Source organism: Notothenia rossii (assembly GCF_949606895.1).
Source record: "Notothenia rossii genome assembly, chromosome: 1".
Classification (NCBI taxonomy): domain Eukaryota; kingdom Metazoa; phylum Chordata; class Actinopteri; order Perciformes; family Nototheniidae; genus Notothenia; species Notothenia rossii.
In genome coordinates, this window is record NC_136912.1 from 83,654,082 (window position 1) to 83,725,405 (window position 71,324).

Here is a 71,324-nt window from a genome sequence, read left to right on the forward strand (position 1 = left end):
CAGGGTTCGTATGGGTGCTTGAAATCCTTGAAAATGCTTGAAATTTGACGTGGTGTTTTCAAGGTTGGGAAAGTGCTTGAATTTTGGGAATGGTGCTTGAAATTGAGATAAAGTGCTTGAAAATGTAAATGCTTTACTTTTACAATAAATTGCTGTCTGACTGAATAGTTCGCTTTTTAGATTAAAAGAACAAAATTGCTTCGCTTCTACATAAAACAGCTACGATGCGGCCTTCCCGCGCTATGAGCGTGACCTGCAAGCGTTTTAGTTACGTGTGACCTGGGCATTCTGATGAGAGTGATAGATGACAGTGTGCCAGGAGGTTGCAGTTTCAACGAGCGTTGGCTATCAGAAGACAAATACAAGCCATGGCTAAGACGAGGGTCAAGCCCACGAGTAGCCTCCTGCAAAGTTTGCAAAAATAACGATGCGAGAGTCTGCACTGAGGAGCCACATGAAAGGTACGCCGCAGTAGAGCATTTTAGATTAGGCTAACGTTGCATGTTACGTTTGTTTAAGCTAACGTTAGCAAGCTGAATAGCGAGTTCGATGATGAGGGATAATAATAATTGCATGGGACAATCATTTCAGAGGAGCGTACCTATGTTAATATGTGCGTTACAGTCGCCATCCTGTGGTGTTCAGAGGATGAAGCACTCACGGCATTTCGTGTTATAGCCACGAAATATAATCTATTGATTTGACACAGAGCGATTTTGAAAGCAATGTATTTCTACTGGTAGTATGTTTCGTGCCTAAACTTCTACTGGTAGTATGTCTCGTGCCTAAACCAAATGTGACTTGCTCTATCGAAATCAGTCACATTGACCCGAAGACACATTTTCGTTTGTATTACTGGTCTGAGGGAAGCTCGCGAGTGTGTTTGTGTATATTTGCGTTTGTGTACCGGGGAAACACTTACAAGAAACACCGGCTGGTGTTATGCTTGCTGTGATGTTACATTAGTCTGTTCTCTGCTTGTAATTGTGCCGTTACAAGCTTCAAAGTTGTATTTATCATCTGAATTTGCCGAAACAAGTTTAATATTCTGAAAGCCAATACTTTGTTTATTTGAAAACAGATGAAAACAAACTGTCTTTTATATAAAATTGAAGTATTATACAAGCAAAACTACATTTTGCTTTAATCCCATGTAATTGTAGAATGAACACAGTCTTCCTTTGAAGATGTATAAGTCAGGTGTCTTGAGTAGTTAAAATTACCTACAAATCATTGTACAAATTTGTAAATATTATTTTCCACTCGTTACCATGTGAGTCTTTTTATGCAGCTCTGCTTCATTTTGTGGCTACAATTCAGGCTAATATACTACCAGAGGTGGAATAAGTACTCAGATTCGTACTTGAGTAGTAGAAGTACACTCAGATCTTGCACTTGAGTAAAAGTAGAAGTACTCAGATCTTGTACTTAGTAAAAGTAGAAGTACCAGAGTGTAGGAATACTCTGTTACAGTAAAAGTCCTGCATTCAAAATGTTCCTCAAGTAAAAGTACAAAAAGTATTCTCATCGAAATATAGTGAAAGTAGCGACAGTAAAAGTATTCGTTGTGCAGATTGGTCCATTTCAGAATAATATATATGATATGTTTTATAATGATTGATCATGAAAGTGTTCTCAAAGCTGGTAAAGGTGCAGCTTAGTTTGAATGACTTTGTATACTGCAGGGTAGCTTGTGAATTTACTCCAGGTGGAACTAAAGTCTGATTTAACACTTGATTAGATTTCACTTAATTAATCCAGATCTGTAAAGTAACTAAAGGTATTAAATACATGTAGTGGAGTAAAAGTACACCATGTACCTCTGACTTATGTTTACTGCCAACCTAAAAGTACCTCAAAAATAGTAATCAATAATGTATTAAAAAGTTATTTGGCTGATTGTTTTACATTGGCTCAGCCAGGTTATATGGGATGCCCAGTCTACAGTACGTACAGATGGGTCACTCATTTTGAAATATTAAACTTTGTTTTGTTTTCTTTAATTTTCCATCCTCGTGTAGAAGGCTATCACGAAACACACATTTGGTTGTTTATAGCATAAAGAACATCTGATTCAATGTGAGGTAGGGAAATAATCATTTGAGCATGTGTATATAAATATGTAATTTACAACAGCTGTAAGATGCTTGAAAAGCTGGAAAATGCACCTTGAAAATGCTTGAAAAGTGCTTGAATTTGGAAAAGGTGTAAGAACACTGTATATCTCAGTCTTTTCTGTTTTTTCTTTGATTGCATAGACCCATCTACCCCCCACTGCATTTTTGCCCTCTGGCAGTGTGGTCAATGTGAATGTGTCATTTTCCTACAAGAATTCATTTCCTCCTGCATAGCATCAGTCCAGAGTTTCAACTCTGCTGAATTAATGGCCTCTTGAAAGGTGTTTGGTACATTACACATTACTCTGTAGCAGTACTCAATATTTACATACTTCTGGTCGTCACACTTTACATTCTTAGTCCTCTGAATACTGAGGTCTCTTCCTTTCTCTTTGGGGATAGCTTCTATTTTGACCTTCTGCTCCCTTTCCTGTCTGAGTGTTTGTCATCTGTCTCAGTTCGAGCCTCCTGTGTCTCTTTTGGACACAAGTCAGTCCCCTGGGTTTCTGGCTTGGTGGATACAAACCTTTTCTCATAAAAATCGTCATCACTTGCCTCAAAATCAGTCTGTGTATGTCGCTCGACTACACTTTTTGTGACAAGCTTCACTTGCCTGTGTTTTCGAACACTACCTGTGTCTGGGTTGTAGACTAGGTATGCTGGGCTGTTTTTATCATACCCTACAAAAATACCCTTCTCACACCTCGAGTCTAACTTTTTCTTTTCCTGCTTGTATGCATAGCATACAGATCCAAATACATTCATTTTCGAAAGGTTAGGCTTACGTCCTGTCAGCATATAATAAGGCGTCTGTCCTACATGTCTGTTGTAACATCTTTTACGTATTACAGCTGCAGTCATGACGGCCTAAGTCCATAGCTTCTTTGGTAAATTGCTCTCAAGAAGCATGCATCTTGCCATTTCAAAAAGTGTTCTCCAGTTTCTCTCAGCTGTCCCATTTTGATGGGGTGAGTAAGGTGCTGAAGTTTCATGTCGTATTGCATGTTGTATCAATCAATCAATCAATGTTTATTTATATAGCCCAATATCACAAATGTTACATTTGTCTCAGTGGACTTCACAGTTTGTACAGAATATCAGTATGACAATACGACACCCTCTGTCCTTAGACCCTCACATCGTACAAGGAAAAACTTCCAGAGAAAACCCCACAGTTTAAAGGGAAAAATGGGAGAAACCTCAGGGAGAGCAACAGAGGAGGGATCCCTCTCCCAGGACGGACAGACGTGCAATAGATGCCGTGTGTAAATTGAAAAGATAATACATTTGCAACATAGGTAGTCCAAATGTTTGGAAATGCATGTGTGTATAATAGGAAGATGAATCCACGAGGATATCCATCCAGGACTTATTATCCAGGACCACAGCCACGACTCAAGATCCAGGGCTCGCGATCCAGGACACAGGACCGCAGGATCATCCATGACTCCGGAACCCGGCGTATATAGACACCAAAAAGAAATAAATTTGGGGAAGCTGGATTAATCGGAACATGAGAGTACACAGGTATAGACAGAGAGAAGGAAGAAGTAAGATGTCCCCCGACAAACTAAGCCTATATCAGCAAAACTAGGGGCTGAATCTAATCAGCCCTAACTATAAGCTTTATCAAAAAGGAAGGTCTTAAGCGCACTCTTAAAAATGGATAGGGTGTCTGCCGTCCGAACACAAACTGGAAGCTGATTCCACAAAAGTGGAGCTTGATAAGAAAAGGCTCTGGCTCCCATTGTACTTTTAGAGACTCTAGGAACAACCAACAACCCTGCATTCTTGGAACGCAATAACCCTAGTCGGACAATAGGGTATAATGAGTTCTTTAAGGTAAGATGGCGCCTGCCAATTAAGGGCTTTGTAGGCGAGAAGAAGAATTTAAAATTCTATCCTGTGTTCTATAGGGAGCCAGTGTAAGGCAGCCAGAACAGGAGTAATGTGGTCCCTTTTCCTAACTCTGGTTAGTACACGAGCTGCAGCATTTTGAATCAGCTGAAGCGACTTGACTGACTTCTTGGTACACCCTGATAATAAGGAGTTACAATAATCCAGCCTTGAAGTAACAAATGCATGGACTAGTTTCTCTGCATCGTTTTGAGGCAAGATATGCCTGATTTTTGCAATGTTACGTAGATGGAAGTAGGCGGTCCTTGAAATTGATTTTATGTGGGTGTTAAAGGATAAATCCTGATCAAATATAACACCAAGATTCCTTACAGTCTCACTGGAGGCCAAATTAATGCCGTCCATAGTTAATATATCTTTAGATAATTTGTTTCGTAGATTCTTCGGGCCAAGTACAATAACTTCAGTTTTGGTCGTGTTTAACATCAAAAAATGTAAGGTCATCCACGTTTTTAAGTACTTGAGGCAGTCTTGAATTTTATTTAGATGATTAATTTCATCAGGCTTGATTGATAAATATAGTTGAGTATCATCCGCATAACAATGAAAGTTTACAGAATGATTCCTTATAATATTGCCTAACGGAAGCATATATAGGGTGAACAAAATAGGTCCAAGCACTGAGCCCTGTGGCACTCCATGGCTAACTTTGGTTTGCATGGAAGATTCATCGTTGACACGTACAAACTGAGAGCGTTCAGATAGATAGGACCTAAACCAGCCTAAAGCAGTTCCCTGTATGCCAACTAAGTGCTCTAGTCTTTGCAATAGGATATCATGGTCGATAGTATCAAATGCAGCACTAAGAAGCGATTGAAAGTTTGTCCTGGTGAATTCTGTACCGTTATCAGACCTTATACATTTGATTTTACCGTAAGGTGCAACATCAGCAATGAATTTCTCTGTGGCTTTGAAAGTATCACTTTTAGGAAATACACCAGTGGCGGCCGGCCCATAGGCGCACATTAAAAAAACAAATATATATATTTAAAAAATATATTTTTTATTTTTATTTTTAATAAACAAGGTAAATATTATATAATTGGTATCAGTAAAATGTATAATCTACAATAAAATCTCGTTTAAAATTGTGTTACGATGTCTAGAATTACTGATAAGTCACATGTGTCCTGCCTGGCCTTGCCCGTGTATCATTACCCTCTCTCGTCTGGGCGCTATGCAAAGCACCCAGACGAGAGTGCAGCAGAAGCCAACTGTTTGTTTGGACTCGTATCCAAGGAGACAAAACAGGAAGCTGTCATACACTCTGGAAGCTATCATAAGCAGCTAATATGAAAACTCTGTTTTTGACATAAAAATGGAATTATGGATTATCTATAATGTTTTCAAAGTGACAGACACATTGGATTAACCTATGTATTAACCTTCAGCCGCGTTTTTCTCATTTTTGATCAGAATAACAGCAAAAGGTGAGCATATCTCCGTGTTTTGCTACCTAAAAAAGTTGTGTGATGTCTGTATTTGCTTCCCCTGTCGCGAGTTCTGATCGCTCAGTGATGATACTTGTTAGATAAGATTGTTTGTGCATATCCGATAAGTATATCGATTGATTTATACCAAGAGTGCGTTAGCATTTTTCGCTCAGGGCCCATTTAGACACTTCTTGTGAGACTTATGTTTTGTTTCGGTAAACATGGTTCATATCATCAGTTAGTTGAGTTTCTTCCCGTTAAATGAGTAGGACACATGAATAATTTATTACATTTTAAGAAGCCCTGCAGTTTCGTGAGAAAAGAAACGGGGGAGAAAAGCCCCTTAACAGGTTAAATGGGAATTCAATCATTTTAAGTAATTTTGAGTGTTCCCAAAGCCCCGGTGTTCTGCAGTTTGTGTGGGCCTACTGTACTGTTGCACAGTTTATACTGTAGAAACTATGTCCAGGACAAGGTGTTTGGAAGTTTTGGAAGATTCATAGCTAACCACACTGAAGATTATGGAGGTATTGATCAGTCTTCTCATATTGTTAAGCCTCAATTTGTCATTTCCCCCCCCCACAGCACTCAATCAATCAATCGATCAATCAATCAATGTTTATTTATATAGCCCAATATCACAAATGTTACATTTGTCTCAGTGGACTTCACAGTTTGTACAGAATATCAGTATGACAATACGACACCCTCTGTCCTTAGACCCTCACATCGTACAAGGAAAAACTTCCAGAGAAAACCCAAAGTTTAAAGGGAAAAATGGGAGAAACCTCAGGGAGAGCAACAGAGGAGGGATCCCTCTCCCAGGACGGACAGACGTGCAATAGATGCCGTGTGTAAATTGAAAAGATAATACATTTGCAACATAGGTAGTCCAAATGTTTGGAAATGCATGTGTGTATAATAGGAACATGAATCCATGAGGATATCCATCCAGGACTTATGATCCAGGACCGCAGCCACGACTCAAGATCCAGGACTCGCGATCCATGACACAGGACCGCAGGATCATCCATGACTCCGGTTCCCGGCGTATATAGACACCAAAAAGAAAGAAATTTGGGGAAGCTGGGTTAATCGGAACATGAGAGTACACAGGTATAGACAGAGAGAAGGAAGAAGTAAGATGTCCCCCGACAAACTAAGCCTATATCAGCAAAACTAGGGGCTGAATCTAATCAGCCCTAACTATAAGCTTTATCAAAAAGGAAGGTCTTAAGCGCACTCTTAAAAACGGATAGGGTGTCTGCCACCCGAACACAAACTGGAAGCTGATTCCACAAAAGTGGAGCTTGATAAGAAAAGGCACTCCAGAACCTAATTGTATCACTGGACTTTTAAGGTATATCTGATATGAACTAATTATGAACACATGACAATAATGTCACATTCTGTTAATCTGCCAAAGAAGGGAATGTTACTTGCTCACTTGAATGTGTGTAGCTTGAGGAATAAGGTGCATGAACTCTGCCATTTGGTAGAATCAAATAATATACACATACTGGCTATCTCAGAATCACACCTGGACTCATCTGTTGATGATTCAGAGGTTGCAATGCATGGTTACAATCTGTTCAGAAAGGATAGAGATAAGAATGGTGGCGGAGTTTTGATCTATGTACAAAAATAATATTCCAGCTAAAGTACGATACGACCTAATGAAAAATGAAATAGAAGCTTTATGGTTACAAGTACAATTGCCAAATTTAAAACTCATTAATTGGATGCTGTTATAGGCCACCGAGTGCCAATAGGCTACATGCACTAGGGTCTGAGACGTACTTCCGCCTTAGCCGTAATACGGCTCGGCTGCTTCCGGTTTGCTTCCGGTCTGCGTAGCTAAGATCGTCCACAAATGTTTTACTGTTTACATCTATGGTTTAAATATGAGTCGACGGAAGATTTTCAAAACGGAACATTTGCAAAGACAAGTAAAGAACTACTCCGAGCACTGCTGTGTCCCACTTTGTACGGCGTCAGCTAAATTCAACGGCGTCCTAAGTTTCCATGGCTTTCCGACCGAACTCGTGCTGCGAAGACAGTTAAAATACGACGCGATAACTTTACAATCTCCTCTCACTCCAAAGTCTGCAGTCGTCACTTCGCTACGGATCAACTAATAGAGCCAAAAACTCTTGATGGCCGTAGGAGGCTTGTGAAAGGTGCTGTACCAACTCTGTTTGAGTGGAATCACTTTACTGCTCAAATACCGCGGGCTAGTGTTTGGGAGAGAAGGGAGCGGCCCACTGAACCAGTCTCTCGGGAGGAGCAGGAAGAGCACATCGATGTCCGTGACCATGATTACTGCTCAACCCCTGAAGCAGCTTCACTGGACATGTCCTCTCAAGCTACAGAAGACAACTCCAAAACAGTGGAGGATCTGCAGAAACAACTGCAGGAGTTAAGAGTCCAGCGAGAGTTTGGCTTACAGCGGTTTGCTGGCTCCGACGACAACATCCGATTCTATACCAGGTAATGTTTTGGCTAAATTCTATCAAAGTTTTTGAGATGGGTTAGCTTATAAAGAATGCTGTTTACCTGCCGTTTGACCGCTGACTATATGCATGCAGTGTTGGAATAAGTAGGCAACTTAACTGAAGTATAAGTACAAATACTATGGTTTGAAAATACTCCTGAACTGAACATGTAGAATCATAAATCATGTGTTTTCATATATAAAAAGTAACTAGAAACTATGAAGGTTAACTAAATGTGGTGGAGTAAAACATACGAATACTAACAACATACTGATAATACTTTACTACAAGTGGAAATCTTCAAAACCTTACCAAAGTAAAAGTACATGTCAATATCCACTGCCTTTCCCCCAGTTGCACACTTAAGAATGAAGAGTAAAAGTAGTCATTCTGTGTAAAATGTTCCCTGTATGTTTTAGATTATTATTACTGCTGCTTTAATGTAGTTGTTACATTTTACTGCTGTAGATTACTATACATGCACCAAGTGCCTTCTTAATCAGTCTATTTGAATTGTAATGTATTATAGCAAACTAGAGGAAAGGATTAGCCCATGTGTTACAGTTAACATGACTGTATTTGCTGTGTCAATTAATGACTGACATGTGTCTTTTGTGTACAGATTCCCGAGCTATAACCACTTGATGGCCTTCTGGTTTTTGATTGAGCCTTCCATTTATAAAATGGTTCGTGTTACAAGAGCGATATCAGCTGCCAAGAGGAATGAAGAAGTGGTTACACACGCACGTCCATCAACGGTAGGCTACGTTTCTTTTAACACACAATCTAAACACAAACTGAAGGGAAAATGTTTCTCCGACATTTCATTGCTTTCGTGTAGGCTAAAAGGCTATACTCAATATAAATATATATATATATATATATATATATATATACTCAATATGTACTCAATCCTTTTTGAATACATCAGAGAACTAAGACAACTTAATGTTTTTCCCATGGTGTGCTACACTCATGACATTAATATAGTACCTTTTTTTGTTTTTATCTTCCAGAGACAGCTGCTTCAGCCAATTGACGAGTTCTTCCTTTTTCTCTGCTTCCTGTCGGTGGGTTTGAAAGAGAGGGACCTTGCAAACCGCTTCAACGTACACCAGTCCACTGTGAGCCGCATCATTGCAACATGGACAAGTTTTCTTACAACTTTATTGGGGTCACAGTGCATCTGGCTTACACCTGCAGAAGTTCAAGCCCACCTCCCAGAGGCATTCAAAGATTTCCCAGATTTCTCTGTATGGTGGTTCTGTCAGCGACAAGGAGATTTGCAAACAGTCTGGAATAGCTGCGTTGTTGACTGAAAACATGGCCGTGATGGTAGATAAGGGCTTCCTGATCAGCGATTGCTGCAAATGCCAGGTGTACTGCCCACCTTTTCTGTCAAAGCAGAAGCAAATGCCAGCCTATCAGGTAACGGAGACACAGGCCATTGCCAGACTGAGGGTTTATGTGGAGCGTGTCATTAGGAGGATAAAAGAGAACAAACTTTTTGATGGTGTCATCCTCCTGTCCCATGCCTACAACATCAACCAACTGTTTGCAGTAGCATGTATGCTGTCGAACTATCAGAACAAAGCACTGGTCAAGACATGGGTGAAATAAGACAAGATGATGACACGTGTGCAGGTAGCTGTGATTAAGCTGGGTGAGCACACCGTAATCCCGTGTTGCCTGACACACGCTAGTGTTTTGTTTGAATAAATAGCAAATTACAATGCGTTGATGATTTCTTACAAATGCAATGATTTACTATTCATTACAAAAAAATCACTTCACTTTATTGTCTTTTTAAATACAATTGTATATTTATTTACATATATGAAATGTGACAAACAATATATATCAAAACAAAATATTGAAATCACATTTTGTTGTCATTCAGAACACATGATTGAGGGATTGCCTCCTAAAAACAATGACGGCTGAGCCAGGGTCTAGCAGCTAACTGCTTACAGAGTTAACAATGGCTACAGTGCCCACTAATTTTTTAATGACAGGTACTTCGGCATGTATGTGTAAAAAAAAAAAAAAGTCTACTTTTTCTCTGATTGCTCTTTGCACTTCTGGATCTGTGTATATTCTTTGCACAAGGTAGTCCTCCTGTGCCCACACTAAAAAGTCACACGACTGCATCCCAGATACAAGAAGTTGACCCTGATCTTGCCAGTAATAGGCATGGCTTTTCTTGAGCTTAGGGGAGCCACATTCCATCTTCACATACAGTTGCAAGAAAAAGTACGTGAACCCTTTGGAATTACCTGGATTTCTGCATAAGTTGGTCATAAAATGTGTTCTGATCTGCACATTTGAAGTTTGCAAAAGAGCACCTGGAAATATTCTGTGGACAGATGAAACCAAAGTTGAGTTGTTTGGAAGGAACACACAACGCTATGTGTGGGGAAAAAAAGGCACAGCACACCAACATCAAAACCTCATCCCAACTGTGAAGTATGGTGGAGGGAGCATCATGGTTTGGGGCTGCTTTGCTGCCTCAGGGCCTGGACAGATTGCCATCATCAACGGAAAACTGAATCCTCAAGTTTATCAAGACATTTTGCTGGAGAACTTAAGGCCATCTGTCCACCAATTGAAGCTCAACAGAAGATGAGTGATGCAACAGGACAACGACCCAAAGCACAGAAGTAAATCAACAACAGAGTGGCTTCAACAGAAGAAAATAGGCCTTCTGGAGTGGCCCAGTCAGAGTCCTGACCTCAACCCAATTGAGATGCTGTGGCATGACCTCAAGAGAGCGATTCACACCAGACATCCCAAGAACATTGCTGAACTGAAACAGTTTTGTAAAGAGGAATGGTCCAAAATTCCTCCTGACCGTTGTGCAGGTCTGATATGCAACTATAGGAAACGTTTGGTTGAGGTTATTGCTGCCAAAGGAGGGTCAACCAGTTATTCAATCCAAGGGTTCACCCTGCACTGTGAATGTTTACATGGTGTGTTCAATAAAAACATAAAAACATATAATTGTTTGTGTGGTTTTAGCTTAAGCAGACTGTGTTTGTCTATTGTTGTGACTTAGATGAAGATCAGAACACATTTTATGACCAATTTATGCAGAAATCCAGGTAGTTCCAAAGGGTTCACATACTTTTTCTTGCAACTGTATTTGCAGTCGACATAATTTGGGACATTGGGACATTTGAATTCAACAAGGCCAAATTGGGGATATTCTGTTGGGTCAAAAACAACTCCATCAGGGGAGGCACCAAGCCAGGGCGTAGAGGGGTGAATGACAAGGCCACAAGGGGAGTAGTTCACGTTTGCCAGTCTACTGTATTCAGCTGCAACTGTGGGCTCCATGTCTGCACCTCTCCTAATTTCTGCAGTCTGCCTTGTACCTTTGAGTATTCGCTCTGCAAGAGAGTTAGCAGAGCTCTCACCTCTGACGTGACAAATCTCTCTAAACCTAGAGGCAGTAACCCTGGGTTTGCGGAGCAGATGCCACTCTGAGCTAGACCTTTGCTCACGGGTAGCCTCCTCAATTTTGTGAGACATTTCCAAATCAACAGATAAGCTGTTCATATGTAGTTGCTCCTCTTCTGAGCACACCAGCAGTAAATCACATGGCAAGATCGCATACCCCTCTATGGGCAAGTGGGGTGTTGGTGGTGTCTCAGTGTGAAGTGTGGTGTACCGAGACGTCAAAGCAGGCATCTGATAGGACAGAACACTGCCCTCCTGCACCATCCCGAAGGCACTTTCCACAAGGGGCTTGTCAGGTCTCATGTTCATTGTGGTGACAAGCGTCTGTCTTCAATGCTGAATGCTGAGTATGCCTCCGTAACTCTGAACAGGCAGGGATCTGGTAATGGCCCCACCATGCCTCTGTAGAATCCACTCCTACAAAGAATGGCAAAGACAATATAGCACATTAATGTGACAAAAAAGGTTAGGAATACAGCACCAGAATTATGAATTTTAAAAACACAGGAAACACAATTTTCCAGCTAAAATTACCTTACTCCAGTCTGCACCATCCTATTTGGTACAGGCTTGGTGAAGACCATGGAGTTGATGGGCCCTGGCTTCACACCCTTAAGGAAAACACAATTACTGTTCGTTGAGTCACTTTAAAACAAAAACTCTGTGAAAGATTACAAGTATTTGAACCTCATTGAAATTACCATGCACAGGTGGCACAACTGGCATGTTCAGTTCAGTGTAGTGTGCTGTTTGGAACAGCAATGCTACTGTGTGATTGCACGAAACAGTTCCTGCAACACAGGAGCACTGGTTGTGCGTGAGCACCACTGGTGATGAATCACGAAGCGTTATCTAAAAAAGAGAGAAGAAATACTAGTGATTAGTAACCTCACTTGTGGTAAATGAGCCAGGAGGTTATTATGAGTAGAATTATTGGTTATTTTTACTGACCCATTATCCTAGAAGAAGCATGTATTCCTGAATGCTTAGTGTTACCCTCTTACCCTACAATACCACAATGAACTTTCTTTGGAAACTAAGATGCCTTGAAAATTGTATTAAAGCAGTTTTGACTATATATTTGAACCCTCAAACTTACACATCCATAATCAATGTAATAATATCTGACCAATCAGCTGGGATAAAGCAGGGAGAAGTAGGACACTGTTGAGATTCCCTTAAGGTAAACTAATGTTTAACTGAACTGAAACTCAATAAACAGGGAGGAAGACAGTGTCAATGCTGCCTGCCTACACTCAAACTGTGTGCTGTCTCGCTCTTCCTCATTGACCTGTAGCTAGTGCTGCGTACCGGTGTTGCAGTATAAGTTGAGTCATGACAACTGGCGACATTCTATTATTTTCGTCATAGGAATCCGGGGCGTGTACATTGAGGACCCATTGTTGACTTACCAGGAAAGAAACATCGTTTGTCGTTTACGTTCATCTTTTGCTATATCTGCCTTCCTAAGATCACTTTGCTGCACATTCAGTACTCGTATGTGAGGTTGTGGGTGAGAGGCCGATATCGTGACGCTTACAGGGAGGTATCGAACATTACAAAGTAGGTGACTGTGTGGATGCCTGTTCAAAACATTGCAAACTTCAATAAATCCTTTAAATTATATATTTGTGTCCGACTTTCATTTGTTAATCGTTCTTAATGTGATGTATAGTAGCTTTGATAGCTGTCCATACCTTCAGACAGCCTAAAAGTAAAACACAAGTTGTTTATTCACAGCCCGAACGCTCATCGAGATGACTGGATCAGTCATGACAACTTGTGATCAGCTCCGATTAAATTGTGATATCAATTCTGTAGCTAACCTCCAGGGAGCACGTTTATTTTATGAAATACCTGTATCCCTTTCATCACAACAAGACTCTACACTGTGCAGGAAAAACAATTACATACATGAAAATAACCTTGATGCATGGGAATTTAAAATTAAATTAAACACACAAACTATCTTCCGTGGCTATACTGATATGTCACAGTAACGGTAAACCACAGAAAAGTAAGTCCAGCGGGGCACAAGCTGAATACATATAATACGGTAGTTCTATTATGCCTTTAAGCCTATACGTTTAACCCATAAGAAAATCATATTAAAAAACACCCATTTCTACTTTTGGGGAAATTAAGGGGAACGTCATTTAGACTAAATAGACACATTTCTGACAAGTAACCTCCCTAGTGTCAAATATCTGGGCTTTAATGGTAAAGTAACTCTTATTTATAACTTAATTAACAAGGATGATGTTTTGGTTTGCATTTGTTTGAACATACTATGAATTGAAGAATAAAGCATATGTTAACTAAATATAATTGAATCAGCTAAATTAACTGACCAGACCATAATCATATTTCTAATTGTGCATATATGTCACTCCGGGTTTACTGTGAATGTTTAGGGTTAAAGTCCCGATGTGACACCATGTGTCACAGCAATATTTATGGCATTTGTTTCATATCAATTTCATCAAGAAATGTTTCCACAACAGGTTAAATGTAATCAGAATCAGAATACCTTTATTCGTCCCACAGAGGGGACATTTACATTTGTTACAGCAGAAAAGAGCCGAAGACAGCTTAATGTTTAACAAATGACATGTAAGCATTTTTATTCTTAAATGGCTTGAAAATTAACTTTAGCAACAAAAAACCTTTCCAAATCTAGCTAGTTCTGTCACATGTTTTAACCTGACACATGGACATCTTGGACATGTTGTTATGGGAAGACAAAAGCAAATGACAAGGACCATGACCCCAGACTGTTCAGTGTGTGTCACTTTGGGACTTCATGAGATAAAAAAGGCTAAAGCTGTATAAGGAACTTTCCAGAACATTTCAATTTCATGTGACACCCGTGTCTAAGCAATTCTGTCTGCCTTCCGTGTTCCTGTTGTTATTTACTTCCTCTCTGCCTTCTTCTGATGATTTATCTGTTAGTTTGTGTGCATCAAGGTTATTTTCATGTATGTAATTGTTTTTCCTGCACAGTGTAGAGTCTTGTTGTGATGAGAGGGATACAGGTATTTCATAAAATAAACGTGCTCCCTGGAGGTTAGCTACAGAATTGATATCACAATTTAATCGGAGCTGATCACAAGTTGTCAAGACTGATCCAGTCATCTCGATGAGCGTTCGGGCTGTGAATAAACAACTTGTGTTTTACTTTTAGGCTGTCTGAAGGTATGGACAGCTATCAAAGCTACTATACATCACATTAAGAACGATGAACAAATGAAAGTCGGACACAAATATATAATTTAAAGGATTTATTGAAGTTTGCAATGTTTTGAACAGGCATTCACACAGTCACCTACTTTGTAATGTTCGATACCTCCCTGTAAGCGTCACGATATCGGACTCTCACCCACAACCTCACATACGAGTACTGAATGTGCAGCAAATTGATCTTAGGAAGGCAGATATAGCAAAAGATGAACGTAAACGACAAACGATGTTTCTTTCCTGGTAAGTCAACAATGGGTCCTCAATGTACACGCCCCGGATTCCTATGACGAAAATAATAGAATGTCGCCAGTTGTCATGACTCAACTTATACTGTAACACCGGTACGCCGAACCGGTACTGGACTTGTAAAAAGTTTCGGTTTAAGTCCGGTTAAAACCGGAACGTCAGGAACCGGTACTTACGTATATTCTCCTTTGTGTTCTAAACCATCTAAAACCTTCCATAGATCGAGAAATTTGCGCTGAGAAAAGACGAAAAACATTGTTTTGGCTTCTGATATGGCAGCCATTACTGAGCTCACGAAGTCTCGCAAAATATCGCAACTGCTCGCGAGATCTGTGTGACGTCAAGGGAAGCTGGCTTAGACATAGTGGACACTGACAGCGTGGGATGCTGGTTGCCATATTTGGTAGTGTAGCTAAGCTAACTCCTTTGTATGTATGGTGATATAGCGTCTGCCGAAAGAGCAACACTTCACCCAGACAATGTCAATATGCTGTTGTTCTTGAACAAGAACACATAGACTTGTACTCTTGCATATTGAGTCTTGTATGTACATCACTATGTATGTAGTTGTGTTGTGTAGTTAGTAACACATGTAGAGTTCTAGAAAAGACATGGTGTAGACACAAGTTGGAAGGGGGCACAATAAACCTGACGAGTTTGAATTTGAGTTGATTATGAGTTTATTTTCAATTGATAATTAGCTCACAATAAGTTCACTTTAGTTACTCACACAACTTGACACAAGTCCGGACTTATAAGTCCGGACCTGAACCTGAACCTCTGGACTTGAGTCCGGACCTGAACCTGAATGTGAGTCCAGGTACACAGCACTACCTGTAGCACAAAGCTCTCACGCTGACCTGCCCTGTCAGCCTGTCTTTATTGGACTCTGAATGAAGAAAAACAGAGCAACAGCATTAGATCTATACTCACGTCAAAACATCTATGGCAACATTGCTTTACAAAAGCTGATACCATTATGCAGTGTGGCTAACAACAAGACAACCTCTAGTTGGCTAGGCTATAAGGCTATTAAACGATAGTATTTTTTAGCAAAATGGCTAATGTTTTAAAGAATTAACACCGGAAACAGTACATAGCGTTACCCAGAGCCTTATAGTAGTCTTCTATAGTAGTAGTATAATAGTAGTTATACTATAGGGCTCTGGCGTTACCTAGCCTTTGACAGCTAACGTTAGCGTAACCTGGAGCATAAGCTAGCTGGTTAGCACCTGTTACTCCAGTTACCTTCTTACCTTCATAGTTGTGTATATATGACGCAGCATATAATTTGAAGCCTTTATCGAGTTTGCTGGCTGGGGCTTTAGTCGTCCGGCAAATCCGATGAACATCTGACATTTTTAATTTCGGAAGCTCTTGTAGGTAGCGGGTGTAGAAGGTCGTCATTTTCAAACAGGAAATGAATCGGCCGCTTTGAGTAGAATGCGGAAGTGACTGTGCATGTAGCCCAGTGGTTCTCAAAGTGGGGGGCGCAGAGGCATGCCAGGGGGGGCGCGAGAGACCAGGAGGAAAAATGGTTAAAAAAAAAAAAATCATAATTTGACAAATTATTGATTCAAAAATAATATGATGCAGTACAGTACTATTACGTGTTGAGAAATGTATCCATAGATCTCTTAATTGTGCTCTCAAAGTGCACCAGATTGATGCATTTAACTTCAATATTTAAAAATAAATCTTCCCGGGGGGGAGCTTGCCCCCGGACCCCCCTATGTGAGGTCCTATAAAAATAGCACTTTACCCCTGCTTACACCTATGCCGTGAGCTGATTATCGAGCCTTCATTGTAACAGTAAAAAATTCCACTGTAGCGACCGGTACATTAATGGGAAACCCTAAATGTTTGAGCACCCTCTATGAAACGTCAAGCTACCCCACAGCACCCCCAAAAGAAATCTCTGGCCGCCACTGAGCCGAACTATTTGTGTTGGGGGGGCCCAAATTTTTTTTTTCTCCAAAGGGGGGGCCTGACAGAAAAAGTTTGAGAACCACTGATGTAGCCTATTCAAACTATCTAGATGGTATTTGTGAAATGGTAGATAATACAGCTGAGTGTAATAGCAAAATATATTTCATGGGAGACCTGAATATCAATGCCCCATGTGGAACAAGATTGCATTAGCTGCCAAAATGTGTAATATAACTCAGGTAATAACATCACCAACCAGAAGGGCTACAAATAAACGTGGGGCTATTCCAACGACCTGCATTGACCACATCTATACTAACAGGCCAGAGCACTGCACTAAAGTGTTGTCACTCACAGTTGGCTTTAGTGATCATAACCTAGTTGCTATAGTACGCAAGACCAAAATACCTAAGGCTGGCTCCAAGATAAATTATAGAAGGTCTTATAAGGGGTTTAATCAGGAACAATTTGTAGAGGAGGTAAAGAATGTGCAAAGGTTTGATGTTTGCCATGAGGAAAACCCAGAAAAAGCATTGAAGTCTTTCATGGGGATTGCCGATCAGCATGTTCCTATGAGAAAATGGTCTGCCTGGTCAAAGTGTGCACATTGGTTGAATGACGAGATGAGAAGTTAAATGGTCCAACGAGATGATGCTAAAAAAACTACAGACAGAACAGGTTCTCTATGTGACAAACAACATTACTGTAAACTAAGAAATGCGGTAACCAAATTGAATAAATGTAGAAAGAGGGAATACTACATGCAGGAAATCAGTGATTCTACGAATGATGGAAAGAAATTATGGAAAATATTGAATAACATAATGGGGAGGAACTCAAACACGCATCTTTCCTTTATATAAACCGAGGGTAAATTCATTACCAAGGCAGCAGATATTGCAAATCATTTTAATTATTATTTTACAAATAAAGTAGATAAGCTGAGGAATGCCATGGGTGCAGTTGAGGACACAGTGTCACATCACATCATTAAAGATCGTATCATGAGGGAAAAGCAGTGCATGTTTGAATTCCACAATGTAACAGAAGAATATGTTGAAAATATGCTTTTACATCTGTCCGATGATAAATCTCCTGGGATTGACAACTTGGATGGTAAACTGCTCAAAATGACGGCCAAATACATATCAAAGCCATTGAGTCACATTTTTTATAAAAGTTTAGAGCAAGGCGTGTGCCCCGAGATCTGGAAGGAAGCCAAGGTTATCCCATTACCCAAGGATAAAAGAAAAACCTTTGCTGGTTCCAATAGTCGACCTAAGTCTCCTCCCAGTGTTAAGTAAATTAATAGAAAAAATAGTATACACCCAAATTCAATACTACTTTTCAAGTAACAATCTGAAAACAAACTACCAACATGCCTATAGAGATGGTCACTCTACAAGTACAGCACTTGCACAAATGACCGACGACTGGTTAGAGAGCATGGATGATAGGAGGCTTGCACGAGCTGTGATGTTAGACTTTAGCGCAGCTTTCGATGTGATCGATCATAGTCTGCTGCTCAACAAACTCAAATGCTATGGCTTGGATGGAGAGCTACCTGACTAGGAGAAGGCAGCGAGTCTTTTTCAATGGGAGCTTTTCTGAAAGTAAAGTGTTGCAGTGTGGGGTCCCACAGGGGAGTTCGCTTGGGCCTTTGTTGTATTCTATATTCACAAATGACCTTCCTTACATATTAAATAAGTCCAGTGTAATAATGTATGCTGATCATTCCACAATGTACAGTACAGCATCAACATGCAGTGAGTTAAACTATCTACTTAAAATAGAGATTAAAGCCATAGCAGACTGGGTCAACAATAACAAACTGGTATTCAACATTGCAAAAACAAAAGCAATGGTGTTCGGATCCAGACATATGTTAAGCAGCAATCCTCAATTAAGCCTGACACTGGCTGGTCTGCCAGTGGAACAGGTAAACGAGACTAAATTGCTTGGCATTGTTCTTGATTCTGGTTTACGGTGGACAAAGCAAATTGACAGTATCGTAACTAAAATGGAAAGGAGCATAGCTGTGGTGAGAAAATGTACAAAGTATGTAACACCAACCACTTTGAAACAAGTCATTCAGTCTCTGGTTTTGTCACATCTAGAGTACTGTCTGGTCATATGATCATCAGCAGCAAAAACACATTTACAGAAATTACAAAGAGCTCAAAACAAGGCTGCCAGACTAGCTCTCCACTGTTCGAAGCGCACTCATATTGGAGTTATGCATAGAAACCTATCTTGGCTTCCAGTTGAGAAATGTCTGCAATCTCGTGTTATCACTTTTCTAAAAAATGTCCAATTTAGCAAAAAAACACTGTATATTTATGATCAAATAGTTTACACAAGAGACGAGCATGACCATAAGACTAGACGAGCTACATCGGACCATCTACTGGCACCTAAACCCAGGACAAATCTTCTGTGTCTTATAGAGCTATAAAGGAATGGAACTCATTGCCAGACTACCTCGCTGAAATAGAGTCCAGAGCCTATTTCAAGAAGAGATTGAAGGGCCATCTACTAATGACCATGTACCCTTGTGAGCTGTGAACCCTAATTTAATTTAATTTGATCGCATGTTGTTGATGATATTGGTGATGTTTTTAATGTTGTTAATGATATCAGGACTTATGTCCTAAATGTTGCTGTATTATTGTTGTATTGTTTTAAGTGTCGGACCCCAGGAAGAGTAGCTTTTGTCGAGAGCAAAAGCTAATGGGGATCCTTAATAAACATAAACATAAACATCACCAGAATTCATAATTTAAGGGGTCTTTTCTAAAAAGAAAATTACCGGGGGAGCATCCCCCCGGAACCCCCCTAGTATTTTTTGGTCACCATATCCACAGCCCCACCTAAAATATTTTCAACCAGCCGCCACTGAAATACACAAATACTGCCCCAGAAAAGTCATCTGTAAAAGCCAATGTGTATCTGAATCCCTCTTAGGCTCTGGCTCAATAGGACCTGCTAAATCAGTGTGCACAAGATTGAGCGCTGCTTTAGCTCTTGCATCTGGTTGTCTGTTCTCTCTGTGTGTACTCTGAGCAAATTTACCCCGAGTACACACTTCACAGTTAAGGTTAGATTTATCAATCCCACACTTAATTTTCATCCCCTCAGTGACTTTTTCCAGTTGTGACACATCATCATAGTTATAGTGACCAAGTAGGGTATTTCGTGCCATGTTTGAATGTCATAACATCCATAACATGCATCGTCCTCAGCTTCACAGTCCACAGTGTTTAAAAAATAAAGTCAATCATATTCCTTGATGTCAAATATTTTACCTCTTTGGTGAATCAGCTGGTTACAACCCTGACGAAAGTTCACTGATGCTCCGTTGGCTGTCGCTGCTTTAACAGAAAAAATGTCTTGTGGATAGGACGGTATGTAGAGCGCGTCCTTCAGCGTCGCTGTCACTCGTTGTCCCTCCGTGTCTTGCAGGCAGACCTCCGCCTCTCCTTTCTTCAAAGCGACACCACTTGTTCTTGTCCCGTCAGCCAATTCAGCAAAGTGGTCTCAGGTTGAAAAGTCTCATTGAACCTTTTAAACTTGTCGATGTTCGTTATTATGTCTGACGTTGCTCCGGTGTCGACCATCAGCCCTTTATGTGTAACTCCGGATACTGGACTGTCACGTACTTTGGGTGATCGAGTGGTCCTCAACGTCAGTTGCTTGTTTAGCATTGTCTCTCTTTTTGCGTCTGCAGTTTGCATCTATATGTGTGGAATTTTTGCAAAAACTGCACCACTGTGTCTGGTCTTTGCTGTTGCTGCTACTCGCACTTCGACACTCACGAGCCCGGTGCCCTTTCTGACCGCAGTTGTAGCAAGTGATATCGGGGCCATCTCTCCACTTCACCCAGCCACTCGCCTTCATAATATTATAAGATTCTTCACTCAAGTTGGCATTGTATTTTTCTGTGCTTTCATAGCTCAGCTTTGTTTTGAACTCACCAAAAGTTAGCTTCTCATCCCCTTGTGTAATGTGGATGGCAAACGGCCTAAAACAAATTGGCCGTCCCTTTAAAATCATGGCTATCAGCAGCCCGTCGCTAAGAGTTTCTTCAGCATTTCTCAGTGCTGTAATTGCCGTTTCGGCACGAATGATAGTCAGTGACACTCTCATTAGCGGCTTTCTGCAGCGACGCGTTAGTTCACCCGTGGTTTCCCTTTCCCAGCGTAGTGGTCCCTCAATATTTGTAACGCTTTTCTTCCGTTGTCTGCTGCTTCTCTCATGATCAGTGAAAGGCTTTTATCGTCCAGTACCTGGATCAATTCTGCATAGGCTTCTTCATTTTTCTGATCATCAGCCTCATCATCTTCACCTGGCTCCTCTAGGATGACAGCCTTCGATCCTAGCAGTCGCAGGTGACCCAAAAACTTTGTCTCCCATAACTCGTAGTTCTTCTCATCTCCGTCGAAACACAAACGGTTCCACCGGCTTCCATGGTCCCTCCTTGGCCCATAACCTGTTAATGATGCCATGATCTTAGGGCAGGAATACCGTGAACATAGTTTAACGTGACAGAGGAATACATACACACATACACCGTCGGCTTTGCTTCAACCGGAAGTGACACGTTTTATTGCGCATGTCCCTTTTATCACGGGAATACAGGAAGTGATTAGTATAAGAGTATTAAGTAACAAATTCATATATTACAATTCATAATTCAACAATCCTTAATGAGAATAAGTTTTAAGGAGATTAGACCAATAGAAAGGGCCTGCCCATTTAAAATAAGATAAAATGCATCTTTATTGATGCCCCAGGGGAAATTCAGTTTTCCACACGATTGTTTATTTGTATTTTTGTTTTGAATACACAAACAATGGAGTACAAATACAAACATGCATTGGAACACAGGTATAGGTGAACATATGCACGCATAACAGGTTTTAATGATGTATCTCCAACGAGGCGTTTTGGAGAGGTATTTTCTGTGTTAGAGTTTTACTCGCTACAGGGTGTACTTTGAGGGTTAGTGACTCTGCAGACCGTTTACATGCATAAAAACCTTCATAACACAGAAGGGGATGGGTAATAACCAGAAAAGCATGACATGGGACCTTTCAAATATGAAACTTAACTAAAATGCTAAACACTTTTATAGATAGGGTGAGATCTTTTGCAACGGCCCATTATACCTTTATTTGTATACACTTTCAGTCTTTAAGAATCAAATGGTGATTCACTTTTTATTTTTACTGGGCCAAAGGCAACAAAACACCCCATTCCCAAAAAACATACAGTTGGAATCTTATCCTTGGTGTTTTTCTGGATCATTGTTTTACAAGTAAAACAATCAATAACATCATTAATGGTTTACTGTTGATTGCAATTACTGTAAAAATCTGCAAAAATCAAATCACCAGTGTCCAGATTAAAACACCTTTATTAATTCATATTTAAAATGCTTCCATCTCACAGTTGAAACGGTGTCAAGCACGCAGTATCTGCAATATCTGCTGAAATGTCATTGAAATGTCACCCTGACTACAACAAACAAACTAAGCAAACATCCAAAGTCATGATGCCCTGTGAGGGTTAAACTACAAAGCAAACTCGATGCAGCCAGGAATCTCTTTTTTTTTTAACTGCCTCAAAAAATATGAATAAGTTAAGACAAAAAATATCTCAGCCAACACCTAAAGCAAATTACATCAGTACGAAACATTAAAGAAAATAAAGGATCCTTGAAAAGAGAAAATCGAAAGTTTAACGAAAAATCTAAGTTTACTTATTTAAACCTATAAACAATACATTTCTTTTGAGAAATGTTATTCTGTTATATTTTTTACATATACAGCAAAAAACTGAAATATGTTTAAAAAAGTAGGATTTATTGTCAGAAAACAAAAAACATCAACGGTTATATAAAATAAACAGCAAACTGTTTGAAACACGATACTTAACTTTTGACTTTGCATATGCTAGAAAAAGATCAGGTGCCCCTAACTTTTCATTCACTGATACACAACCTGTAGCACACCCTCCCAAACCCAAACCAGTGATTTAATAGGAGGATCGAATTGGCTGTATCGATCAAACTCGGCAGGGTTCATATCCTACTTCAGCTATCCAGAAGTGGGAACTATAAAAGATAAGCATTCACTGCAAAGATTCACAATCCATCAGCCATGAGAGTGATTGTGCTTGCCCTGACCTTGGCCTTCGTGGGTGAGTATTATCTCTGATTTTGAGAACATTTCACATTTAAAAGAGAATGCAGTTTTTATCAGACACAGCAAATAACTTTGTCAGAGACAAAAAACAAGAAAAAGTGAATTTTGCATAATAGGTGACCTTTAAAACATTTAAACACATTTTATAACTTGAATTTCTGAGATTTCAGTACTACTTCTCTGTCTGATTTTCTTTAGCATCAAATTGCCTTCTTCATTTGATCATATTCATTATATGCCATTGTATATTTGATGCTTGTATGTTACACTGCAGGCTTACTGGTTGATAGTTCCAGTGATCCTGCTTTTTTGTCAAATTTAGGATGTGAGAGATTGCTATATTATAATATAAAGTCTAATATAATGTTATATTGAACTTGAAAAAAATCAAGGGACAATAACGTAAAAGACTATCTATTAATATTATAAAGAATAAGAGATTAAAATATCAGTATCAGAGTAACAACATAAGATCACCTGAAATGATCATGTACATTTATAATAATACACAGTATCTGGATGTTTAAATACATTGAAATCAAAATATTTCCTACTTTCAACCCTACCTTAAAATGTATTGCTGTTATTATATTATATGAACAATAAAGACAATTGCATTTTAAATTAGTAGATTTAATAGTTTCACAATGTTCTTGCTGGATTATTAATATATTTTTTATCTGATTTCAGCTGCTCAGCCCCATAACTATGGTAAGTTAATTCATTTATTATTATCAGTAAAATACAGCTTCTACCTATAAATATCTGGATGCACAATGCATTGCAACATTCACCACAACTACATTTCCACAGGAATAGTTGTGGTAAAATACAATCTACTTGATAAATGATGGTTAATATGAAGTGATATAAATTGTTCTTACAGCTCCTGATTTTGCTGCCGGTGAGACTTATGTCTACAAATATGAGGCACTGCTCCTGGGCGGTCTTCCGGATCAAGGTTTGGCAAGAGCCGGACTCAAAATCAGCAGCAAAGTTCTCATCAGTGCAACAGGTCAAAATACATTCATGCTGAAGGTAAACAATAAAATCAGTTGCACGCAACAATCCTCTCAGTTTTAAAATGCTATTTGTCCTGTAATAAATCATATTCTTACACTCTAGCTTGCTGAACCAGAGATCGCTGAGTTCAGTGGTGTCTGGCCCAAGGATCCTTTAGTCCCAGCACCAAAGGTGATCGCAGCCCTGGCCGCTCAGCTCTCGACTCCCGTCAAGTTTGAGTATGCCAATGGTGTTGTTGGAAAAATCTTTGCCCCTGAGGGAATCTCAACAATGGTGCTGAACGTCTACAGAGGTATCCTGAATGTTCTTCAGCTCAACATCAAGAGGACACAGAATGTCTATGAGATGCAGGAGGTTTGTCAAAGATCCTTCAGAACTGATACGAAATCCATTGTAGGAAGTTGAATCTCTCTAGTAAACGTACACTCTTCTTTTAAGGCTGGAGCTCAGGGTGTGTGCAAGACCCTTTATGCCATCAGTGAAGACGAAAGGGCTGAACGCATCCATTTGACTAAGACCAGGGATCTGAACCACTGTCAGGAGAGGGTGATGATGGATATAGGATTGGCATACACTGAGAAATGTGTAAAGTGTCAGCAGGTAGGTTAAAACTAATTTCGTGTCACGCATTCATCTATAAAAGTAGAAAACGTTGCATTACTGAGCAACTATGTGGTTTGTCTTCACAGGATTCAAAGAACCTGAGAGGAGCTACAGCATACAATTATGTCTTGAAGCCAGTTGCTAACGGCATCCTGATCCTGGAGGCAACAGTCAATGAAGTGATCCAGTTCTCACCTTTCACTGAAATGAATGGAGCTGCTCAGATGGAGACAAAGTAAGTCAGCTGATAGTGTACTAAGAAGGATAGATTAATGGCCACGTTTTTGTTCTAATGGAGCTGCATTACTTTCAAGGCAATCCTTGGTCTTCCTTGAGATTCAGAGAGCCCCTATTGTACCCATCGCGGTTCAGTATCTTCACCGTGGATCTCTCAAGTACGAGTTCTCCAATGAGCTTCTTCAGACACCCATTCAGCTCATCAAGATCACCAACGTCAAGGCTCAGGTAAAGTCTCAGACTGCTTTAGAATATATTAAATACATATCTGAATCTATTCTATATATAACTAATCCACCTTCAATTACCTGTTCTTAGATTGTGGAGGCTCTGAATCATCTGGTTGCCCACAACGTTGAGAGAGTCCATGAAGATGCACCTCTGAAGTTTTTGGAACTCATTCAGCTCCTCCGTAATGCACGTTTTGAAGACCTGGAAATGCTCTGGAGCCAATACAAAACCAAACCTGCCTACAGGTGACTTTAAGTGTTTGAACATTTTAATTACATTTAAGAAAATATATGGAAACAGGTTCACTCAATCCATTGTCCTCTTCCAGACAGTGGATCCTGGATGCAATCCCTGCCACTGGAACTCCTTCCGCTCTGAGATTCATCAAGGAGAAATACATGACTGGTGACTTGTCTGTTGCTGAAACTGCTCAGGCTTTGATTGCATCTGTTCACATGGTGACAGCAAACACTGAGGCCATCAAGATCATCCAGGTAAGTACCTGACAAAGCAAAATACTTTGTTGTAATAAGAATTGAGGTATGAAACATTTCTTTCTTTTAGGCAATGGCAGTCAACAACAAGATAGTGCAAAGCCCAATTCTGCGTGAGATCGTCCTCCTTGGATATGGTACCATGATTGCAAAACACTGTGTTGAGATGGCTGTCTGCCCTGCTGAACTTATTAAGGTGAAAAAAATGATGTCTTTACACATTACTCTTCTGCACATTTCTAAATGATGAAGCAAGTTCAAAATGTCTCCTTTCCCTTTCATCAGCCCATCCAAGACCTCCTTGCAGAGGCTGTTGCTAAAGATGAGATCGAGGACATCATCCTGCTCATGAAGGTTTTGGGAAACGCTGCCCATCCTACTAGCCTTAAGCCCATCACAAAGGTCCTGCCCATTCATGGCACTGCAGCTGCATCTCTGCCCATGAGAGTCCACGCTGATGCCATCCTGGCCCTGAGGAACATTGCAAAGAAGGAGCCTAGAGCGGTAAATACTAAATACCAAACAGAATTTAAAATGTTCTAGTTTTTACACATAGCATGAAAATGACTTGGCTTTCTCGTGTAAAACAGGTTCAAGAATTGGCCATTCAGCTTTACATGGACAAGGCTCTTCACCCAGAGCTTCGTATGCTTGCATGCATTGTGCTGTTTGAGACAAGGCCTCCAATGGGTTTGGTGACAACTCTTGCCAATATTGTGAAGACAGAACAGAATATGCAGGTAGCGAGCTTCACTTATTCTCACATGAAGTCCCTGACGAGGAGCACTATCCATTCCACAGTGTAAGAGCACTTTCTGATCCCAATTCATCATCAAGTGTTAGCCATTAATTATGTTACTCAGCTACTCTCTCTGGTGTCATTTTAGTACTGCAGCTTGCAACGTCGCCATAAAGCTCTTGAGCCCAAGGCTAGACAGACTGAGCCTACGTTTCAGCAAATCCATCTACATGGATGTCTATAACAGTAAGGCTCATCTCATTTGCTATGTCTCACCCCCCTTATACCCCATTTTTTCGGGAACATCAACTAACTGCATTTTGTCAAACATTTACAGATCCCTTAATGCTCGGTGCTGCTGCCAGTGCTTTCTACATCAATGATGCTGCCACCATTCTGCCCAGATCCTTGATGGCTAAAACCACTGCCTACCTTGCTGGAGCTGCTGCTGATATTCTGGAGGTAAAAAAAGAAAAAAACATAGCCTCTAAGCTACATACTTGGTCTTTTAATACAAAAATTATTAAAAAAAACTTTTCAACATTTTCATTTTTTTCCTAGGTTAGAGTTAGAACTGAGGGACTCCAGGAGGTTCTTCTGAAAAACCCTGAACTCGTTGACAATGTTGACAGGATCACCAAGATGAAGCGTGTTATTAAGGCTGTAAGCAATTAAACATCAGGAAGTTGCAAATATTTAATAGCAAACATGGAACCTAAAAAAACATAACACACCAGACTTGTCTTTTTACAGCTTGCTCAGTGGAAGGCTCAGCCCAACAGTGCACCTCTGGCATCCGTCTATGTCAAATTCTTTGGACAAGAAATTGCCTTCGCCGACATCGACAAAGCTTTGATTGATAAGGCCATTGCGGTATGTTTCAAATGACTATTTGTCAATCTCAAGATCACGTTTCCAAACCAATTGTTTATCACAATAACTATGATAATTGTTTCCCTACAGCTTGCCACTGCACCCTCTATGAAGGAATTGGGTATGGACGCTCTCAAGGCTCTGCTGGCTGGTATTTCCGTGAACTTCGCTAAGCCCTTGCTTGTCAATGAAGTGAGGCGTATCCTGCCAACTTCTGCAGGTCTTCCAATGGAGCTCAGTCTTTACACCGCTGTCGTGGCTGCTGCATCTGTTCAAGGTGATCAAGTCCCACATATTTACTCAAGTCTTGTTTGCCAATCAAAAAAGGTGCTGATTTGCTCTAGATTGAATACATTTGTAATTCCTGATACAGCCTTAAAAAGTCAAGGTTATCTTGGGTCCAATTATAGTGGTGTTAAACCTTTTTATTTGTTTTCTCAGTCAAGGCCATCACAACACCAACTCTGCCAGAAAACTTCCATCTTGCTCACCTTCTGAAGACTGACATGCAGCTTGAGACTGAGATCAAACCAAGGTAGGTTCAATCTAACTTTTTTTAAAGTAGCGCATCCAAAATATAACATATTATACTGTATAACATCCCAATGTCCTCTTCTTCCAGCATTGCTTTGAACACATTTGCTGTGATGGGAATAAACGCCCTCTTACTCCAGGCTAATGTGATGTCAAGAGCTAAACTCAACTCCATTCTCCCAGCCAAAATCACCGCAAGACTCGACCTCACCGAGGGCCACTTTAAGATTGAAGCTCTGCCCGTTTCTGTGCCTGAAAACATTGCAACTCTTCAGTAAGCCCAACATTTTGAGCTTAATGTATACCCTGGAAAATATTAAAGTCCTGTCACACCTAGGATGTATTTATCTAAGAAATATATTTGATTACGTTTTTGTTTTTCAATCAACAGAGTTGAGGCTTTAGCTGTGTCAAGAAATATGGAGGATCTTGCTGCTGAAAGAATCACCCCCATCATCCCTGCCAAACTCGTGCAGCCCTTTTCTAAGCTTGTTTCATCTGCTTCTGCTAGTTTGGTGAGCTTTAAACATTGTCTTTAATGATACCAAAACAAATATCTACATTTACAACATAGTTAACATTTCTTTCTTTTCATAGTCAAAGTCTTCAGAGATCCTTAGCCAGGAGGTTGAAGCCCCCATCATTACACCCAAAGCAGTGCAGTTTGAGAAGAAGTATTGTGTTAAAGCTGTTGCCCTTGGAATGAAGGGATGTTTGAGGGTTGCCACTGAGAATGCCGCTTCCCTCCAGGCTGCTATTTTGTACAAACTGGTTGGAAAGCACTCTGCTGCTCTCTCCTTAAAACCAAGTAAGTATTATAGAATCAGTCCTTACAGAGTTTTGTAGAAGCAGTGTGCATAAAGCAATTGTTAATATATGATCTAATGATACTTTCAGTTGAAGGAGAGGCCATTGAGCGACTGGAACTTAAGGTTCAGATTGGACCAAAGGCTGCAGACATACTTGTTAAACAGATCAACCTGAGCGAAGACATTATTGAAGAACAACCACTTATGATGAAGCTGAAGAAACTCCTGGTCCCTGGTCAGAAGGTCAAATCATCTTCCTCTTCCAGCTCCAGCAGCTCTCGCTCAAGCCATAGCTCCAGCAGCTCTCGCTCAAGCCCTAGCTCCAGCTCCAGTTCCAGCTCCTCCTCTCGTGTTGCCAGCAAGGCCCTTGATGCAGCTGATCCAGCCAAAAGACTTCGCAGCAGCAGCAGCAGGGCCTCCAGATCTGTGAGCAAAACCAGCTCGGCATCTAGCCTTGCATCACTCTTTAGTGCTAGCTCAAGCTCCTCCAGCTCCAGTGCTCGTCTCTCAAAGGTAAACATGGTAGAATCTAAAGGTGACTACATATGAAAGTAAGTCTGGAATCTAACAAAATGTTTCTTTTAAACAGCGACTGATTGCTCGCAAGTTCCAGAAGAACCACAAGTTGCAGGTATGTTTGGATGGTGCTTCAAACCATGACAATATATTGTACAGTTTGAACATGTTAACTTCTGTTGAAGCTTTCTCATGGTGGACTTCTGTACATTATTATTGCAGACTCTCACCTCTCAAGCATCTGCCATTTCCACAAGCAGAAGCAGTGCCTCAAGCTTTGAGGCCATCACCACACAGGTAAATCTTGGTCATATATTAAATTAGACAATCCTCCTCCTTTTGATTTACTGATTGGTTTGTTGTTGTACTTACATTATTCAACCCTGATTGATCCCACAGAACAAATTCCTTGCTAAACATCTTGCTCCTATCTTTGCAATCATCGCCCGTGTCATCAAAGTTGACAAGAGGGAGATTGGATACGAACTGGCAGGCTACTTGGACAGACCTACCTCCAGACTTCAGATTGTTCTGGCTGCCTTGGCTGCCGATGACAACTGGAAGCTCTGTGCTGATGGAGTTCTTCTTAGCAAACACAAAGCCACAGTAAGACACTTGCTTATTGGATAGATAATAGGGCATAATATGAAAAAGGTAACTGTTAAAACCAGCTGCCTTAACTTCACATCTGCTGTTTCTGAATAGGCTCAAATCGCCTGGGGAGCAGAATGCAAGCAGTACGACACAATGATCACAGCCGAGACAGGTCTTCTTGGAAAAAGCCCTGCAGCTCGCCTCAGAGCGACCTGGAAAGAACTGCCTTCTGCCCTTAAACGCTATGCAAAGAAGTATGAACCCTCATACACACTGCCTTTACACTATTCACATGCAATATACACTATTTTAAATATCTGATATGTGGAAAATCATTCACAGGGTTTATGACTACATTCCTGCACCACCTGGCGTGATCAAAGGAAAGGATGAAACGAGCGTCAATCAGCTGTCCTTAACAGTGGTTGCCCCATCTGCCAAAATCATTGAACTCATTTGGAAAGCACCAACAGTAAGAATAATTCTGATGTATTCATGGGCGTCGCAGCCATTATATGAGGGTGGGACAAGTCCCCCCCACTTTTTGAAACGATTAGTTTAGACCCCCCCACTTTTACCATGTGGAAAGTCCGTGAATCGGTCTATCCACTCGCCGCACTTTGTAGAGCGCTGTGTCAGTGCTTCACTATCAAATCCATTCCACTTGCTTATTGAGAGAATGCCCAAATCAATGAAACTCCGTACCACGTTTTCACTGGTACTTTGTACCAAGGCAGATTCTCACATAGCGCGCGTATGTTCAAGGAGTGTTGTCATAGTTGGACAGCTCAGATCTGTTGTATGAAGCGACGCCGGTAGCGGAGGTAAGGCACACACACCAAATGTTCAGGGGCCTCATTTATAACGCCTTGCGTAGGATTCACGTGGGAAGGTTGCTTACGTAGTAGAAATCCAAAAAATAGGTACAGAAATTTTCCGATTCACAAAACATTGCATACCGGCGAGGAAAGTGCGTATGGCACTTCCTACGCCGGTTTCCCTTTATAAATCACAACCGACTCGAAATGCGGTGCAGCTGCGGGCTTCACGTAACGCCCATATTTGCCTATAAATAGTCAAAGATACGCCCTTTCATTCATTCATTTTGACTGACTTTATGAAGAAGATCGCAGGAAATGACGACAGAACAGCTAAAAAAAACATCTCACACCATGTCAGATTTTGGTTATTTTGGGGAGGTCGAGATCAATCATATTGTTTGGTGGATGCAGTTAGAACCAGAGTAGCAGCATGGAGGTCGGATAGTCACCAAAATAAATAAATAAGTGGTCCGAAAAAGGTTAATGACAAAATAAATACACATAGCCTTCCTCAGGCAGTGTGTTTGTACCGGGGACAGGAGAAACCCCCTTGATGAGAAACTATAAGAAATGATCGGGGAATCCCTCCGGAGTGGAGTCATGCCGACTGGATCTGAATTATTTGTTTGTATTTGGTGGTTTGTGTTCCAACTTTTAATCAGCAACTATATATCCATAATCCACCAGTTAAAGGAAATACAACTAATGTGTTGTGTTATATTCGCTGTACAATTTACCACATATGGTATTCTTAGTTTCCACACCTCCTGTGTTTCACGAGCGACTTATCAAGTCTTGGCAAACGGCATAAAACACGATTAAACATGATAGTATATAAAACCATGCTCGTATCTACAACCTATAGAAATGCAAAACGGCGTTAGTTTAGATGTAATTCTGTCCATTTATGAGAAAACATTTCATAACATTAACACAACATATTCGAGGTGGTTTTAAATAACATATCCGTATTTATTTATTTCTCCCAGTTATGTTTGTGTGTGCACTGAGGAGTCTCAAACAGGCGTTTGTTTAATCATTTTAAGATTGGCTTTTATCAATGTTTGAAAATGAATTCTTCATATATGATAAATGAGAGGTAACATTTTGTTTATGGTATTATTTCCACATATTTCTCTCCATTCTTCCTTCTGCCAACGGTGTCGCAGTTTCTCGTCCCTCCCGTTGTTGTGCTTAGTGCGTACGCATGGGTTAGAGTTTGCGTGGAGGACCGCACGTTTTCCCGTCAAGTTAGTATTTTATAAATAGCAAACATTGCGTAGAAACTGGCGTACGTCATTTTTTTTGCGTATATCCCTTTATAAATGAGGCCCCAGGACATTGTTAATACAGCGAAAATCAAAGCTGACGATCTCTTCGTTTGATATGTTTTCTCCCCCAGACAACATGGACATAAGAAAAAAAAATTCAAAGAAGAGGAAAGTAAGTCATCAGCTGGTAGCAGTTAATCAGTTAACAGTGTCGGCGGCGGTGGCAAAAGCGTCTCAGTTCTTGAGAGGAGTTTCGTCTTTATGTCATGATAGAGAGATACAAATACTGAATAGTTTAGAAGAGAAAACACATCGAAATGCCAGGTTACTAGTATTTATCATGTAAACAGGGAACATGAATAACCCGATCTCTCTGTGCTCATGTAAACACCATGATGTCCATGTAGAGACGCAGTCAGTGTGTTTTACTGGAGCCTCAGTTCGATAAGAGATTATTTTCTGAGTTCTTTAACTTAGGTATTCTCTCTCAAAATGGTAATGTGCATTATGTTTTGATTATACTTCTTATCATTCAGAAGATTTTTGTGTGTAAAAGTATCAAACCACCTGTTAAAATGCACCAGAATACAGGAAATCTATCTTTTTTTTTCGTGGGGGGGATCCCCAAACCCCCCGTTAAAAATGTCCCCCCCACATTCAGGATGCTTTCTACGCCCATGGATGTATTTACTAGTAATTATGAATTATTCTGTCTACAGCGTACTGTCTATAAGCTGGACCTTCATCTTCCAATGGCTCTGCCACTTGAAAAAATCAAGGGTCTTACCCCCTTCGATGAGGTTATTGATAATGTCAACTACATCCTTGCCGAGGCTGGCGCAGGTAATGAATGACCTTAGTGTTTAGAATGAAATGCACTGACAGTTACCTTTGGCTCATGATAATAATTAAATCATTTTTTTAATTCTCAGCAGCTGAATGTAGTTTTGGCAACAACATATTGACCACATTCAACAACAGAAGATACGAGAACAAGATGCCCCAGTCTTGCTACCAAGTTCTGGCACAGGATTGTACCAATGAGCTTAAATTCATGGTTCTGCTGAAGAAGGATCAAATTGAACAGAACTACATCAACGTGAAAATCGCTGATATGTGAGTGTCCATTAAAAAACAAACACAAAAACTGTCCACAAATGGACAAAACTAAACAGGATTTTCTTTTTTCCACTTGCAGCGATATTGACCTGTACCATAAGAACAGTGAAGTGATTATCAAGGTCAATGGAATGGAAATACCCATCAACAACCTGCCATACCAGCATCCCAAAGGTTTCTATAGACATTAATGTCCCCCTTAACATCTTTTACTGGTGTAAAATAGGGTTGAAGATATGACTATGAAACTGTTACTTGCTTACAGCTCCAATCCAGATCAAGCCTAAGGGTGGAGGTATCTCTGTGTTCGCTCCCAGTCTTGGTCTACATGAAGTCTACTATGACAAGAACTCATGGACGGTAAATGAAACACTAACTAGGAACAATTTAATAAAAATACATAAAATTGAAAGATCTATTCATGTAAATCCAAAGTTGTTTCTTTGTTCTATAACTAATATGCAATTCTTAAAACTGATTGCCATGTCTAATATGATGTTGCAATGCAGATTAAAGTTGTGGACTGGATGAAGGGAAAGACCTGTGGACTCTGTGGAAAGGCTGACGGAGAAATCAGACAGGAGTACCGCACACCCAACGGACGCTTGACAAAGAGCGCAGTCAGCTTCGCTCATTCCTGGGTTCTTCCAGCCGAGAGCTGCAGGGACACCACCGGTGGGACCTAAAGTTCATTGTGAAATTAGTTTTACAGCAACATCCTTTTGCACTGATATAAAACAATAGTAAAACATTTGTTAATTGTGAGAGTTGATCTTTTAAACATGCACGATGCACTGAGTCCTACAGAAACTCACCAATCACCCTTGTTCTCTCTCAGAGTGCCGCATGAAGCTTGAATCTGTGCAGCTGGAAAGTCAGATACACATCCATGGCCAGGAATCGAAATGCTTCTCTGTTGAGCCTGTGCTGCGCTGCCTGTCCGGCTGCTTCCCTGTGAAGACCACCTCCGTCACTGTTGGCTACCACTGCCTGCCTGCTGGTGAGTCTTGCAAAGAAGTCACAGTTGGTTCTATTTAAATAATAAAGAAAAATACACAGTTACTGATTGTTCCCCTTTTTTCCCTTGTGCAGATGCTGCCCAGAATTACCCCGAGAATATCTATGATAAGAGCGTGGACCTGAGGGAAACAGCAGAAGCCCACCTCGCCTGCAGCTGCACTGCTCAGTGTGCTTAATAATATAATAATATTAAGCATCATGTTTTGAATAAAATTCATTTCAAAGAAAACGTTCTGTTATTAAGTTATTTCAATTATTGGGGCTTGCATTACTTACTAAAAATAATGTAATGGCACAAGTTGTTGGATTTGTAAACATGCTTTAATTCAAAGGTTTTAGTGTCATATGCAAAAAAAAAATGGTTGTTAGGAAATCTAATCCTGTCAATCCGGCCTGCCACATTTGCAAGAAACAATAGGCGCTTTCACACCTGTCATGGCCTGGTTCTTGGCCATAACAAAAAGGTGTGGAAAGGACAAGAATATAAGAAAATATATTTATTAACCAGAACTCAACGGGAACCAAAACTAACATCAAGGCAAGTATAAGCGAGAGTGGCCGCTCCCAGAACAGGTCCTCCGCGGAGAGAGTGATCGAGACTATATACGCCGGGATCCGGAGTCATGGATGATCCTGCGGTCCTGTGTCATGGATCGCGAGTCCTGGATCTTGAGTCGTGGCTGTGGTCCTGGATCATAAGTCCTGGATGGATATCCTCGTGGATTCATCTTCCTATTATACACACATGCATTTCCAAACATTTGGACTACCTATGTTGCAAATGTATTATCTTTTCAATTTACACACGACATCTATTGCACGTCTGTCCGTCCTGGGAGAGGGATCCCTCCTCTGTTGCTCTCCCTGAGGTTTCTCCCATTTTTCCCTTTAAACTGTGGGTTTTCTCTGGAAGTTTTTCCTTGTACGATGTGAGGGTCTAAGGACAGAGTGTGTCGTATTGTCATACTGATATTCTGTACAAACTGTGAAGTCCACTGAGACAAATGTAACATTTGTGATATTGGGCTATATAAATAAACATTGATTGATTGATTGACTCTGGCTCAGGCCTTTCAATCCTCCGGTGCCAGCAGCCAGGTGTCCTCAATCAGCACTGACACAAACAGAGGGAGAACATTAAAGGGCCATACACACACCACAGGAGACCCCCCCCCCCCCCCCCAGGCTGTGGAGGTATGATGAAGCGTTGAACCACTTGGACAATTGTGTCGGAAATAGGTTCATTTCTCGAAGCTTCAGTTACAGCGACCTCTCCTAGCGAAGTGCAAGGCTGCAGTGGGTTTAAAGGTATCTTTGCCTTGAAAAATATTCGATGCACACACACACTAAGACTGAATATCATGTTCTATTGGCAATTAAAGATTGATAATTGTGTGTATTGGGTTATTGAGAAGAGACTAGCGCAGGGGTGGGGAACCTTTTTCCTCTCAAGGGCCATTTCAATTTTTACAACATCCTCCGAGGGCCGTACAAATTATTGGCCTCTGCTTAAAAATACTAAAATCACAGCCCATTAATTTGGCCTTTCTTTCATGCTGTGCAAAGAAAAAGCAACCTCTTAATCCAGATATTTTCTCACTGGTTGTAGAAAAAGCTTATATTCGTTAGCATAGCTAGCTAACCAGATGCTAATAAGAACAAAGTTATTGACTGTATGATCAGTATGACAGATGAACAGATCGCCACTGAGCTTACAACTAAAGACACAGCCACGCAGAAACTGCGGCATGTGTACGTCTCCTTGTGGGTACTGCAATTTGTGAAAGTGCCGGAGCGACGTTCTGGGTGCTCTCCAGCAGAACTGCACCCCTGTCAGAGACGAGTCATATACAACGTTAGGCTCGTGTTGTGTTCAAGCACCCTGACCTTTGCCAGGAAAAACAGGCACTCGCTTGTTTCATTTTTTGGTGGTCTAGATTTCTTTCATTTTTTTTCTTTTTTGCGTGTGTTTATAAATTACCTCGAGGGCCGTACCAATTGGTCTCGCGGGCCGTATATAGCCCGGGGGCCGGAGGTTCCCCACCCCTGGACTAGAGAGTGCTGGAAAATGTTTTGGGCGGAGAGGGCCTTTTATCAGTCATTAAAGTATTACAGTTGAAAAGCAATGATTAAAAGTGTAACTCTTCCGGGCTTTGAACCAGCTGCGCGGAGGACATCGCCGCATCCTGGCCGCCGGCTCTATCCACTGACTGAGCTATCTATTCCTTAAACTATCGAAGTGTTTTTATATCTCTCTTTGTCTTTTTGTTCACAACTTCTCCACATTTCGAACTTCAAAGTGTTTCCCGAGCCAGAACGACCTATCTTTCTTCCTGGCTTGCTCTATAATGATCCAATTAAAATGCAATACCAACAACAACTCAACAGCAACAACGCAAACTACGACAACAGCCCACACATTGCGCATTGTTTAGAGCGGTTATAAAGTGTTGAAGCGCTCAAATTTGAAACAGTTTCAACCAGTCACCTGTCAAAATCGAGACGAGGCAGTGCATTGAATCACCTGATTGGACGGCGAACCAGTGAGTTGATTCATTCAGGAAATGAAGCAGTTGCTGGTTCGGACATCACATGTCACGTGATTTGAAGCAGTTGCTGCTTCGGATGTCACATGTCACGTGATTTGAAGCAAGCTTCGAAGCACTGCTTCTATGGAATAGGAAGTCCAGGGTTGAAGCTCCGTTCGAAGCTTCAGTGTCAAACTGCCATCACTAGGCCCATGCTCCCTGCCCTCTTGGGTTTTACGATGGATGGCAAGAGTAAAGACAAAGGCCTGAGATGTTGGTGCAGACAACAAGACAACAATGTCCATCTCAATGTTAGCAAAACCAAGAAGCTGATTTTGGCTTACAGGATGTAAAAGAGACGCGCCTTTTGTAGGAGCTTAAGGTTGTTCAGTATTTCATATTAGTGAGGACCTGACTAAACTCATCACACAAGTTTTATCCCCAAGACAATTGTTTGTTTGTAGCCTTTATTTAACCAGGTGAAAGCCCCTTGAGATCAAAAGATCTCGTTTTCAAGGGTGACCTGCAGGACATTAGTTACACATGTAACATAAAAACAACAGAACAACAATAAGGATGACATACAACATAATGTATAGTTTACAAACTCTATTTACAGTGACAGGTACCATGAGTATCAAACAGCATGTCACCAAGCCGAGTTTTAAAATGATGCAGGGGAACCAAAGTGCTCAGTTTTAAACATGTTTGCAGACTGTTCCAATTTAGTGGAGCTGCACAACTAAAAGCTTTCCTCCCTAAGACAGTCCTAGCACTTGGCACATTTAATAAAACAACATCATGAGATCTCAGGCAATAAGTACTTTCAATTCGTCGAGAGATCAGAGATTAGATATAAAAAGGTAGTTTACCCAACATGGCTTTGTAAATGTACCAATGACTGAGCCTCCGTACAGTTAGTGAAGGCAGACCTGCCATGGCATACAGGGTACAGTGATGAGTAAGTGCTTTACAGTTAGTAAGTCACACGCTTTGACCTCAGGACAGCTCCAAAGTTGCTGGCAGTCAACCTTCCTTTCCTGAACAAATTCCAGTTTGGGTTGGTTCGCTGACCAGTGGTAGCCACCTGAATTGCCCTCTGTTGCTCTTCAGACAATGCCATGCTTGCCACAATTGCCTCAGGTCCCTGATGCCCAACAGATTTGATAATTTCAGGAACAGTAAGTGTTTCCAAGCTGGAGTGTTCCTCTTCTGGCTCGGGGGAGAGAAGCCAAGAAATTCCTGAAAACCTGCCCCCGAGTCTGTCCCTCAGCCAGTCACGATCTTCGGAGGTGGGCTCTCTTGTCAGCGGGTTAAATTAGTTATTGGTTTCAACAGTCACATTAAAACAGTTACTAAATCAGCTTACTATCACCTAAAGAACCTATCTAGGATTAAAAGACTAATGTCACAGCAGGATTTGGAAAAACATGTCCATGCTTTTATCTTCAGTACACTGGACTACTGCAATGGTGTCTTCACAGCTCTCATTAAAAAATCTATTAGAAAGCTGCAGCTGATTCAGAACACCGCTGCTCGAGTCCTCACTAACACTAAGAAAGTGGATCACATCGCTCCTGTTCTGAAGTCTTTACACTGGCTTCCTGTGTGTCAAAGAATAGATTTCAAAATACTGCTGCTGTTTATAAAGCACTGAATGGTTTAGGACCAAAATGCATTTCTGACCTCCTGCTAAATGATGAACCATCCAGATCTCTCAGGTTTTCAGGGACTGGTCAGCTTTCTGTCCCCAGAGTCAGAACTAAACATGGTAAAGCAGCGTTCAGTTATTATGCTCCAAATATCTGGAACAAACTCCCAGAAACCTGCAGGTCCGCTGCAACTCTTACTACTTTTAAATCCAGGCTGAAGACTTTTCTTTTTGTCGCTGCTTTTAATTGAACTATTCATATCTTAGACTGCACTGTAACTTGTATCCATGTATTTTTTCTTTTAATGTTTATTTTATTAGCTTTTCTTTTTAATGACTGATTTTAAATGCCATTTTCTTAATTTCTTTCATTTTTTGTAAAGCACTTTGAATTGCCTTGTGTTGAAAAGTTCTATTTAAATAAACTTGCCTTGTCTAATAAAGATTTCATGTGAATAAATTAACTCTAGGTTAACGGTACTCTTGCTATCACTACTCACCGACACTATAAACCTTGTCCCTCATGCTAGCCCTGACAACACCGGTAAGCACACCTTCATCTAGGCTGCACTGTTACGTGTGCTGACTTGTGGTGGTTCTCTCCTCTGTCTACACTCTTCTTGTCATCTTTGTAAAATGATATCAGACTGGTAATTGACACAGCCATGACTTCTAGTTAAATTCAGTGTGGCTAAAATGAAAAGCTTTGTTAAAATATGCAAGCACGCGAAAGTCAAATTCAGCTTTATTGTCAAAAATTCTACATGTGTTATACATCCAGAAATATCGAAATATCGTTTCCCAGTGTGACATGTATACATAAAACAAAACAAAAAGGACCTAGATAAACGTGGTATACATTAAACAAAACAAAAAGGGCCTAGATAACCGGGGTATACAGTTTAAAATGTTAATATATTTAATTTAAAGTGTTCAAAGTGCAGTTTCAGTGCAAGTCAGTTGAAACGATCTTAAGTTGGCGTGACGTTGAAGTCGTGCGACCCTGCTGCTGTACTGGCTTGTAGTTCGTTTATAGCATAACGTTAGCATTTCGCTTTTGGCGACTAGATTTATGATTCAGAAATTATAAAAGTAGGGTTGTGTTAAATATGTTCTTTATTCTCGCGTCCAGGAGAGAAGCTTTAAAATGAGACTAAATGGAGTCTCTGAAAAGATTCAAATGGGATACTTTAATTAAAAAAGGCGCGGTAGTGTTACAGACAGAATATTGTTCCGGCAGAAAACAGCTGTGATCTGGCTCTCCTGAGCAAGAAGAGAAGAGCCCGGATCGCTCCTCCGGCGCTCTTATATATCCTCTGCCGGCTCCTCCCCGCCAGCCGGCTCACCTCGTCTCCAATGTCCGTTATTGCATTTCAACAGAGGATAGGTTCTTTTCACATTCAATATATGCTTAACACGCAGTTTCTCCTCATATTCTCTTTCATCACTTTTCATTTAACACATTCTAAACGCTGTAATCAATACTCTAAACAATACTTCTCGGCTCGTTTGGTTTCCGGTCATTCCGGATGTTGTCACATGCTACTCTCGTCTGTAAACAATAATGTATTCAAATAAACTGTACTTTCATTTAATATTCAACATGGTAGTACCTCGACATCTATAGTTGTAGTGTTAAATCCGTAGGTTTCGATTTGCACCACTCCATATCATTTCGCTACTCAATTCACCTCTTTAGGAAATCGTATATTAGCCACATGCTAAATGCTAACCGTAGATGAAGGATTTTCAGAATAAAAGCTTAACTGCTTGTGCACAAGAATTTCTGGTTTTTCAGTATAAAAGAGCGTTTAAACTGACGGTATGTTTAAGCTACATTATACCATCAAAACATTGATTTTAATTTCTAACAGTTGACATGTGGAGATTATCCGGCTGAACAAAACGTGATCCCTCTCTTAAATGTGTGTCAACCACAGACCTTATTTCGAGCTATTTTCCAAAATTCTATGGAGAATTTGCATTGTTTTTTCAAGAAGGAACCGGAAGAAGTTTACTTCCGGGTTTTACGAGGCGTCACTGCGGTTAAGTGACTCATTGTTAGGTGTTCCTTATTGAACTTGCGCTAAAGCTTTCATTACCTAACAGACTGCGCACATTCAAGTGGATGAAACCCAACCCAGACCTAGCTTTAAAATCAGCAGGAGAAGCGATCTGACTACTACTACTGGGCGGACCAGGGTTAGGTTTTACATTTCCTGACAGTAATAACAACAACTAAAAACAGGCATATTTTCCTCTAAAACGACCCACATACATTGTCATCTAGTTTAGAATCACCGGAAAAGTCTGCGAGAGTGTGATTAGAGCTAAGAAGCAGTCCTGAAGAACCATCATCGCAGGCAAACAAAAAAGACAAACATATTTTGTCGAACTGATTGCCTGGCTGTGACAAGGTAACCGGTAATTGTTTGTGTACTCCCGATCCTTTGCAGGGGATGCTCACCGCGGACGGCAGAACAGACATGAATCTAGTAGACTTCTCAGGATGACTAGAAATCTTCTCACCGTCCAAGAGAGCCAAAAGGCACAGCAGAGCCACGATAGTGGCCATTTCCCCAGGCCAGCACAGCATCCACGATATTCCCTTCCTGTTATGAAGTGAAGCGGCGTCACTCACCGAGCCCGGGGCACTGGAGGTGGGAGGCCCGGAGATGCAGGACAATAAGACAGAAGCTCTTCTTCTGCGGGCTGTGGAGGTTCAACAAGGACTCCAGGATACTCTGTAACTTCCTCACTGGCTGCATTATTTTAATATCAAGCCGTTACATATCCACTGTGTATAATATTTCATTTTTTTACATTTTGTTTTATCCAATTATTTTTACCTGTACAGTAGATAGTTTACTTAATGCATTTTACTTGCACCATTTCCTCACTTTTCATTGCCAACAACAAAGCTGTAGCTATTCTGCAAATGACAACAAAGCCTTCGAATCTTGCAAAATGTGAGGGAGTAGCCTACTTGAAACTGGTAAACTTTTTTATTATACAAATAATGAACATTTTAAACTTTGATAACCACTGCCGGAACAGGCAGTAATAATTGGCTTGGTAGAGGTGAACCAGTTTTTTGTATTCCATAGAGACAAATACATGTAAAACCACAAGAAAATCGTGTTTGAATGATATATAATAAGGACTTTAAGAATATAAGATTGTCGAGATAGAATAACTCATCTCACATTAGGATAGTAGGAATTGTTCACATCTCTTAATGTTAGGCTGATCGAAATAAAAACACAAGTTGAATTCAATTGTGAGAATAATTTATATTGTCCTATATAAGATTCCTGATTTTAATATAATGCATTTAGTTATTTATCTGAAGTTGATAACATTTTCTATATCAAACTATTGAAAAATACTTCTTATTGCATTCAGTAAAAGAGCAGCATTAACTCTTAATTCTAAAAAATTGTGCCAGGTAATAAGTTAAACATGATAAGAACAAATATTTCAAAGTTGTGGGAGCAACATGTAGATTAGTTAAGGTGCAAAAGCAACCATTAACATAGACCAAGCAAATCACAATACAGGGACAAATTATGTTTTGGAAAATAATACTTGTCTCAGACTTAGATTCTAGATATAACAGCCAAACAATAAATAAATAAATACATATGTCACAAATGTAAAAAACTACAACATAAAAAGTCAGAATAGTCAAAAATATGTCACACTGAACACCAGCAGCTAACCAGAACTCTTGTTTGGCTACAACCATTAACGGCTATTTTTCAGATATTGTTCCTTTTTACCGTCTTTCTTCAAGTGTTTGGCCTTACAGTTCAGGTTTATTTTTAAAATACCACAAACTAACCACAATCAATGGACATGAACAATATTCAAAGTGTCTGGCTTCATATAGAGCTGGTCTTTTCCTTTGGGAGTGAATGGCTGTACTGGTCTTCACTGTCGTTCCACTGTTTGCACTGAACTGGGATATTTCCATTAAAAGAGATTTGTGATTCTTCAACGTGCTCAACCTTTCTCTTTGGTTTGGTTGATCTAGAAATACAAACATGTTAGTTAGGGAGACACAGTAGCTGCATTAATGTAGATACATTATGCAATAATAATGTACAAATTAAGACATTGTACCTGTTGTCCGGCATAAGGCAAAGTGTCCGATGCAAGTCTTCTGTTGGTGTGGGTGTGAGTTGGACACATCTGGGTATGGGGGAGGTTGCGCCAGACCTGCATTTGATTAGATTTTCTGGATCTGTCTCTGCACTCGCCTCTGTTTTAGCTGCAAAGATAGGATGAACCTTATCAATCACTGTCAGAGAAGTCCCTTATTGATAGTTATTTTAAAAAATAGAAGAAAAAAATTTAAGTGATTTAGTTGATTACATTTGCATTATAGTTGTGGTATAAAGAAATGAAATGGGCACATTGTTGAATTGACTGATAAACTATACACTATCCTAAATAATATCTTTTAATTCAGTTTTATAATTACAATTAACAGTCAACTTGAAAATGCTAATATCAAATTGGAAAAGGATTAAAAAAGAATGACAAATCCCTCACCAATTGAAAAGGCACTCTTAGATTTTGACATCTGGGGTTTCTTTGAGTCAGCAAATGGACTCAAGCTTAAAAACTGGTGTTTGAGCCACAGTGCCCGGTCGTCCTCAAAGTCCTTTCTCTGCAAAGTAAATCAGATACAAATCACTTCAAAGACACATATTACACTTAAAAAGGAGCACACAGATATAAACCAGTCATTGTTCACTCTGCTAATTTACAGAGTAAAATGTGCTGTGTTTCCAAAATGTCAGACCAATTTTTGGGAAAAATATAATGTATTTCATTACCTCATGGCTAAGTCTGATAGCTGCTTCAGTGAAGTTCCTCCTTTCTCTCTCAAATATATTTCTTTGTTCCTCAAGGGTCTTCCATTCCTCTCTGAAGCGCTCTTTCTCCTGCAGCATGAAGCAGTCGCTCAGCTGGGAGGCTGTCTCATCGTCACACGGAGAGCTCAACTGCTGCTGCAAGAATAAAAACGCACTCTTAGCTAGAATTTATAAACTCACCAGAGATCTTAATGTGTAAAATGTCATGGCAAATGTCAGTTTTACCTGCAGGAGATGCTGTTGTGTTTGAATTAAGTCTTTGCACTGCTGGATCTCCAGCTTCAGTCTGTCCATCTCGTCCTCATGAGTCTCTCGGGCGACAGCATCAGAGTTTGTGTTCTCGTCCATCTGAGCTAAAGATGCTAAATAAACAACCCAGGAAATATAATTAAGTTTACATCCATGTTCTATGTATTGTTTTTAAAGGACAGGAAGCAAGGATATTGACTAATGCCATTGGAAAATCCATGTAATTATGTTGCTTTCATACAAATTCATATTCTTTGGCTTCATTATATAATGTCAGCCTGCTTCTGTAGCTATGTCAGTTTATCTTAGGTTGAACAAGGTTTCTACAAACACTATCTTTCAGAAGAATCCAAATTGTCTGGAATCCTTACATGATACAAAGTTAAATTCCTTCATGTATCAGGGTCAGACAGGGTAAGTATGCTGCATGAACACTACCTTGGCTGTCCAATCTTTCAACGTGGCTCTTAAGTCTCCTCCACTGGAGGCGAATACTGTTGGTCAGCTTTTCCCGGGCTTGATCACAGTATAGCTCTACACTTTCTTTACTGGAATCAAACACTTCCTCTTCCTCCTCTGCATCAACCTGTAATGTAATGATTTATTATTATTATTATTTAGTTTGCCTTGTTGTTGATGTAGAATAGATATGTTTCAAACACTTGATTTAAAACTATTGTAAATTAAGAATGTAGAGTCTGCAGTAGGTTTTGTATGGTGTTGTTGTACTGTACCGTGTACTAGGATATTGAATAACCTATATTCTATTGTATTTGTTGTATATTCAGTGATGTATAAATTATATATTATTATTAGTATTATTATTATGAAAAACAACCTCCTACCTGTTTGCCGGCATCTTGATGTTTGTCCCCTCTCAGAGCGGTTTTTCTTGAACTCAGAATGGACACCATGTCTTTTTTCATTTGCTGCAACACTTTCTTCAACTCTGCATTTTCTAGCAGCAGCTCCCTTTGTCGGGTGTCATAGTTGCCCAGTAGAGTCTTATACATCTCCCCCTCATGCCTTGGGAGGACGAAGATAATCATCTGTGTTCATTTGTCTGTTCCAATTTCATATACATAACACATCTACACGGAAAATCACTTAAAACTACTGTGACATTCAGCCACCCTGTTAGAAACCTTTGGTCCTAAAATAAATCTGTGTCACACATTTGTTTCTTCACATTTTTACGCAAATGTGTCTTTAGAGACAAGGAAATGTAAAATGACTGGACAACAAAGTCAGTAGAAGAGAACCTACTTGGCTTCTGTCTTTACAGTTTTCCAAAGGCTTCTCTTCCCATCAGCTCTTCCAATGCTGTTTAATACATCAATGGCTGCTAGCAAAAAGGGAAAAGAAAGCTACATTTAAAAGTGCATGTGCATTTTAATCTTGTATATATAAAAATGGTGTTTGATTTTAAAATGTTAAAGGTTGGGGCTGAGCATGTTGTCCCTTATACCTTGTTTCTTCTCCTTTTTGTCAGCCAGAAGTTGATTCAAGCGCTCCTTCAGTTTGTTGAATTCTCTCTCCTTCCTTTTCATCTCATGGTTGTACTGGCTGGCTCGGCTTGCAATTATGTTTTGAAGTTTTTGCACCTGACAGGAGGAAATAAAAACGAATGTTTATCAACCTCAAGTATTTTGTTAAAGGAGGATAAAAGCGTAATTAAGGAGCACTATTGGAGTGACTTTGATGGTTATTGGACTCAGGATTCATTCATTTGGATTCCCGCTGTATGAAGAAATTAAAGGACGGCGCAAGTGGAAACAATTCACAAAGGCATTAAACTGTTTAAAACACATGCTCAAAGTAAGCCGGACTTTGCCGATGTGTTTATGTGGATTCAAAAGTCGTAAATAATCTACAAAATGGAGGAGACCAATCTGATCGGAGAAACTGTGACAAATAATCTAATTCAAACCGGCATGGACAATGACTGTGTTTTAAAAATGCGCTTATCCAGAAAAGCCTGGTTTGGACACTTTACGGGCAGAAGACACATTTCTATTAAAGAAAGAATTATACATTTCTGTGTTTTTATGCCTTTATTAGCTACTAACTTGAATTGTTATTCAAATTAATTAATCAATTATTTTTTATATTTTATTGTAATGCAGAGACAAGGCTTTTAGTGACCATGTATTGCTTTACATTAAAATTTGTAAAAAAAAAAATATTATAAAAAAAAAAAAAAAGTCTAAATATGATATTTGGCCTCAAATCATCTGAGGCCTGGCGCACCCCCTGCGATCTTTGGCGCCCCCCCAGGTTGGGAACCACTGGTCTAAGGCAGTAAGTCTAATAAAAGTACCTCTTCTTTTTCAGTTTTTAGGCTGTTTTGCAAAGTCTTCACTTTCAGCTGCAGCTGCCGTTCTCTCTCAAGGAGTCCTGTGTTTTCTCTTTTGGACAGTTCGAGCTGCTCCTATTGTACCAGAACAACATATACATTTATATAAGAGCTATTATTCAATGTTGATAAGAAAATATTGACGTTCTTAGTTTTAGTTAAACATTTGTCTTGTTATCTATATTTGTATTTGGAAAAAATATGTATATGTACCTTTAGATGGGTGCTGGATAGCTGCAAGAATTCCACATTACTGCTGATCTTAAGCTGCTCCACCTCCATGTTTTCCAAGGTCCGGAGGCCCCTGTGGTGCAACTGAATCAGGTCATACATGCAGTTTAGCACAGGGACGACCTTCATCTCTGAGCTACCGCTCGCCTCCGTCCAAAGTGGTGGGAGGCCAAGAGACGACACCTCCTGTATAAGGGGGAATACAGGAAGAAAAGGATGTGGAGGACAATCAACACGTCAAGTCAAGATCACAGCAGTCATGTTGTACGAGCCTTTAACTACAAGCATGTACGTATCAATAAATCAAAGAATTTGAGAACTTGATGTTACTTACCTGATTGATGTGAGATAGACATTCCTGCACATTGTGCTCGGTGCAGAAGTCACTGAGCATGTAGTTTCTGTGCAGTGGCAGCGATGATTGGCTAAACTGTCTCAAGGGAGATGGTCTACATTCAACGGAGCTGCTGCGAATGTCCTTGACTTCTGGAGGAAGAAAATAGTCACAGTATGGCTTTCTGCTAATGTAACAAGAAAAGAGAACCCCTTCATACACATAATAACAACTGAGATTATTTTTGCAACAAAAACCAAGAGTAATCTTCACCGTTCATGTGTGGGTTTTAGTTTAACCTGTTCCCAACTCACTAGATTTGATACACAAGATAGAGAAAGTATAACATAACCTGTACAATGCTCGTAATGGCAGAACACTGCAGTACTGTACTTCAGTTCATCTATCTCAGTGGTTCTCAAAGTGGGGGGATGCGAGAGACCAGGAGGAAAAATGGTTATAAAAAAAAGAAAAATAATCATAATTTGAAAGATTATTGATTCGAAAATAATACTATGCAGTACAGTACTATTACGTCTGGGTCTCTGTGTTTCATTAAAGCTCGGCTCTGTGTGTGCGTGTGGAACGAGCCATTTTGTGTGCCCGAGCGAGAGAGAGAGAGAGAGAGACAGAGGGAGAGTGCACCGGTACCGGAGATCGTTGTTGTTAGCTTCTGGTGCTAGCGAGCTACGCTAACGGATATAAGGAGTTTTTTCAACAACAAAGTGGAGGAGAGTCCTCTCCTGTCAGACTGAGAGACTCAGTGAGCTAAAGGACTCTCTCAGTGTTATCTCAGTGGGTCTCAAATGTTTTGGTCACCATTAATGTAAACAATTATTTCCGAGGCACACGTTTATATGATCATAATAGTTATACAAAAATAAGAGAATAAATGAAAAACAGGTATAAAATACTATATGACAGTAAAACAAGAATAAAGTTTAAAAGGGTGATTTGTAAAATATCCATAAAGAAAAAGAAAATCCTTTTACAGTTCTGTTTCATATGGGTGTTGAGAGATATATCCATATATCTCTTCATTGTGCACCAGATTGATGCATTTAACTTCAATATTTAAAAATAAATCTTCCCGGGGGAGCTTGCCCCCGGACCCCCCTATGTGAGGTCCAGACACACCACCTATAAAAATAACACTTTACCCCTGCTTACAGATATATGCCGTGAGCTGATTATTGAGCCTTCATTGTAACCGTCGCGGATACACTGTGTATTTGCGTGGGGAATGTTGCAGTAGAAAATTCAACTGTAGCGCCCAGTACATTAATGGGAAACCCTAAATGTTTGAGCACCCTCTATGAAACGTCAACCTACCCCACAGCACCCCCAAAAGAAATCTCTGGCGCCACCACTGAGCCTGACTATTTGTGTTGGGGGGGCCCGACTTTTTTTTTTCTCCAAAGAGGGGGCCTGACAGAAAAAGTTTGAGAACCACTGATCTAACTGAAGATGATGACACAGTCACATTACAAAAATAATAGGTCCATTGTGAGAAATGTAAAGGTGATAATAAATATTATGGAGTACAATAGCATTTATCTCATTTACAGAGTGTCATTCACAGATCTAAAAATATGTCAATATCTATACTCACCCAAGGAGGACTCCGGCATTGTTGCAGTGCAGCCTTTGAGCTACGTGTGTGGATCGTCTACCATATGTGCAAACTGACAATGCCTGGAATAAAATCCACTTATGCAGTCAGTGCTCCTGAAATAGACAGTCAGATTAGCAGTGCTCATTCAACACAGTCTGGATTACAAAGTAATGGAAGTGAACTAGTAGTGATGACGGGTGGAAACACGCAGCAGCCTTGATGAGAGAGTGTAAGCACAGCAGATTCATGCGAGCTAATTCTTCTATCTATCATAAGCAATGGTGATTGCATAGTGTACTGACAGCCATCCAATGTTTTTAAATCAAAATGTTTACATTTTTCTTTATAGAATGTCTTTGACAAAGCTCATTATGATGATGACATCGCCGTATTACACTGTTGTCATTGCAGGAATATTTAACAGGTTACAGCCTTGGACCAGGCTGGCATCTTATCTCAATGCTCTTATACTGTAGTCAGCCGATCAGACTAATCCCAGACACACACAGTATGTGGAGCTGTCTAGAAACCACACAATAAGAAACATTTTTATTCCTGTATGATCAATGCCTATGTGCTCCAGAAATAGACATGTAGCTATCACTCACAATTAATATTATATATACACTTTACAGTATGACTTGATCCTTTGATATCAAAGGATACTATCAAATAATGAGCAGAAACTAAGTTTAGAAATATATAACTTGCTTTATGAAGAACATTTTGTAAATGTAATGTGTTATATATTTCATTTACAAAAAGGCTATGAGTCAGTTTTATCTCAAGAGATCTACCCTTTGGTTTTAGGTGATACTTATTCAGCATGACGAGACAGATGGCAAGCCTACAGTCAAAGGGCTTAACAGGCATATGCTGCTTAGACTGACTACTCAACAAGTGTTAACCCTTAGATCATTAGTTAAACTTATTTCCAGTATAGAGAGGTGAAGTCTCGCCCCTCTACTTCCGACCCAGGGGACCTTATTTCGGAAAAATTATGTATTGAAGTCAATGGGGAGAGAAAACGTATCTTTCGATCCCATTTGAATTGTGCCATGAATTACACAGAGGATGTTTGTCAATCTTAAAAAATAATTTCCACGTCAAAAAAGTCACAGTTTGTCGTAAAACTGTTGAAATATAAGACTATGAAAAATACGTAACTAGAAAGACTACAAATCCCAGTAAGTGATGTCATAACTGATGTCATAATTGTTTTCCTCCGCTAAATATAAGAGATAGCTGAGATAAGATAACTTTGACAAGATGCCTGTGTGCTTAGTACCAGGTTTTAATCATAGCAGCAATGGGTCTTGATCGTTCTTTCACTTCCCGTCTGATGAAAGGACCAGGAGTGGCTGGATCAAGTTAGCTACCTAGCTAGTGGCAAGCACGTTAGTTAGCATTACAACCTTAGCCTTGTCATTTATATTAGCCTTAACAGGAAGTACCATTAAGTAACCCAAAATGTTAAACAGTAAGAGTAGTAGTCATATTTCGTGAACCCTTTGAAGAGTACTGTCACAACGGTGTGATCATTCTAATACACCGTTTAAGCCCGGATGCCCCCGAGGGAGACAGGCTAACGCTACATTGACATCGGCGATCTTTTCTACTTCATGTTATCTGCACAAATGGTTAACATTGAACATTAAAAAGATCAGGCAGTTCAGGGAGAATCAAAGGAAGGAAGGCTGGCAGGCAGCTTTGCATGACATTCTTCTGGACGTGTTTCATTCTGGTGATTTGTGGTGATTTATAAATAAAACTTGATTTGATTTGATTTGATTTGATAGTGAGAGGGTAGTCAATACCTTTTTGGCAAGATAGTAATGACGGCCATCTTGGTGACGTGTGTTGTAGTGCGAGACCAGATATGTAGCTCATTGAGCGTTTCACACAAAAAAATGTGTTACTTCACAGTTTTAAGACACTTTTTTTTTTTTTTTTTTTGAAAAAAAAAACATTTGTTTAAATTGACAAACATCATATGTGTAATTCGTGGCACAATTCAAACGGGATCGAAAGATAATCTTTCTCTCGCCATTGACTTCAATACATAATTTTACCGAAGTAAGGTCCCATATGATGGAGGTCCACCGGAAAGGGAGGGACTTCGCCTCTCTATAACATTTCCAAAGGTTTGTGGTCCTTATGGGCCATGTATGATGTGCTTTTATTTGTATGTGCATTTCAGACGATAATGGCACTTTGTAAAGTTGCACACAACAGTTCACTTGCATTCTCTTTTGGTTTGGTACACAATATAAAACAAGAACCATGTTTTTAGTTGAGTACTGTAGATGAGTTGAGGAGTAGGCTACAGTGTGCAGATGCTGGTTTGTAGTGTGGTAGTGTATTTTACATGCAGGGTGAGCAGGCTGTTTCTTGTGTATTGTCTATTAATCATGATACCTTCAAATCATTAAAGTAAGACTTATGACTTGGCCATGTATTAGACTACATTGATTTTTTGTTCGGTGTACTTTATAAACCGGCATTTATTTAAGTATCCTACGTTTGTAAAGTGTCACACATTTGTACTCAAATAAACATTTCATGGTTTATGGCAGGCCAGAAAAGGCTGTAAAAACACTCATCAGAGAGAATAAACTAAGTCATCCTACCTTACTTTTAACAGTTAAGTTTGCAAAACATGCTATTTTTGTCACATAATTTAAGTAAAATATTTCCTGGAAGCTAAAAACAAAACCCAGGAATAGCCTTGTAAGAATGTAAGTAAGTCTGTTTAGTTAATGTCGTTAATGACAATGTGTAACCTTAATGCATGATCAGCACACCGTTCACTCAACAGATCATGTTTTGGTTTAAATCAAAATAAAGCAAAACAAACATTAAGCTGTTCCTTTACAGTACACAGCAGTCGGTCAAAGTTAACTACCATCTGAGTGACCGAAAACAACCTGACATTGAAACAAGCTCACTAGTTACAAAAGTAGATATTCAAAATGTTAATAAGAAGAGAATACAAAAATGTTTCGATTACATACTTAACGTTGCAGTTTTATGCGTTCCCCCCAAATGTCTGCTCCTAGCTTCCCGATCCAGCAGCTCCTGAAGCCATGTCGGTCCGAATGACAGTCCACTCCAGTGCACGCAAACCGAACAGCACGCTAATTGGCTGGTTCGTTGTCTAGCAACGGTACACGGCTCAATATGATTGGCTCTTGCCTGTATAAGGTATTTCTAGTGTTTTGAAGTGCAATTCTTTTTTATTAACCGTTTTAATGATGACTTAAGCTTAGTATTAAAACAGTCGAATAAACACAATTATGACCTTGGGTGACTTTAATGCAATTTTGACAATGAATATAAAAAACAATACAATAAAATTGCTTATTACACGGTACAGTAAGAACACCCTAGCTTCTGCAGACTATACATTCTTAATTGACAAAAGTAATACATTAAGGATTTAAATCATAATCTACTAACCTATTCTACATCAACAACAACAAGACTGAATCAAATAAATAAATAAATACAAAAGTGGTTATAAAAAAGACAAAAGCCACTAGATAAATGCACATTTACAAATTGACAGAGGTAAATGTTAAAATATGAATGAATAGATATTTTATTTTTTATAACCCTCTCTTCAGTAACATAAATAAGTTAAAATACATAATATATAATACAACTTTAACATTACCTTAACAGTGTTTCTCTACAGGTCAGAATGTAACCTCTGAGTGTGTGAAGCAGAGCAACCTACACAATTTGACTCCAAAATAGGCTACTCGTACACACATTTTAAGGACAATTTAGGCATTAAAATATATAATGATTTATCTTAGCAGAAAAAAACAAATGTAAACTAATAGCGTTATGGCTCAGTTTTTCTATTTACAAGATGCAACATGTGTAAAACTGGTGCCATAATTGTAATACAAATCAATATTTATTATTTATACCAATGCTTGTCCTGTGCAAAAGGATACCAGTTTGATCTGTGAGGATTCAGATGGAGTTTATTTAAGCAATAAGCTATACAGTTTAATGTATTTATTGTGAGATCTTACATTTCAGGCAGTGAATATCGCCTTTACCTTTAATTTTCAAGTGCCTTAGATTACAAAAATAGAAATAAAGCTAAATATGAGTATAATGATAATGTGCAATTTAAAACAGAAAGCATTTGCCCAACTCTGGCATGATTCTCTGCATAATTATTTTTTTGTGGAGACATTTCTAGTAACTTCTACAAGGTATTATCAGAGGGTTTTTCATCATCACATCTTGTCCCAACAATAGAGTCGTGATAATGACAACACTTTTAAACACTTGATTGGTAACATCTATTGGATTTACAGTACAGTAGGACATTAAATTCATAGTAAACTTTTAGTATCAGTATTTCTGCACATTTAATCTCAATATACTTTACTGGACAATTTAAAATGCACAACACAATGCCTGACCAGTTCATATACAGTTATGATCACATTTTCAGCTTGACCCAGAGCTAGTCACTAACGGAAACAGGGAATCCTGAGGAACCAGAAGTATTGAGCAGTGGATCTGTTAAGTCGTCTCTCTTTGCTTCAAGCCACCAGGTTGTCATGTCTCCTTTTCCCTGTTTGGTCAAGAACAAATAAAAGAGTGTTTGAGAGAAAGAAGAGAGTCATATTGCAAAGCATGTGTGCCTTTGAATTTTAAATAAAGCCATTAGGGTTGAAGGGGGGGGGGGGGAGAGAGCAGCAGCTGGGGCCACTCCTTAACAAGACATCACAAGTGTCAGCCGCCCTGTCCGCTGGGACTGAGAAGAAACCCCTCCCCATAATCACACTGGCACTACCCAGAGAAAGGTCTTAAATTACAGCTGGGGTAGGAGATGGATCATACAAACATTCAATACAGGCACAGAAAATAACAGACACACCCAGTATATTTTCCCTTGGATGGAAGTTTTGAACTTTCCTGTGATCTTTTTTCTCAGACTCACAAATTCCTTGTCTTAATATTTGCAGATGGACATTTGCTTTAAGCTATGATCTGGCAGATAACTTTTCTTCTCTTTTTTAGATTAATGTATTTGTATGCATTGTCCTTGTTCAATAAAGATATCCTAATAGGGAGGCTCTCATCTTGATTATGTCTCTCGCTGCATCTATTAGTCTTTCATAGATTCTACAGCATATACCAAAGAATGAAAGGGCATAAACTTTGATTCACAAAATAATAGAAATACGTGTCTGCATAACACAAACAAATAAAAGGGTTTAAAAGCCACTATACAAATGAAATGTACACATTTGTTTAAATATTGATAAATAGATATTAAATGTTTTATTACCCTGTCTTCAGTAACATATATAAGGAAACATGCATACAGTAACAACACAACTTTACCTTAACATTAAATGTTCCTCTGCAGGTCAGAATGTAACCTCTGAGTGTGTGAAGCAGGTTGGCCGTGGCACCACTCACCTGGATCTTCAGTGCTGTAAACATAATTATAGAGAAATACTCAACATTTTATATTGCATAATATGAACAATGCATGCCTGATATTAATTGTTGCAGGAGTATCTTTTTTATTATCTGTTTGCTTACTTATTTGTAATGTAGCCTGCACAGTTTATAAGCTTCATGCTTTAGTTTTAAAAATCAAAATAATTTGTATTACACTAGATGATCAATAGCCAGTATACGCTTTAATCAAATAAAAAAATGGTGATGGATTTATCTTGTAATATTTACAGTATAGTATATAGCAGTGGTTCTCAACCCAAAGACCCGTTTCGAGTGGGTCGCGGATGTGTGAGTGAAGAAAATAAATTTGACTTTTTTTTTTTTTGGGGGGGAGAAAACTAAAACTTTTATTTTGAAGGCCCAATTTTCTAACGCTGTGCATGCAGTAGGCGTTGGACTGGAAGTACCGGAGACCAGTAGTCACGTAGTGATCATCTTCTCAATAAAACATCTTTGCTGATATTTTTTCGAGTCTTCTGGCCAATCAGAATCAAGATTGTTGCCGGAAGTCCCCACAGAGAATAACTTTGTGGTGGAACTATACATCCATGGGTACAACTTCAGATACAAATGAACAAATAATGAAATATGACCCCCGGTTTGATGATTGACAGGTCACAGAACATTGGGGGCTATCTACCCTTACCCACAATTGAAAGTAATTCACACAGACTATCTCCTCTTTGCTCTTCTTTCTGTGAGGAGCAGCAAGCTGTCAGAACTAAGTGAAAAACAAACAATGGCATAAAATATTATTAATATGTCGGGTAGTAATAGATTTATTTATTTTCTTCTCAGAGTGTACCAGAATGCGTAGTTTATGTTAGTATTTCAAAAAATCTCCTGGGGGACAATCCCCCCAGACCCCCTTCTGGGGTTGGGTTTTCAGCATGTGTGCCTTTTTATAAAGTTCAGCTTTGATTCCATCATCTCATAAACCTTTTTTAAAAGCATACTTTAGTTCTGTGAAGAAATATATGCACTGTACTTCACTTTAATTAATATTGTATGCTGAAAAGCGTATATTACAGCACAGTCCCGAGGCCTGACCAGTTGAGAACCACTGGTATATATGGTATATATACTGGTATATTGTCACATCCATACAGATGTCCTACAATTCAGTTTGCCTTGTATCTGTAGTTAACTGTTGGGGAATAATTTCCCTTGCATGTCATCTTTCGCCCTCTGACGCAGATGCCCAGCCTTGAGCAGCCGTTATCTCCCTTAAGGACGGGCTGCCCTAGCATTTTATTGTTGTTACCAGTTTATGACCGGGCAACTCTCGGTTAGAGATAGTTATTGTTATGGGACACCTGGAAAACATCCTTCTCGGGGTGTAGATGACCCCGAGCCATAAGCGATAACAAATGTGATTCAGTGTCCCTCAGCTGTTTAGTCTATCTATTGAAGAATTTTGATTATTACACCCTGACCTAGTTAAAACGTTGAACTACAGAAGGGTTCTTCAGAATTGATTGTGGGATCTCCACCGTGGGGTCAAACCGTGGCCTGTGAAATGTCTCCAAATAAACCGTCAGTGTTTGCCATCAAAGCTCCAGCTCTCCTCGTGTCTCTCTGATTCCAGACTCCAATTGCTTCAGAAGTTTCCCTCAAGACATACTTACAAAAATGTATTTCTGTTCTAATTGGCATTTACATTATAGATCCAATAACAACGAAGTATAAGATCTCTAAGGCCCTTCTGTAATTATGTTAGACAAACAGCAAAGAACAAGTATGTAATTTGCACACTTTGCAACACACATTATTATCTATTTTTCACATGGTGACTTAAAAGCATATTTGTAGAATGGGCAAGCAAAAGTACTGTAGCGGTGCACAAACCTCAGCTCATTAAAACATTTCCTAATGAAGCCTTTTAGGTCAAAGTTTATCCCGTATTTAAGGTTTTATAAGCGTTTGTTTCTTCACTTTTGAGCATACAGTCGTTTAGTGTATTTCTATTAACCCAATAGTCTAGAGTGGAGCATTAGCACACTGTGATACTTCCATGTTGTAACTCCTCTCTGCTGTACATGTGAGCAAACACAGACACAATCTCTTTGGCATGAGAGCAGCAGCGGCCAAAGGCTATTTCTGAACTGCCATTGAAGCCAGTTACAACAACACTGCAGAGACACATTTGAATAAATGCTGGACAATGTAAGAAAAAGCACACAGAAGTCATGTAGATGTTCAGATGATGAAGAAAAAAATACTGAAATTGATTTGATGTTCATGTGACACATGGTTCCACTTTGAGACATTCATTGGGTCAAAGTCGGTGTATCTAATAAATACCTTCACTTGTTGATTCCATGCGGGACGCAGTGTTGACAGTGTCCCCAAACAGGCAGTAGCGAGGCATTTTGGTGCCAACCACACCGGCCACAACAGGTCCTGGGAGATTTAAACAGCAGTGAATACTACTGTAGTCGAATACTATTGTCTAAACACTACAACTGAATAAGGACAATGCAGGGGCCCTTAGTCTTAGGGCAATAACAAGTAAGTTTATTTTATATTACTTTATTGTTAAAGTTACATTGTTATCTCTTTTACTTAAAACAAATTTGTTGCAAAAAATGTATTGTGAACATAAACAACATGCTTAAAAGCTAGAGCCAAGATAACTTAAAGTGTCCTATTAACACTTTAAACATAAAACGATTCAAGAAAAATGATTGAAGTATCAGTGGTGACTCGTCATTAGGGGCACAGCCCCACCTACTGTCAGCAGAAAACAATTAAAATAATAATTCCAAAAATATGTATGAAATATATGTTAAAATATATTTTAAGATCATGTTTAGTCGTCTGATTCGTCTCTACATTGCTGTTTTAGTCTGTGTTCTTGTAATTAGTGTCTACAGTGTGCCTATTGAGCCGTGTTGAGGCATGTGGGGCATGCCCCGATCTAGCCCATCTCTCTCGCTGTAGAAATGAATGGGTACTGTGAAAACTACACTGTGCATGCTCAGAGTCTTTTTGTATTCAATGTGTGCTGCAAAAAAATAATTACAAGTGGGGCAAAGCGCTCGCAACCCCACCAAAACGTCATCTCATAATTCAGAGCTGATTGGCTGTAAGTACGTCTGCCGCGAAAAGTGTAGTTGTGAAGAGGAGACTATAGAGAGAGCAGCGTATAGCCATTCAAATCAGTAATTAACGGAAAGAAAATTAATGAAGTTGACCATCTACTTCAGCTTTGGTAGGTTCATTTTATGTCATATCTTTTGTGATCTTGATTTTGATCTTCTGTGTTTTGCCTAAAGGCTATTGCTCTGCTGGATCGATTGATATTGTGACCTCGGTGATGAGTCTTTATATTTGCAGTCTATGTTTTTTTTTAATGCTGAAGCATTAAAGTTGTTGTTATTGTTAAGTATTGCTTTGTGATGGTGCCCTTTACTCCATGTATTAAGGTGCATTACAATATGACATCCCCACGCTGTGTACGTAAATATATGCACTGACAGACTCTGGAAAAAGCAGGTGGATAAAGGTGAGACATCATCAGTACCTGAGTGGATGCCGGCGCGTATCTGCAGCTGTGTGTTGGGTTTGTGAGGGATCTTGAAAGTGTGGCAGACACTGACCAGATCAAGAGCCATGCTGGCTATCTCTCCGGCATGATTGATGCCATTTTGTTGAGGGACCCCAGAGACCACCATGTCTGGAAGACGAGTCAGAGACAAAACAGGAAGAGTTAGAGTGAGATGCATTAAAGAAATATATCAAAACAGACATTTGACAGTGACACAGTAACTTGGTTTTTGCTTTTAAATAATCAATTTTAGTTGTGACTCTCCATCTCAACACATTTATCTTTATCTTCTATTTGAATAGTGGTGCTTTAAAAAGATGTATCACTTTTTGTTAGCAGTTCTAAATCTGTTTATCTTCCTTACATGCATCGCCTATTGTCTCCACTTTGTAGACGTCGTAATTGTCAATAATGTCATCAAAGCTGGTGTAGAGCTGGTTGAGGAAGTCCACGACTTGGTGGGGAGTGCTGGCACCAGACAGCTGAGTGAAGCCCACAATGTCACTGTAACAGGGAGAAATACAGTGTTAGTCAGTTCTAGTTTTACATTTCAAAACACTTGCATGTAACATTCAAAGAGGGAGAAAATCTATCTAAATGTATCCCTGGTAATAAAACAAGTTATACTCCAGACACTTTACAATCAAACAAATGGCCATTAATAAATGTAAGTCGGTGTTAAGAACACAAACCTGAAGTAGACGGTAGCGTTGGAGTAGCTCTGAGCCTCTGACGTTCGACCCTGACGAAGGTCATCAGCCACTGGTTTTGGTAACATACCTACAAGGGTTAGCAATTTATTTCATTGCTTAAAAAAATGATGTCTCCAATATATTATTTGGGGAAATGGATAGGAATAATGGAGTTGCTTCTTCTGCACCACTAGATGGCAGCGAACACATTTGAATGTGTAATTCTTGGTGACTTTTTATATGATGCACAACAGCATACTCATATTGTCAAAATGTAATGTTTATCACCCAAAAATCCAGCCTTTTGTGTGCTATATATGGCAGTTTTAGCTCTGCAATGTCCCCAAGACAAATCCTGAATAGCTTTATCTAGCATGAGTTTTCTAGGTAATAATTATTAGCGCAATGTAACTCTTTCACTCCACACCGTTATCCTGACTCACTGTATAACAGCCTGTCCGTCTTCTGTTTCTCTTGAAGAAGGTCCTGTGTTCTCTCAGCAACTATAGCCTCCAGATGTTTGCTGTACTTCTCCATCTGCAGTTAAACAAACTCTGTGTCTGAAACTCAAAACCATACACGGCAAAAAGTAACTGCTGTTTTGGAGAATGAATCCAAGTTATATCACATTATATTTGTGCTATTTATGGTTATTTAATGAATTATATGTGGCTTTATGCCTATTTGTTGTGCATTATTGTACCATATGCCAGTGGGTATTACCAGGTTCATCATCATGTCCACAGGGCTGACTTTGTGTGGGTTCATTTTGTCAAGATTCTTCTTCACTTGCTCAAACGTGGGCCTCGTGGTGACATTATGATTCCAGCACTTCTTGATAAGCTGTTCAAGTGTTCCAGAGAATATATCAACAACCATTGCCTTAAATGTTTAAACAGTCATGGTTTCGACACATAATAACATAATATAACACTTCCTAGTTTTTGTGTGAGCCAATTCAATTCACACTAACAAGAGTGTAACTAGCCACATTCTCTCCATACATAGTTTCAAAATCTGCACGTATGTCAGACCTCACAGTAGTCTTCTTGACTGGGACAGTCAGTATCTGCTTTCCCTGCTTTGACTTCAGGCAGAGGGGGGCGCCATGCGATATCCACGCTCACTCCCTCAGCCTTGTGCTGTGGAGAGGACTGCTGGTTACAAAAGATCAAAAGGAAGTGAAGGTTGTAATCTACAAAGAGGGCTGTCATACTCACTGAAATTAGGTCAGAGCGAGTTGCAATCTCAACCAGAATAATGGAGTAGCTGAGGAGAGGAGGAAAAAGTAGAGATTGCTTTCATCTAATTTTCAAATGTGGTTAAGATTCAAAATTCAACACTTTTCATAGACATAAAAAAGCCTGTCTACTATTGACCATCTTTGATTTAGCTGAAATGTTCTTGTGCAAAACAATTAAAGGTGGGGTAGGTAATTTTGGAGAAACCAGCTCGAGTGCCCTGGAATTTGAAAATACACAGCCGGAACAAATCTGCCACTTCCTTACAGAGCCCCTCCTCCAACACACACAAACACGCACATGACCAATGAGGGCACGAGATAAGTTTGTGCACAGATGGAAGGCTGACAGGCAGGTAGGCCATCCAGTTATTTTAGCCGGGCCGGCTAAAATGATTGGTCGTGCTTTTTACAGTACTACAGCTTCCACAGATGACATTTTTTAATGGATTCTTTGTCAAAGCACTTAAGATATTCATTGCTATCGGGATGTTAAGAGCATTCCATGGAATATAACAAAAAGTGTATCTCGAGCCGGTTTCTCAAACTTACCTACCCCACCTTTAACTGCTTAAACGGTGACCCTTGAACATACCTGTAGACATCGGCTGCTACCGTCATGTTGGAGCTGCTTCCCAGCACGACCTCTGGGGCACAGTATAAATGATTTACATTCCCACAATTAAAGCCATTACTGGTGGCCTCAAAGTCCTCCCGTCTGAAGACTGTGAGCCCGTAATCTGAGGACAAACACAGAAAAATACGGTGAAGTAGGAGGTTTTCTTTCACTTTTCCAGAATAACAAAATTGCTTATTTCTTTAAAAGGAGATTTATTTTTGTTTCCTAGTGTTAATTAAACTGCATCAAGTGGCTTATTACAGATTTGTGGTCACTGATAACACAGTATAATAAAATGCTTTGACGCTGAGGGATTTTGTCACCTGAGATTTTGCACACCCAGCGGTCGTCAATTACACAGTTTCTGGAATGAAGTCTCCCATGAAACATCTTGTGCTGGTGGAGGTAAGACATCCCGCGGGCGATATCAGTGGCAAATGACAGCCTACATGGGGGAAAACTCTTAGAAGTTGCTGTTCTTGTGTTTTTCACATGTCTTTTCAATCAATGTTGCATTTCAGGGCATATAATAAATAACAGTGAGTGAGGCCAATCCCACAACACAAGAACACAGTATACAACTGCTGTTGTATGTCAAGTAGCTTGCATTGTATTATGGGATAAGGAATTTTAGTCTGCAAGGAAGTTATTCCTAATTTAATAAGGAATAAGGGCAACATCTGAAATACTGAATATACTGAAATACTAAAGTATACAAAATATTTGAAATATGTTTCTTTCAATTCAAATGACAAGCTGCAACTCTTTTCGAAAAGCTGGAATCATGAAATGTTTTTTTCATTAAAAATGCTGAATGGTTATAAAAATAGTTGTTGATGGTTCCGTTCATTTATAAGAAATCATCCTATTTCATTCGTTCTTTGTTTATTTCTTTCAACAGAAGCTGTCAATTGAATGTAGTGTGTTCATCCCACAACTAATACTTCAGGGATTGAAATTTGAAAATGGTTAATGTGTTTTTTTGTTTTTTAATGAAAATTAAGTGGAAATCTATAGGTTACTTACGTACCCCAGTTCTCATACTTATAGGGTGGGTGGATTCCCTGACGCTGACGTCAAGATCACCAGCCAATCAGGGATGGCGTAATGAGATTGATGCTTCTGTTTGCTCCGCAATGGGGCGCATCCCATAGTGAGACATCGAACGGAGTGTTATGAATGAGAACAGTGCTTATTTTCTCACCTGAAGCCCCAGTTGATGGGGATGTCTTCATTCAGCAGGACATCGGACAGACTTCCTTTGGGGCAGTACTCTGTGATGATGCTGACGTAGGGAACTTCGATAGAACCACCAATGAACTTGCATAGATTCGGGTGGTCCAGCAGCCTAGCCAATATGAAATAATCATTAGCTGCGGGGTATGGGGAGGCTTCCTCATGTCTGTAAGGGAATATTTGTGTTCTTCTCTGCTGCAGTGTTTCCCTCACCTCACTTCTTTCACCTCCTTCCTGATGGTTTTACAGAGCGTAAAATGTTTATTTTGGATGTGCTTCACTGCCACTGTCCTCCCATCACTGCAAGACAGTTCAAATTATGAAGTAAAGGATGCATTATTTCAAGGACCGATTAGTATCTACCTTCCTTAGACCTGTAATTCATTTCAGTCGATTCAAGGAAGTAAACGGACACTTCAGATACTAGAGCTTCATGTACTTTCTATGTATATTGTACTCATTATTTTTACTGATTTACATATCACTATTGCACTACTTGCCACTTTTTCTCCCCCATTAAAACAAATTAATTATCTGTTTTACAACCTCTAACTTTGTCTCTGTGCAACTGTATTATAGAATTTCCCCATTGGGGATCGATATAGTGTTATACATTTTAAACTAGCTATTAAATGTTAAGCTTGAACTGAAATGCAACCATTTTTAAGTGATCCAAAGAGTTAAAAAGCATCTAAAATTAATAGAATTTTTCTTCTTTTTTTAAATTATTATTATTTTGGATTAATATTTCTGGTAATTTATATAGATAGACTCATAAATAAATTATATTTCTCACTAGAGGCCTGGCTGGATGAAGTCTTGTCTGAAGGAGGTGTTGACTCCGGTGCACACGGTCACCTCTGTAGTTTGACTGATGGTGGAGTTGCTCCTGATGCGCTGCAGACTCATGGTGCTGCCAAGGCCCAGGAGCCCCATGCGACCTGCACACAGGAGGCAGGTATAAACTCAGGGTCAGTTTACTGTTCATTTACAGTTTAAATATAAAAGCAGCAAAGGAGCATAATGATGAAATATGCTTTTATTGGTGGGTAAATAACTTCTAAGTCTGACCCACTCTTACTTGAATGACTGCATTTTGAGATTGTTGTCATTGTCATATGCACAATGAATACAATGTAGTTTATGAAAATAAAACTCTTATAAGTCCCAGGCTCCTCCAAAAGTTCAACACACAATACACATGAAGCATAAAATAAATATTAAATAGTGCAATAAAAAATAAAGTGCAAGAGAATGGTGACATGGACACATGGAAACAGACAATAGCAACACATACATACAGTATATACATGATATTCTTGTTGCTTTAAAGTCAAACAAAAGTTATCCATATAGATACATTTACAGTAAGTCCTAAAAGAAAGTGAACATCTAAAGCTTTCTGTATGAGTAAACCGAAACAGATTCAGCATGAGACAAGTTACCAAATATTATGCTCTTGTAACTGATGATCCAGCTTTCATCCCACAGCATCCTCTGCTTCTGATACTGGATCCACTGCAAGGTAGAGATTAAAACAAACATCAGCTGTGTGTGTGTGTGTGTGTGTGTGTGTGTGTGTGTGTGTGTGTGTGTGTGTGTGTGTGTGTGTGTGTGTGTGTGTGTGTGTGTGTGTGTGTGTGTGTGTGTGTGTGTGTGTGTGTGTGTGTGTGTGTGTGTGTGTGTGTGTGTGTGTGTGTGTGTGTGAGAGACTGACCACCATGGTTAGGATGAAGCCGCTGCTGAAGAGAGCGACAGGCAGCCCAATGGCCACCTTGATGGCGATGGACATGGGGCAGATGCCACAGTCTGCAGGACAGTTCAGACAGTTCTCCTCCACCTCGCAGACATCGTCCCCGCAAACTGAAACATGAATTTTATACGTGAGGTTTCCATTTACATAATTGAATGGCAGAAGAACAAATTGATTGTTTACTTTACTAGCAAAAGTAGCAAAAATATTGCAAGTACAAAAGTCAAAATGTTTTGAAAGCACAAATCTACTCATTATACAGAATCACAACAGAATACTTTAAATTATATTATTGGTTTGTAAATATTGATTAATTAATTTGTACTTCCAAATGTTGCAGCTGGTAAAAATAGAAATCAATGTAACTTATTTATATTATGCTGGGTAGCAGAGGTGGAAGTAAGTCCTACATGGGCAAGTCATGAGCAAGTCTCAAGTCTTGACCTACAAGTATCAAGCAAGTCCCAAGTCAATGTGGTGAGAGTCAAGCAAATCAAGTCAAGTCATTGTTCAGGTCAAGCAAGTCAAGTCATGTCATACGAAATTCTGATGAAAAAGCCCAGTTTCCGCATTTAAATCAGTTAAAAGATAGTGGTTATGAAAATGGATTCAACCCACACATTACATACACAGTTAATCATTTGAAATCTAATTTAGACCATGACAATCATATTAGATTCATATTAACCCTAGAACTGCAGACAATATAGCTAGAACTCAATCAAAAAGTCTGTTCAAAAAGGCATGCCATTACACATATTTAATTTAAATTTCTGTTAACACTAGAACAGCCAACAGCATCAGCACCAAATAGATATCATTTTCAAATCATTTAATTTGTTCCTCTTCATAATTTCCTTATAAACTAAGTAGGACAATTTAAAACTCACTTAATTGGGTTAATTTAGAAATTGCTTCAGTTTATCATCATAACACATCAAAATAAATCAAGGAATGATGCACTTCTACAAACAAAAACAACATCATTAAAACATTTAAACAAACTACTAAAAGTAGATGAACTACATTATTCAAAAGTTTACAGTAACTTCTGATAATAACACAGGGGAAATAAACGAGGCATCTCTTTCCCTCTCTCTCTCTCTCCCTCTGCTGACAGCCCGTCAGTATCAGGGTTAGTCAAAATGAATCCCTTGGCGGTTCTAGTGTTCATTTACCCCGTTTTGTCTTCTCTTTGCAATGCTTAATCGATTTTAAACCAAGTCTAACGTAGCTTAAACTTAACGTTAGCTTTCTAGCTAACACAACACATGCACGCATCTTTCTCTGTGGTTTTTTTTGTAGTGACGAATGAAGTTGGATGTTGTGGCGGTCTTGTCACTGATCTTTATGCTACAGACCCTGCATACCGCTGTTCTCTTCTTATTAGCGTCATTGACAAAATAATCCTTGAATCCAAACTTCACTATTTTTGGAGTAAAGCTAGCCGCTGCCATGTTAACTGAGACTCCTGCCTTCTAGTGGGTTGCCAGGTTTGCGCGCATGGTGCTATAATCACGTTTTTCGAAAAAACTAAACGTAATATCTCTCTACAAAAACAAAAGCAAATATTTTTATTTTAAACAGTCAAGTACTTTCAAGTCATCTATCTCAAGTTTAAGTCAAGTCTCAAGTCATGAATACCAAGTCAAAGTCAAGTCAAGTCTTTTATCAATGTTAGTCAAGCAAGTCTCAAGTCAAAAAATATGCAACTCGAGTCAAGTCATGCGACTCGAGTCCCAACTACCTCTGCTGGGTAGTTTGAATTCTCTTTTAAAACATCTCATAGTAGTTTTTTTTTACAGCAACGTCCCACGCGAGTTGACATTTAGGCTACCTCAATGTTTCTGCACAAGTTCATGAGAGTGTGCTGTTACTGCCTTTGTCTGGTTAAAAAGATAACTTATGTAAGTAATTAAGTCTGCAGTGCTCAATTATCAACACTGCAAATGCAGTGTTTCTCAAACTTTTTCATACCAAGGACCACTTAACCAATAAAAAAACACTCGCGGACCACCTAACTCCACAAATGTCAAAAAACACATCGTTTTTCTAGAACAGATTACAAATCGCCTGAAAATGGTACAAACGTGGCAAAATGTTTGATGGAGGTGTTGCACTGGGCTATGTCATGCAATCGAAAGTGAAACTTAACCTTGCTCCATTGCGGAGATATTCCCACGAGAGTGCGGAAAACTTAAATGTATTTATTTATTTCCATTAAGAAATGTTACCAATATACTCACGGACCACTAGGGGGCGCTCGCGGACCATACTTTGAGAAGCACGTAGCATTGAGTTATACCAAGGCCACAGCCCAGGCATTATTTAGAACATACTGTAGGAATCAAGATATCCGCAAATAGAAACTGACCTTGAGCACTGACAACAAGCACTTTGGACTCCAGCGCTGCGTGCATCTCTCCAATTTTGACATGAGCAATGACTGAGGTGACTCCCACGTGAATCAACACCACCTTTTTGGAAAAACACCATAAAAGAAATGATACTGTGGAAGAATGATGTCATACTGTAATTATATTAGTTACTCTCAGTCAATAATATAAATCACATTATTGTTTTATTAGTAACTGAAACAACAAAATTATGTTTGGCCGTACTTTAGTTAATTAAATACAATGCATGACAAACAGTTCTGTGTACTCATCAGGCCATTTATGGTTATTATAGTTTAAACCAAATACAAAGAAAACAAACCAACAGCTAACCATCAGACTTTATTTTATAAAGCTGTCTGATCCAAACGATCTGGAACCAATAAGCGCTGTGCATGAGTCAATCATTAAAATAATTATTTGTCCTTATACGTCTTTTTAGCATTGTATAGAATCTGCTGTCAAATTGTTACCACACCAACAAAATTGTATTAAACATTCAATGTCTTTTTTTAATTGGTTTTCTTTACTTTTACAGTAATTTGACATGTCGCATCGCAAAGTTGTCTAGCAGACAAGTACTTACATCCTGGTGCCGGGTTGCATCATGACAAACCGGCATAACAGAGGTCAGGCTTCACAGATCAGGCGTCACTTTGATCAAAAGTATGTCTCTCATGTTTTGGAAAGTACAATTTTAATTCCCGTACTAACAGAACAGTTAAAGTTGAACTTCTGCCTTTTGACAAACTTAGGATTTCTTGGGACATGTGTGTCTTTGTGTATAAATAAACTAGAATTAAATATTTGCAGGGATACAGGGTTGAAAGAAATACTACAAACATATTAAGACTTTACCCATTGTTTTGAAGAGTTTTGTTTTGTGTTAGCTTACCTTTGAATTCCAGTATTTCTGGGACATTTTGCCTGCTTGGGAGACAGTGTGAGTCACGATTTTACCATCGTCAGGGATCCACGGGCCACAGATGCCTCCTTCTTTCTGCGAAGAGATGATAGAGTTTCAGATTCAGGAGGTTCAAAACATGCCCTTTAGACACTTAATTGTTGTGTAAGTAGGTGCTGATCTTTGGATAAATGTTAGAAGGGTTCAGCTTTGTGTTAACCCACAGAGATCACTAGAATAACTTTTAGAAGAAACTTTTAATAAAATTGAAAAACAATTATTTTATAAATTTGCTCTGTTGAGCTTAAAACTATATTTCAGAATTCTAACTAAAGTCATATTTTGTATTTTAAGGGACTAAGTTTATGAAAATATCAAATCTTAAAATAAACGTTTAGAAAGAGTGTAAATAAAAGGCACAACAATTCTGTGACAATTCCCTTCAGTGTAATGGTATAGCCAAATTTGAATTTAGATTTTCATTTTTCGAATGAGGTTATGTTCGAGATATTGTAATGCACTTTGGTAACTGTGGTTACTTAAAGGAAAATTGATAATTAAAGTTTCAAAGGTTTGAAAATGAAATTGTTAAAAGCATAAAAATAATCCGATAATGTTTAACTTTAGACATTTTGCAATACAACAGACTTTTAAGGAATACATGTATATTTAATATGGATAACAACAGCCCTACGGAGGCCCTGAGAGGCAAGTAAGAAATACAAAATCTATTCTCAATTGTTTTCTCTTTTGTTTTTATTAACTGAAAACAGGTGCGAAAGAAAGTTTTAGGAAATGATTCTTTGAGTGCATGTCGTTTGTCATTTTTGCCACAAGAGGGTCGAGTGCACATGTGCCGAAAAGTACCAAAAGCTTTCATGTTTTCTTCCAAAAAAGTTTTAATTTCATAATTGATCTGACGTTTTAACACAAAATTAATGTAGCTTGTGTGTAGATAGCAAACAGCAGTGAGGTAGTGATGCACTTCAGCCTCTTGTGGACAAAAAGAGTATCACATAAATATTGATCCAGAAAAAAAATCATGTTTTATCCCCTGCCAAAAAATGTTTGTCCTGGTAAAACATTTTGTTCACCTTCTATGTACCTACCATAAGACCAAGAGGACAGGAGTGAATGTTGGCGTGATAAACGCAGCAGTTCATGTCATTGGCGTTGTTCCAGTTTGCCGGGCACTCGTGTTCATGACAGAACCTCTTAGCCTCTGACGCATTGCTAGAAGACAACATGGGTAGGTAAACAAAAAGATTAATTAACACAAATCCCCGGGGTTGCTTTATACAATGGGAGCGCAAACAAAAATCTGCAGCTCCCTATGCGTTTCTTAGAGCTTAAACATGAAGATGAGGGGCGCTTTAATGAAGATAGTTTAATTACAGATGCTCAACACTGAGGAATAGGGATATCAAGTGTTTTATCTGATGTATGCTCCTTTGTGTGTGTGTGTGTGTGTGTGTGTGTGTGTGTGTGTGTGTGTGTGTGTGTGTGTGTGTGTGTGTGTGTGTGTGTGTGTGTGTGTGTGTGTGTGTGTGTGTGTGTGTGTGTGTGTGTGTGTGTGTGTGTGTGTGTGTGTGTGTGTGCGTGTATTCTGGGTATGGCAGCAGTTTAGGATGCCAGGTGTTTATGTAGCGTACTCACCTGAACTGGAAAATCTTGTTCCTGACTGCGTACTCGTAGAAAGAATCTGGGGCCGTCACTGTGTACGAGACATTGAACTCTTCGCCGTTGGATATTTTCTCTGGAGGACGCTGCACCCAGGCCATTTCCAGACCTGTGACAACACACATGCTCGTCACCTGCACATACACATTCAAACAGAGTACATACTGTGTGCTGTGTTTGCAGATAATTCTCTTGAGCCCTACCTACTATAGTCACTGTAATCAATTCTGTAAATGCAGTAAATGTTACTGTCTCCATTATTTTTAGCCACTGCAGGAAAAGCTATCTGTATAGTAATTTATATAATAACCATGCCCATATGCATTGTAAGCACACTTATAAATGCATATGTTAAAATCTGCTAATAGCACTGTATACTTATCCTGTATAAAACTTTATAATAAGTCATAACATATTAGGAAGCATTTTATTATGAATTATAAGGTCAAGAATCATATTCTTTTATGATTGTTGCAGACTAACACTTTTTTTTACAGGGACCATAGTGCAATATAAATACCATAGTTATAATACATTATAATATTTCATATTATGCATCATTATCACTGTATTATAGTGTTCTTGTTAACAACATATCATGAAATCTAAAATGTCTGTGAATGTCAGCAATTCTGATTCTTGACCTTAAAAATCCTATTAAATGCTTTACATTGTGTTATATTATAACTTTGTGGAACTGTTATAAAACATTATGAAGATTTTTGAATGTTTACAACAATAATAATACAGTGCTATAAGCAGATTATAATAAAATGCGAATAGACATGGCCGTTTAAGAACATAACCAACATCTAATTGTACAATAAATACTCACATAAAATCAACAACAGCAACTACAAATCAAATGCAATGAAAAACTCAAACAAACAGACAAATTAAATCATTAAAAACGTACCACCACAGCTAATCATGTTGTAATCATTTGGACCGTTGAGCGGCCAACAATCGTACTCTGTGTTGTCCAAATCATGCCAGCAATTTATTCCCTGCAGACAAAGACAGGAGGCTTTTTTATTTAAAAGCATTTGTTGAGTATGTAAACACATTTCAAAAGCCTAATGTGTGTAAAGTATTTTATCAGCATGTAAACAAATTAGATACACAACTCAACTCATTAAAGCATGTGAACTTTTAGCCAAAGTGATAAAAGAGAACAAATGGAACAGCAGCTGACATTCACTTCACTAGAAAAATAACTATGGTGAATACAGCCTAGTAAAATAACAGTATTTCCTTTTTTCGAGATTACAGTATGATTTATAATCAAGAAAATCAGTCCCACAAGAAGCTGACGTGTAACCAAGCAATACACAGAAACGCCACAAACCCATGACCACATGCCTGCAGCAACAAGTGTTTCTGACAACACAACAAAAGCAAGGGGGGAACCTCAGCTATAAATGAAAATGGGAAAATCGCACACTTGGTTTACACCGTAGTTTATATTCCTTTCTCTGTGTAAATACAAACATTTTTATCACTCCTGCCCTCATTTCACATCATTGTGCTGTCCATTAACAGTTAACCCTTAAACATCTGTGGCAATATGTCCACATTTTCTTCTCTGCAATTGAATCTGTTGTAGTGTATTAATTAGTAAACCTCTACTATGTGAGAACTTACCAGCAGGAAACACAGGTAAAAGGATGTGGCTGTCCGTAGAGCCATGAGAACGTTTGCTGTTGTGGCTTGACCCACTCTGAACTGACTGACCGAATGAATGACCAACTGGGTGCTTGGGTGCTTGGGTGCTTGTGTGTGTGTGTGTGTGTGTGTGTGTGTGTGTGTGTGTGTGTGTGTGTGTGTGTGTGTGTGTGTGTGTGTGTGTGTGTGTGTGTGTGTGTGTGTGTGCGTGTGTGTGTGTGTGTGTGTGTGTGTGTGTGTGTGTGTGTGTGTGTGTGTGTGTGTGTGTGTGTGTGTGTGTGTGTGTGTGTGTAGCGTCATTATAAGTATCAGCTTATGTACCCTTTTTTCCCCGAGTCCCACCCTCTGCCTTGTCCCTAATTGTCCAATCAGCAAAGGAGGCTCTACAATCACAGTTTGATCATGTCCTTTTCAGAAGGTGCTTCAGCTCACCTTCACCATCCAATAGGTCAGAATCGTTCAGAGTTCACTGCTGCACCCGAACTCACCACCAGGGTGTTGTTTGACGTTGTAACACATCTATCTTGTTTCAAATTAGTGTTATTTACCAAGTGAAAGTGTTTTTTTTGTATTAGCTTGACTGTTAACTAGAACATTCAACCCTGGTAGACATGATTGTAGGCCATTAAAGGGACAGTTCAACTCTAATGATGTTTTCCTGTTTTGCTATTTCTAAATCTAGACTGTTTAAGTGTGAGCTACGAAGTTAGAAATATCGTGTGTATGGATATCTGCCTTCTCTACAATATAATGGAAGGAGATGGCACTTAATACCGCAAAGATTTTTTGACAAAACTCAACACCAATGTCTGTTTCAAAGACTGTGAGCAGTTTCAAGTATTCTTTCCATGGTATCACTGTGCACTCGAAAGCGACTCATAGAGAAGAAGCTCTTGCTTGTGACAGTCTGAGACGTGTCAAACTCCTTGCAGCCATTCTTCAGGTATACTATTGTATGTATTATTGTGTTCAGTTGAAACCGAGCTGGGAACTTTGTAGGAGAAACCAAATTCTGTAAATGATACATGATTTAACTTAGAACTATAGGCCTCTATGAGTCTTGCTCTTTTATGGCACAGGGTTTATTTATATAAAAGCACACCCTCTGTGTACTGGTTAAACGTTTTACTTTTATGCCTACATCTGTTTGCCCTAAGATTAAGACCAAACCAAAAGACAGCATTTCTGAACATCTGTGAAATTTAATTGGCTCTTCAAGAATGCATAATTACAGCACAGCTGTAAAAAAAAAAAAAAGAAGAAGAAAAAAAGGCCTGCCACACCACACAAGTTTAGAGTTCATGTTTTTTCGGGAATACAGAACCAGAGAAGCACGAAGCAGTCACATCAGGTTTCCAGAGGAAATACAGTACTCTCTATAATACAGCATTGTTTTGAATGGAAATTACTTACTTTTAATCACATCATAGCTCAACCTGAAACCTTTGACATCCTGAGTACTTTACTGTAAAATGTTATATGTTCTATACACGGATTAATCCTGAGCATAAAAAGAGTTTTAACATACGATGAGAAATCTTGTTAAACCAGGTAACCTGGTATACGAGAGCAGAGAAAAAAAGGCTGTGGGTTTGAGGTTAAAACGATTAAAAGCCTATGAACAATATACTTTCATAATGACTACAGTGAGGGGAGATTTGACATATGTCATATTAAACATCACTCTTTGAAATCAATATGTGGTTTACATCTTGAAGCACGTAATATGCAGTTTATAACTTACTATGTTTTAATGTTAAAATGCATTTCACAAAGTTCTAAATGTTGACATTTACAGATTATTCAAACAGTGTCAGTTTACTGTCAATCATAGAAAGCTTTACTATATTAGGATACAAATATATAAGCAAGTGGTTATTTTTACTGCAAGTGTTTTGCAGTCTAATTGAGAGGAGTTATCTTGTTCCTTTGAGTCAATCACATTTTTTTCCAGTTCTTTCGACAATAATGTAAGAGACTGGAAACGAAAGCCAACCACTAATTGGCCTGAATGGAGTAAATCCTCCTTAAGTGGCAGCTCTTGAGAAATCTCAAGTAACGGTACTTCATCAACCATAGATTGCTGCAGGGATGAGTGCTATAACCCAGAAATGAGTCAGCATTCTTTTCACTTCCGGTTCCCTTGTCTTTTAGTCAATGGGTTTTTGGTTAGATGTCTGAGATAAGGTCTTTGGTTAACACAGGTTTAAGATATTTTAACCTAGTGTTCCACAACATAAAATATGTTGGTAAGCACCACACTCGTGCATTTTGAAGCTTTTATGTCAGATAAAATGTAGTTTACAGTTAAGTGGCT

At 39.3% G+C, this 71,324-nt stretch overlaps 4 protein-coding genes and 1 long non-coding RNA gene across 12 annotated transcripts in view; 1 reads left to right on the plus strand and 4 right to left on the minus strand.

Annotated features, from left to right (window-relative positions):
* Positions 1-317: 317 nt before the first annotated feature.
* On the plus strand, positions 318-34,155 carry LOC307030029 (vitellogenin-1-like). Of its 3 annotated transcripts, none has more exons than XM_079666264.1 (34): positions 318-461; positions 23,733-23,753; positions 23,929-24,080; positions 24,168-24,419; positions 24,504-24,665; positions 24,755-24,903; positions 24,983-25,133; positions 25,224-25,381; positions 25,465-25,630; positions 25,701-25,826; positions 25,916-26,134; positions 26,221-26,432; positions 26,518-26,615; positions 26,707-26,831; positions 26,931-27,032; positions 27,123-27,242; positions 27,333-27,519; positions 27,684-27,777; positions 27,865-28,050; positions 28,168-28,291; positions 28,374-28,584; positions 28,674-29,098; positions 29,175-29,216; positions 29,324-29,398; positions 29,501-29,707; positions 29,807-29,949; positions 30,038-30,167; positions 32,507-32,630; positions 32,720-32,903; positions 32,986-33,080; positions 33,172-33,266; positions 33,416-33,581; positions 33,745-33,906; positions 33,999-34,155. In XM_079666264.1, exons 1-34 carry the CDS (start codon positions 428-430, stop codon positions 34,100-34,102), a joined length of 5,001 nt encoding a protein of 1,666 aa, XP_079522390.1. In that variant the 5' UTR covers positions 318-427; the 3' UTR covers positions 34,103-34,155. The 3 variants fall into 3 exon arrangements, with proteins under 3 accessions (XP_079522390.1, XP_079522389.1, XP_079522388.1); XM_079666263.1 differs by lacking the exon at positions 318-461 and adding an exon at positions 18,380-23,037 and having other exon boundaries at positions 32,723-32,903; XM_079666262.1 differs by lacking the exon at positions 318-461 and adding an exon at positions 18,385-23,037.
* Positions 9,747-12,993, minus strand: LOC307038859. Its single transcript, XR_013808098.1, has 3 exons — positions 12,123-12,993; positions 11,956-12,032; positions 9,747-11,838 (listed from the first exon to the last, which is right to left on the minus strand). It is a non-coding gene; the product is annotated as an uncharacterized lncRNA (long non-coding RNA).
* Positions 34,156-40,263: 6,108 nt separating the features above from the next.
* LOC307030051 (afadin- and alpha-actinin-binding protein-like) lies at positions 40,264-50,862 on the minus strand. Of its 4 annotated transcripts, none has more exons than XM_079666279.1 (14): positions 50,788-50,862; positions 47,771-47,886; positions 46,159-46,310; positions 45,807-46,010; positions 45,558-45,668; positions 44,706-44,841; positions 44,504-44,579; positions 44,083-44,263; positions 43,676-43,823; positions 43,214-43,341; positions 42,950-43,123; positions 42,663-42,780; positions 42,231-42,378; positions 40,264-42,137 (listed from the first exon to the last, which is right to left on the minus strand). In XM_079666279.1, the coding sequence occupies exons 2-14, from the start codon at positions 47,787-47,789 to the stop codon at positions 41,990-41,992; spliced, it is 1,743 nt and encodes a 580-aa protein (XP_079522405.1). In that variant the 5' UTR covers positions 47,790-47,886; positions 50,788-50,862; the 3' UTR covers positions 40,264-41,989. The 4 variants fall into 4 exon arrangements, with proteins under 4 accessions (XP_079522405.1, XP_079522404.1, XP_079522402.1 ...); XM_079666278.1 differs by having other exon boundaries at positions 40,265-42,137; positions 43,214-43,350; positions 46,159-46,307; XM_079666276.1 differs by having other exon boundaries at positions 40,265-42,137; positions 43,214-43,350.
* An 888-nt stretch (positions 50,863-51,750) lies between these two features.
* LOC307023585 (atrial natriuretic peptide receptor 2-like) lies at positions 51,751-69,307 on the minus strand. Of its 2 annotated transcripts, XM_079656916.1 has the most exons (23): positions 68,987-69,307; positions 68,259-68,349; positions 67,319-67,476; positions 66,772-66,895; positions 65,654-65,758; positions 64,737-64,839; positions 62,327-62,472; positions 62,055-62,127; positions 61,406-61,550; positions 60,823-60,909; positions 60,578-60,721; positions 59,697-59,818; positions 59,350-59,494; positions 58,735-58,783; positions 58,549-58,656; positions 58,238-58,357; positions 57,958-58,051; positions 57,515-57,602; positions 57,187-57,326; positions 56,799-56,951; positions 55,577-55,675; positions 53,150-53,241; positions 51,751-52,373 (listed from the first exon to the last, which is right to left on the minus strand). In XM_079656916.1, the coding sequence occupies exons 3-23, from the start codon at positions 67,465-67,467 to the stop codon at positions 52,263-52,265; spliced, it is 2,397 nt and encodes a 798-aa protein (XP_079513042.1). In that variant the 5' UTR covers positions 67,468-67,476; positions 68,259-68,349; positions 68,987-69,307; the 3' UTR covers positions 51,751-52,262. The 2 variants fall into 2 exon arrangements, with proteins under 2 accessions (XP_079513042.1, XP_079513043.1); XM_079656917.1 differs by lacking the exons at positions 64,737-64,839; positions 65,654-65,758; positions 66,772-66,895; ... (1 more) ...; positions 68,259-68,349; positions 68,987-69,307 and adding an exon at positions 63,541-64,065.
* Positions 69,308-70,189: 882 nt separating this feature from the next.
* lpar3 (lysophosphatidic acid receptor 3) overlaps positions 70,190-71,324 on the minus strand; it is an 8,533-nt gene continuing 7,398 nt past the window's right edge. For both annotated transcript variants that reach the window (XM_079656996.1, XM_079656997.1), the window contains exon 3: positions 70,190-71,324. This exon is cut by the window's right edge and continues 2,593 nt beyond it. The gene's annotated coding sequence lies outside the window, so the exon portion shown is untranslated.

Coding starts and splice junctions, on each gene's coding strand:
- LOC307030029 (XM_079666262.1), top strand. CDS start 22,998: ATGAGAGTGATTGTGCTTGCCCTGACCTTGGCCTTCGTGG. Junction 27,520..27,683: donor GGCTGCTGCATCTGTTCAAG/GTGATCAAGTCC, acceptor TTGTTTTCTCAG/TCAAGGCCATCACAACACCA. Junction 29,708..29,806: donor TTAGCAAACACAAAGCCACA/GTAAGACACTTG, acceptor GTTTCTGAATAG/GCTCAAATCGCCTGGGGAGC.
- LOC307030051 (XM_079666276.1), bottom strand. Junction 43,351..43,675: donor TGAAAGATTGGACAGCCAAG/GTAGTGTTCATG, acceptor TTGTTTATTTAG/CATCTTTAGCTCAGATGGAC. Junction 42,781..42,949: donor CTATCAGACTTAGCCATGAG/GTAATGAAATAC, acceptor TTTACTTTGCAG/AGAAAGGACTTTGAGGACGA.
- LOC307023585 (XM_079656916.1), bottom strand. CDS start 67,467: ATGTGTGTTGTCACAGGTCTGGAAATGGCCTGGGTGCAGCGTCCTCCA. Junction 58,784..59,349: donor GTAGCAGCCGATGTCTACAG/GTATGTTCAAGG, acceptor TCCTCTCCTCAG/CTACTCCATTATTCTGGTTG. Junction 58,657..58,734: donor CTCGCTCTGACCTAATTTCA/GTGAGTATGACA, acceptor TCCTCTCCACAG/CACAAGGCTGAGGGAGTGAG.